The following is a 72,089-nucleotide window of genomic DNA, read 5'->3' as shown; positions in this document are numbered from 1 at the left end:
TTCCTGCATAGGCATGCCTGCATAGTGCATATATGTATCAATGTATGTCCAGTTAAAATTAATGGAGCACTTAAAAAACATAGATTATATTATAGATTATTATAAGAATAATAAAAAGAAACTATTACAACAGTGAACAGTGACAATGATAATAAGAGTATTAAAACTAAGGTCAATTAGAGAGTGAGGTATAACTCAATTAGTTAGAGCATCTCTCTTAGTTTCAGGACATCATGAAATTGATTCTCAATCTAAATACCAAAAAAAAAAACAAGGTCAATAAAAGTCTAACAATTACTATATTCCATGAAAAAAGTAGCCTTAATAAATATAGTGAGTTTCTCGTCAATAATTAAATAAATATATGTACAGAGTTGAATTTAACCCAATGCATCGACCCGAATATGATCCGACCCGAAGTTTGCCCGACCCGAACTTGACCCGAAATTTGCACCCGAAAATTGACCTGATCCGAACTGACCCGACCCAAAGTGTTGACCCGATACCCAACCCGAAATGACTCGACCCATTTGCCAGGTCTACCAAGGAGTAGTACCTAAGTAAGTAGGTGCGACACGTAAGCTTGCAACTTCATTGAATAAATAAATTATGGTTTGATTAGATTCGAACCCGCAACCTCCCACAAATAAAGGTTATACACTTACCATCTCAACCAACTTATATTAGTGTTTTAAATTTCACATAATTAACATTATATATTGCTTTCAAATTAGAGGTTATTTAAGTTATTTATTCTTCACAAGATTAGAAATAAATATATATGAGGTAAAAAAACCGTAACATTCGAGGCAACGCCCAGATCACACACTAACTATACAAACAATTGAACATAATTATCAAATTAAAGAAGTACAAAGTACAAACTAGCAATCTGGGGCATCCCCCGAGACACACACTAGTTTACACTTTGAAACGATGTTAAATAATAATTTTTTTTTCTCTTAGAACAAATAAGTCACTTAAAAAAAATAAAATTAAATAAAACAAATCTTTCTTAAATAAAAGGCAAATCAAAGAAATTTTATAAAAATTAATAAATAAATAAATTTTATAAAAAAAAATAAAAAAAAATCAAGAAAGGGCATTATCGATTTCCTGATCCTGATAAATGATTAACCGACTTAACTAACTATAACAAATGGATAAAATTTAGATCAATCGGCTTAAATATATTTTGGCTTTCAAGTAACAACCAAACACTACCATTATAAATAAACATCTACACTATCATTTCATTGTTATAATTCATTTCATCATCAACCCATTTCAAATATTCTGTTTTTTCTACAAACCCTACAAAAATTCCATCTTTATTACAAAAATTTACTTTATTCTATTACAAATCTTTCATTAGTTCTGTTTTGCTGTTGTTATTAACTAGTAATGGCGGCTTCGAGTTCACGAGAAGGAGATGATTACACGATTATGGAGAAAGATCCGACAGGGCAATACTCAAGGTACAACATTATCATCGATCAAGGCCAATATAAAGTAGTTTTCTTAGGATATGATGAGATTAATGGCATAGAAATTGCTTGGAAAAAGAAATTTCTAAAAGATGATTGTACTCTTGGTTTGCTTCGAGAAGATTCCTTGTTGAAGAATTTAGACCATGAAAATGTACTAAAATGCTACCATTCTTGGGTTAGTCCACAAAATAAATTGACATGTAACATAATTACTGAGCTTTATTCTTGTAATTTGAGATACTACACCAAGAAACATGATATTAAAGAAGGTGATCCATTGATCAAGAATTGGTGTCGACAGATTCTAACAGGGCTTGAATTTCTTCACAATCAACGTGAGCGGATTGTTATTCACAGTTGTCTGAAGTTGGAAAACATATGTGTTGTTGGGGACTCAGGCACGGTTAAGATAGGGGATGTGAATTTTGCGGCGTTTGTTTTACCGGGGACTAGTACAGAGAGTAGTGATACTGTTGGTGCTGCTGAACTTGCACTGTCTGAGATGCACTCTTTTGGGGTGTGTGTGCTGCAGATGCTGAATGATGAAACAGTTGACAGAAGATTACGAGAGTTAAACAATGTGACAGACGAAGAGCTTCAGAGGTTCATTCAGAGGTGTTCAGCTGATGTAGGAATTAGGCCTACAGTTACTGATCTCCTGAATGATCGGTTTCTTGAACTGAGTACTACTACTGCAGCAGGTTCTGCAGCAGCATCAGTACCATCTGTGAATGTATCGCCTGCTGACACAAGTGATCAGGGGGTTAGAGAACAAGAACGACCGCCTTTTATTGCAGAACTCAACGAAGAATATACGAAATTTGCATTTGTTGGAGAAAAGTTGGACAGTGAACTAATGTCTGTGACATTGAGGACTACTGAAGTTAAGATTGATGATTTTGTGTTCCGTTTCGAAACTGATACAATTCTGCAAATGATGAATGTAATCAGAACAGAAGCTGGCCTGTCAGACGAAGAAGCTGTATCACTTGGTGTGAGACTGGAACTACTGAGATTATATCACCCACCTGTTGCAGCTGATGAAGTTGATATCACCGATAACGCAGGTAGTGAAAATCCTGAGGGTGATATCGACGATACCACAGGTATTGAAAATCCTGAGGGTGATATCGACGATAACACAGGTATTGTAAATCCTCCTGAGGGTGATATCGACGATAACACAGGTATTGTAAATCCTCCTGAGGGTGATATTGCCGATAACACAGGTAGTGTAAATGCTGAGGGTGATATCGACGACAGAAACTCATCTGCATCTTCTGAAAATGCTCGACAAGTAGCTGATGAAATGGGTCTGAGAAATCCGGAAAGTCTATTAAGGTGAAACGTCTGATCGGAATAATTACAATGAGGGAAAGATAGAATATAGTTGGTTTCGAATGCTGTCATTTCTAGGCAGTAGTAAACTGTAGCTTAGTTAACAGTTTGATTGTTTTAGTACAAAATTAGACTTTAATTTCGTAGTTTCCTTTATGTCATAATACAAAACTTTCTCAATAATTTTAGGTATGTTAGTGATACTTAGTGTGTCAATAAGTATGATTTCTCTGTTTTAGGTCCAAATATTGATTGTCATTTGTAAGTGTTTGATTGAGATATATGAACATTGGTGTGTTAGTTATATTATAAGATTGTATATAATTTGAGACTGCAATTTAATTTGTTTTTCTTTCCTTTCAAGAAATTGTTTACTTAACAATCAATTATCAATCCTCTATTCCTCTCATCTCATTACTCACTAACCTACTATTAAGTGTCTTAAGCACGGGTTATAAATTAATTCAAGTTATTAGACTTTTAAATAAAGTGTTCAACTTGCGCCAGATTAAATTTAATTAGTACGACAATTAGAGTTGGTAATTAGCGGTATCGTGTCATATCGAGTAATAGGGTATAAGTGAGGGTAAATTTGAATTTGTTTATGCAACCTCAGCTCCTCTAAAATTCAGTAAGAGAGAAGGATAGATGAGTAGGGCAGAGCCATTGGACCTTGAAGCAATTAGGATCAATTAAGCCTCTAACGTAAAGTTCATCATTTTTTCACTATATATGTAAACTTATGTTTCTATAAAATTAGTATTTCTTTTGTTTTTTTTTTTTGAAAAGAAAATTAAATTAGTATTTCAAATTAGATAAATAGGCCAAATTAAAAAAATTTCAACAAATAATAAATGTTTGGGCCTAGTCCATTGTCCTAAGCCCAATGACCTGAAATGACGAAAATACCCCTCCATGATCCGGCCCATCATTAGTCATTGCAAAGTACGGATTTGCCCTTAATCTGTCCACTCAAGTACAAATCTGCCACCTGAGAAGTAAATCGCTCATTATTCATTAATGAGGGGACTTATTCCCAATTCTCTCTCCTTCTCTCTCTACTTTCTCTTTCTAAAGACTCTCTCTCTAGAAAGTACACTTGCTGACTTAAGCATCGGAGGGGCTTTTCCGGGTCACACCCCTGGGGCAGCTAACCTTCTTTGTTTTGCAGGCCGAACTCTTGGACATACCTAGGCAAAGCGGAGCTCTCAAGACATACATTTGCTAGGCGGAGCCGAAGGACATTTGGACAATACTTGGATTTAGTCTCTAGGACACCTTGATACCATACCCTAACATAACACTCCGGGAAGTATTCTATTTCAAGAAACAGGGGGCGCCGTCTGTGGGGATAACGAACAAAAAGCTATGGTGAATGCTAGGCGTCCCCGCACGTATCAAGATGCTAATAGACAAGCTCCGATTCTCTAGGCTCAGCATAAACAAGTAGTCGAGGAAATCATACCCAAGCTTGCAGCGAGCCTGTTGGAGAGATGACTAGCCCTCAGTAGTCACCCGCCGGGATTTGGAGCAGCTGGCAGCCCAAATCAACAAAAACCTTGAAGAGAGATAACATACAAGTTTGTACCAATGTTTAGGGCAAGATGCTAGCCTATACTCAAATAGGCAAAGTCATCAATAACTCCGGGCTTGTTTAGCCCTCAGGCTACCTCAAGAAAGGGATGGCGCAGCTCGCACACCCTCAATAACTTAAGGCTCGTTTAGCCCTCAGCCTATCCCAAGAAAGGGATAGCGCAGCTCTCACACATTCAATAACTTAATGCTCGTTTAGCCCTCAGCTTATCTTAGGAATGGGGATAGCCCAGCTCTCGTACAACTTGCCTGGGGCTCGTTTTAGCCCCTAGCCTATCCCTACTGTCGGATAGCCTAAGTATCAGACATCTATAACTTGGGGCTCGTTTAGCCCCTCGGCTTGTATAAAAAAGCAAACTCTCTTTCGTTTATGATAAGAGTCTCCATAAATACAAGATATCGCCTCTCTCGTGAATCAATAACATGGGGCTCGTTAAGCCCTCATTGTGCTCTAAATGCAAGAATAGCCCATAAAGGGCAACACTTCATAAGCGTTAGACAAGGTGCAAATACAACCAGGAAAAGCCGAGGACATGTGATTTCATTAAATATCAAAAGCTAAGCTAAGAGATAAAATGTTCATCAAGCAGGTAAATCAAGTGTTACATGTTCAAATACATCTCAAAAACATAAAAACACTACAAGTCTAAGAACAGAAGATGAGTAAATAAAATTAAATGTAAGGAGCCAAGCCGGGGCAACTACTCATCAAGATGGCCAGGCTGGCCCTGCTCAGCTAAAGCCCTCCTCTATGCCTCCGCTTCGGCCTCCGCAATAAGAGCTTCTACCTTATCCTGCACCGCAGGATAACTCCAGTAACCCTAGGGCCTCAAAGACCGTCTCCAGATGGCTCTGAGCATCAGCAACACCGGCCTCAAAGGCCTCATATCCCAGGCTGGCCTTAAGTTCCTCAAAAGTCGGGGTCGCCTTCCATGCAGCAATCACCTCCTCCTAAGTCTGGGTGAGGCTGCTCACCTTCTCCTGAGCCTCGGCCAACTCCTGATTCACTTTTATCAGCTCAGTCCTCTTCTTCTTAAGCTCTCTAGTCACCTTGTCTTTCTCCTTGGCTGCAGCATCAACGTTAGCCTCAAGGGTCCTGATTCAAGCACCTCCAGCCTTATTGACATCAGAAAGATCCTTCCAGGCCTTATCCAACTCCACCTTGGCCAAGTTGAGGTCCTCCTTCAACCGATGAATCTCATCTCTAGCCCCCGAAAGCTCATTCCAAAGTTGTTCGACATCCTGCTGAGCGCTCCTCCAAAATTCCCTAGCCAGCACCGCCATAGTCATGCCGGCCTACATTAAGAATAAACAGTTAACTCAAGCTACCCAAAGGAAGGGAAAGTAATTGTGACATATAAAAAATGGCAAGTACCTTCAGGTAACCATCAAAAGCACTAAGAAGGGTCTTGTCCGGGTTCCTCCTAACCTCTGCCTTATCATTCGTGGTGGAAAAGCGAGACATGAACTCTTGCACCATGGGCCAGTGACTTGCTTGGAGATGAGTCAAGAAAGACCTCGAAAATAAATACGCAGGGCCCTCACCTACATCCTCTTTTTCGACCTCATCTTCATCCCCGCCTTCATCAACTCGAGTACGCTTGCCCTGAGACCTGCTTCTTCTGGCTTCATAGCTCTCAACATGCTGAGATACGACAGGATAAGCTTGGAGGGATCCCTGATCCTCCATCTCAACAGTCGTAGCTTGGGAGGATCCTTCGGCCGTCGTGGCTAGCTTCCTCATGCTCTTTGGGTTCTAAAAAAGAAAAGCACAAGTTATTAAGACAAAGCGAGCAAGCGGTTGGGAATGAAAACAAACTCCATAAAAGAACAAGATGCATACCGGGGGAGGAGGAGGAGGAATGCTCATATCTCCTTTGTTCAAGGCAACTTTGAACTTTGCAGCTCGGTAATTTGCAGCAGCCATCTTCCTCTTTAGCTTGTCTTTCAATTGACTATATGCAACACCTGCAAGTAAGCATGTTAGTCATAAAACCCGGGGAGGAATACATAAGGAGTTAGAAACTTTTAAATGAACAAAAGCAAATCCTACCCCTATCATAAGTGTGGCTCAGGCCCACGACACTCAAGAAACAATCCTTCTTGAAATGTCTATCCTTCAAAATCCACATGGTTGGACACTTCTCTTTCGATCCTTTTTCCTTAATGGATTGCAGCCAAATAGCACCCACAACTTCATCAACACCCATGACAGGGACATTGTAGTTCAAACCAAACCTAGGCAAGCCGCTATGGTCTCGAGGTATATATCCTCCAACCCCCCACATGAAAAATAAAAAGAAAGGCATGGCGGACCTCTTTTAGTTCGAAAGGCTTGGTGTGTATGGTAAAGTAGAACTCCTTATCATGAAAAGCATACCAGCCATGGCTATCTGCATTGCCTGGGATCTCCTGAAGTCTATGAGTGTTCCTAAAGGCGGTTATGGTACTAGGTACGCCTAATATACTATAAGTTGCTATGAAGGTGTTTATTGTCAGCCAAGAGTTGGGGACGAGCTGAGTAATGCACAAGTTATATTCTATCAACAATTCCTCAACAAATGGAGAAACCTCAACCTATTATCCAAACAATCCTTACATACAGCTATACACCCAGGCAGAGGGTTATCTACAGTGTTATCACCCCTAGGGGGAGAAATGAGAAAGGGTTCCTTAATATGATATTGGGTTTGCAAATGCTTAGTCCCATCTGACAAAGATCTAAGCCAAGCGGCGGTGGGGAAGCACATAGAGGGTCTAATCCTCCTAACAGGCGGCCTAAAGGGCATCGGCGCCCCAAGAGAAGAAGTAGATGTATCATCCTCACTTGACATAGTCACCACTTCGTCAATAAGCAATCTGTTCAAACAAACCCTAGCAGTCGATTCACGTGCAAGAGAAACTTCCCAAGGGAAGGAGGCAAATAATAATCAAAGCCTAAATCATGCTCAGGGGGAGGGGATGGCATGTAAGAAGGTGGCACACCCGAAGGAATAGATGAATCAACACTACTACAAATCACATTTGTTACAAGCCTCCCACCCGACTAGATATCCTTGGATAAGTCATAAGACATATGGTTGGGGAAAGAATTCGGATAATCTAGAGTCCCTTGGTCGTTCATAACACATGCACAACTCAACTCAAGATTACCCAAAGGATGTTCTAATGTACATACAAAAGCACGACAGGCGTGCCTCTAAGCCTAAACATCATCAATAGCGCAGCTGAGGAACATTCAAGCATACAAAGAAAAATAGCAAACAATTACTAAACCTGAAGATATGATACTTATAGTTTAAAAAATTAAGTATTGGATGTTCACCATGTGGTGATCAGAAGGGCCGGTAGATTTTATCTTGAAGCAAATCAAGCTCACCCCGGGGCGAGGTACTCCTACAACATCAACAAAATTTCAAGTATTAGAAAAATTCTCGAAGATCAAACCTAGCGGAGATAAATGTTATATGTAAACTCTCATAAAAAGCTGAGCTCTCAACTCAAGCAATAATAAATGCCAACGAAGCTAGCAAACTCGAGGCACTTGACGCATCTTCCCTCAACCTAGCTCTCGGGCATGCCTCATACCCCCTCGGCAACCCGGGCCCTCGGCATGCTTCTTAGGCAGCACAACCTCGGCCATCAAAAAAGGCCCTAAGCTATCGCAATAGGCCCTCGGCCATTACAGCAAGCTGAGCGCCAGCACGCACTCCCGCTACCCGAGCAACCCGAGCGCCCGACCAGCACGCACAGGCCCTCGGTATGCCTGGCCAGGCCCTCGACACTGTAGTTATCCCCTCGGCCTGCTGCTACTCTCTCGGCTATCATGACCCAGGCCTAGCACTTGAACGCTTCTACAGCCCAACGCTCGGCCTACTACCCTCTTAAAAATGCAAGTCTTTGGCCTAGTCGGCATCAAGGCCCTCGGCATAGAGCCTAGCCCTCGGCACCCTCATCGCACTTAATTAACCTGGGCATACAGCCTCAGACCGAGAGCTAGGCGTGAAAATTCTCGACACCTAAGCCCTCGGACAGATCCACTCGCATGCCAAGCAAGCCGAGTCCCTTGGCCTCTTACCCCCTTGACATTTCGCTCAGCCAAACCTAGCTCTCGGCCAACCCGACTCTAGGTTTGAAATGTCGGCAGTCAACAATTTAAAAAAAAAAGAGAGAGAAAAGAAAAAGGCGGATGCACTAGTAGAACCGAGGGCTTAGCATACCTAGAGCAAGGCAACCCCAAGCCCTCGGCATCCTCGCCTTATAACTCCCTCGGCCATAAGTCGAGCGCTCGGCCTGCAAAACAAGCCCTCGGCATTACCCAGAGCTCTCAGCCCATCGTTACGCATACCCGAAGCCCTCGGCTTCCCATACCGCTATCACCTCCCTCATACCTCGCTAATCACGCCGAGCGCTCGGCAGTCAGCATCCTCTCAACCAGGCCTAGCGCTCGGTTTGCTTCTCCCTCTAAAACCTCTGTTCACTCGGCCTAATCTACCCAACCACTCGGCATCGAGATGCACCACCTAAAATCAGCCCTCCGCTTGCACTCCTCTCCTCTTCCTTAACCTAACTCCCGACTTGTCTCAGCCCTGGCATCATTCACCTTCAATTCCCATTCAAATATTTAAAGCTCGGCTTCGCACCCCTCATACCTATGCCGATAGCTCAGCCTTTCAAACCGGAAATTCTAGCACATAAAGCTTCCTATCCTCAACCCAGCCTAGCCGAAATTTGGAAAAAAAAAAAAAAAAAAAAAAAACCTCGGCTTGGCAAATAAGAAATTCGAAATTTCACAAGTACATAAACACCAAATAGCTTTCGAATTTACAAAAAACGAATCAAAAGTTGGAAATCTTTCACTTACCTTCGAAGATCTTGATGAACTTGGATGAATCCGAGCGATGTGACTTGAACACTCAAACTCTCAAGGAATTTGGGAGAAAATTGGAGAGAATCATGTGAATTTCTCTAAGGGAGGTATGAAGCAAATAAGAATGATATGGGAATTCATATGTTCAAAGCCAAGGAGAAGTGATCTCCTCAAAACCCTGGTTCAAATGGGCTTAGGTGATACTTGAGCCCAGAATATCACTAATGGAGGATTAAGCTTAATTACAAGATAATTAGCATTCAGTTGTCATCAATTAATTCTTAATACAAAGCTTAGCCGAAAATCAAGACAAGTCATGCCTTCAGCAATGTTCAGGGGCTCGACCCGCAGAAGATTATACAAAAAAGAAAGAAATTCTCAGTTGTTTGTAAGCCGTCAATCAAGTATCAGGCTTAGCTCTTAGACGATTTCTCAAAATAGCTCAGCTATGGCAACTAAAATACCACTAATGCATTGCTTGGGGCTGGTATTCACCCTTGCAAGTCGCGTGGGGCTCGTTTTAGCCCTCGGGTATGCCTAAAAGGCTATTCCGGTACATATGACAACTTCTCCGCCTCAATTTCACTCATTTTGCATGACATCCGAACTTCATACGATTTCATTCACATCTCACGTGTGGGGCTAAATGTTTGGGCCTAGTCCATTGTCCTAAGCCCAATGACCTGAAATGACAAAAATACCCCTCTATGATCCATCCCATCATTAGTCATTGTAAAGTATGGATTTTCCCTTAATCTTTCCATTGAAGTACAAATCTGCCTAGGGGTGAAAGTTCGGTTTGTGGTGTGGTTTATAGCCCAAACCGAAACCAAACCATATTAATTCGGTTTTGGGATTAATCAAACCACACCGCACCATATTATTATTGAAACCAAACCAAACCACACCGTTTTAAATTCGATTTTTCAAAAGAAAATCGGACCACACCGAAATTTTTCGTCCTTTTCCTTTTTGCTTCATCTAACTGGTCATTTACTCCAACATCGCCCACATTAGTTGACATTCTAAGACATAAAAAAAACACAAATTTTATTATTTTTTGGCTTTATATATGTAGGGTAGTAATTAGTATTGGGCTAAGCTATAATTTGGATGTGAGCCATAATTCGGTTTGGATTTCGGTTTTTGGTTTTTCAAATCTTAAAACCGAAACAAAACCATATTAATTCGGTTTTAGGATTCTTCAAACCGCACCGAACCATATTAGAAAAAAAAAACCACACCACATTTCTAATTCGGTTTAGTTTGCGGTTTGGTTCAGTTTTAAACCGCATTAGTTTCACCCCTAAATCTGCCACCTGAAAAGTACATCTATAAATAGCTCATCATTCATTAATGAGGGACTTTTTTCCAATTCTCTCTCCTTCTCTCTCTACTTTCTCTTTCTAAATACTCTCTCTCTACTTTCTCTCTCTAGAAAGTACACTTGCTGACTTAAGAATTGGAGGGGTTTTTCCGAGTTACACCCCCAAGGCAGCTAACCTTCTCTATTTTGCAGGCCGAGCTCTCGGACATACCTGTGCAAGGCAGAGCTCTCAAGACATACCTTTGCTAGGCGGAGCCGAAGGACATTTGGACAATACTTAGACTTAGTCTTTTGGATAACTTGATACCATACCCTAACACTCCGAGGAGTATTCTGTTTCTAGAAACAATAATATTTCTAAATTCGTCATTTTACACTCTATGGGAAGAGCCACCTTAAATTAGCTTGAAACAAATGTGTAGGCTTATCAAAATTTGCTAAATCCTTTAATGTTTCTTCCTTGGGAGAATTTTTCGTTTCCCTCTAGATTACTTCTATTTTGTGAAGTTTTCATTTACTATTCTTCCTATTTTCTCCTTCTCTTTTATCTCTATTTTTCCTAGTCTCGGTTGTGAATCTTTACTACCTTGCACACATGCCAATACATTAATTAGTTTGACCTTAAATATATGATTAAATATTAGTAAAAAAAATTTCAAAAGTTGATATCATGAAACTTTATATTAATACCTATTTTTAAACAGAATATTTTATGATAAAGTATTTTTTAAGGAAAAATACACTTTAATTAATAATTTCAACTATTGGCAATTTACTTCTAACAATCCCAACTAAGGTTTATTATCTAATAATCCCAACTATGCTATGACTTTGCCTCCAGTGGTCCCAACCGGTTAACACCAAATCAACACCTTGTTGTAACAAATAACCAATGCACCTGTCACCATGTGATTTATCTAAAATTATAAAAATAAATAAATAAATAAACAAAAAACCTAACAGCCACCACCCCCTCACCGTGAAACCCAAGGCAAAACACCCACCCATCGGAAAATGGCCAGCCACCTCCCTTAACCCCCAAGACCAGCCAGCCCCTCCTTACACCCCCAAAACTACCCTAGTCGGCCCATTCCCAACCCAAAACCAGCCCCTCCCTTCCGGCAATTGTTTGAATAGGTTTGAATTGGTGGCGGCCAACAATCGTTGTTGTTGGTGCGAGGTGGGGAATGCAAGTGCTGCGAACCTGCGGTTGTGTTTAGGGGTGAGCAAAAATTCCAAGTACCCGGAATTGGAATCGGAACCTGTTAGGAACCGGCGGGTCCGGAACCGAAATTGGACCCGATGGTTCCAATTCTGGGTAATAAATTAAGGAACCGGTTACAACCGGTTCCAATTCTAATTCTCGATTGTTTGGACCCGAAATCGGTTGGGTACTCGATTACCCAACATATGTTACACTAAATAAGTTTTTAAATATTAAATAATGTTAAATGTATCTAGTTGGTAAAATGAAAAAAAAAATATTATTAATACCTAACATAAGTAAAATTAATGCACATATAAATACAAGTGTTAAACTCTAAAAATGAAAATATACTAAAATAAGTATTATAATTTATATTATATTTTAACAATTGTATACATAAGTGGGTACCCGAAATCTAAATTGGTACCCGGTGGTTCCAATTCCAAGTCCTAAATTTTAGGACCCGGTTGAAACAATTCCAATTCCGGTTTTGAATTTTAGGACCCGGTCCTAACCAATTCCGGGTTCGGGTCCTAAAAATTGACCGGGTACCCGATTTGCTCACTCTTAGGTGTGTTAATTATTAGGCGGTGGAGTTGGTTGCAGTTTGCTGTGAAAATGTGAAGGTTTTTTTTTGTTTTCCGACGAGGAGGGAGGGAAAGGAGGGGGTGGTTTAGGTGGTGGGGTGGATTGTGGCTGGTGGTATTGGGGTTGGGAGGGCCCGTTGACCATTTTAAGGGGGTTAGGGCGGCCGACCGATTTCTTGTGAGCTAGGGGTTGGTCTAGGGTTTCATGGTGGGGGAAGGGGTGGTGGTGGCTGGGAATGATTTTTAGTTTTTTTTCCTTTATTTTTTTTATTTTGTTTAATATTAGACCAATCACATGCTGACACATGACTAAAAAAAAAATACTCCTTCAGCAGGTTACAGGTCATTGGGACCATTAGAGGCAAAGTTATAGCATAGTTGGGATTATTAGATAATAAACCTTAGTTGGAATTGTTTGAAGTAAATCCTAATAGTTGGGATTAATAAAGTCTATTTTTCCTTTTTTTTTTAATACATTAAAAAAAAATTAACGTTATAGTATAGAAATAGTGAAAAAAAAAAGTCAAACGTGTTAATTTTTTTTAAACGGATGGATTAATGCCTATGTTATTGAAATAGAGGCACCTAATAAGAAGCAACAATTACATTGCTTTCAAATCCAATCCTCTCTATCTCTCTCCTCTTGTGCATGTGGTGGCCCTATGCTAGCCAGTAGACTTTGTAGTTAATTAAGTTGTTTATATATGTAAAATTTAGACACCAAATTAAAAGTTTGCAACAACGTAAAACTTGGAAGGGATAAACTCCCTTTTGAGGGTGTAACATCAAATAAATATCTTTTTTTAGGAAAAAGAGGCACAATTTCAGTTGCAAAAATTTCATAGTCATTCTTTTCAAAATTTATCTTACATCTTTAAGTTCCATTTTTCTTTTACATTATTTCTCTTTGATATGTAAATCTGATAAGGATAAGGGGAAAACCAATATCGACATGTTCATCGTCCCACGATTTTTGTTATGGTTTTCACTTTTTGAGGTATCATAACTTTTCGATTTTGCATTTTCCAAAAATATTTTGAATGTTTGTTATTTTATTTAAGGTATAAATTGTATATTTTCTTCATTTTTGACTATTAATTGTACCATAGTTGTTCAGAAAAAGTTATTCAAATTTTTATATCTAAATATCGATGATTATGTGTTATTTTAATTATGTCATTAATATTGAATTGTGGGTGCTTAATAAATCAATTTGACATGCAATCATTAGTAATGTTTTCATGCTTTTGAAAAAATATATATGATGGAAGAATGGTTTTCAATGTAGGTTGAAGGTATGATACATTGATACATGAATGATAAATTGTTCAATTTGTATATGTGTATCTAGGAATCTAGGATTGCATTTTGATGCCTATTTTTGTTAACAAGTTAATTTATGTTATTTCTCATTCATATATATTTTAATAAATACCTTATATATAATTTTTGTAAGGATAAATAAGTGAAAGACCAATTACCTTTGTTCCTTTCGTTGTTATGTTTTGTTCAACATGCATAATTGAATTCTCATAATACCCTAACAACTTTTCAAAACAAAATGAAATATAAATAAATATCACATTTTGAGATTTAGTATATGAATGCTTGTTGTCTTAACATTAGTTCATACAACAAAACTCTTTTCGTGTTTATATCAAGTTTAATGGTTATATAAAATCTATTTATTTTAATTAAATGTTAGTAATGCGGGTTACATACAAGTTCAACTTCCTTGTGCATTATCCAAGACTCATCGGCTCCTTCTAAACTCGGTCAAAGCTATATTCTAAATCTTGTGAATACAATAAAATAAATCATATATAGTGAAATGCAAGGTGTATCCAAGGGTATTCTCTGCTTGTTTAATATATTTTGCTCATTTTAAAATCTTAAAATGAGCAAAAAAAAAATTACCTTTGGGTGTACCTACTTTTATATACATATGGGTATATATAAAAAATGTTGTGTAAACAAGGGCGATATTTTTACATACAATACATTCAATTTTCACAAAACCTTTACATTCATTTCGCAATGTTGCACAAAATAGAGTCAACTAATTTTTTTTTCCCTATTTTTACTGAATTTGTTTGATTGTTTTGTTAATTTAAAGATAAAATCATTTTGATTATAATCCTTTTGATTGCTCTTCTTCTTCATCACACATGCACATTTTCTTATTTATTTATATTTGTACCACTCTATATATACTCGGTATGTCAGTTTCTTATATCTACTTAAAAATTGGTTTAAAAAGGAATAGAAATCTAAGTTAGCTAATTTTGTTAATTGCTTTTTTTAATTTGTGCAGATATAAATCCTAGTGCATGTACAAATAGTTTTGGTGAAGGGTGATTTAGATTTAATTTGTACTCTTTAATGATATAAGTGAGCATAATGGGTGGTTGTTACTCAAAACAAACAAAACCCGTTAGGACGCGAAGGAAATTCCGTTATCATTCCACCAAACATCGTCGAAGAATTTCAAATTTTGTTGGTGATGTAAAAAATAAGCCAATAGGTGACGGGACAAGCTTTATAACTGACATAACTGTTAGCCAATTTCTCCATACGGATGTTGGGGAGGATGAAACAAGTGATTTTCGAAGATCGGAGGTATTGAATTTATCATTTCTTCTCCGACAAATGCAGTTGCATCATAATCAAAGTAGCCCTAATGGTAACAAAATTTCCTAAATCTTAATTATCTTATGAACAAATGTTTGGCTCAATGAAAATGATTATCATAATTAATTATCAACTAGATGTTTAGATTTCTTATATAATTATGAAAGGTCAAGTAACAAAACAAAGATATCAATTTATGAATTAGATTAAACAAACTTTAAATTTAGTCTTGCTTACTTTAAGAACCCTAAATCTAACTATAAACACTCATTCTAACCTTTTTAATGGTTGAATGAGTCATTTTCTTATCAATGTATCTCATATTGTAATGGAAGACTGATTCGTATGTAATGTAATACATATACCTTATTATCTTTAATAATGTAAAAATTAGCTGAACAGAATCATAAAAGTTACCAATCCCGTTTAACTTATGCTCTGTGTGGTTCTTTAAGTGAATGAACTCTAGGTTTTCTTACTTGCTCTAGAAGTAAACAAGGATAATAAATGACTTTGTTATTTATTTGGATGATCAATGTACAACAATAGAGGAGCTAATTATAGTATGTATATATAACAAATTCTGAGAGGAACTTAGACAATGCAAAGTATGATCTTGAGGAAACCTTCCAAGACCCAACTAGCTACAAGTAAAACCTCAACCCTCTAAGGATTTTCCTTAAAAAAAAAAAAAAGTTAGTATAATAGGCCAAATACTCCTAGTTACAACACATTCCTACATTGAACTTGCAACCCAGATCCCACTCGGAACTCAATAGGAACCTAATTGTTCCTCACTCAACTTAAATCCCATATTCATCAAGTTGTCCCCAGTAGTACCCCTGTAACACTACACACTCGGCCCCACTCTACAAGCCTACACTTTGCAATCTCTTAGTTACAATAACGAGAATCCTCACGAACTCTCATACCCCAATACAAGAATACGCAAAAACCCTTTTTCCCATCACAAGATCTAATTGATAACTCTATATAGACATACATGAATAAAGAGTTAATACTTATATGCTGGACACTCAAAACTTGTCTGAAACTGGCTAGAACTAAAACTTAACTCTAATAGGAAGGAGGACTGACTTAGCTACAAGGTGAGGGCCGGATAAAACTGTTAAGCACGACCACCTCACTATGTCAACCTCATTTTTGAATGAATACGTATGAAAATATTTATATTACATCAAAAATGATACCTAATCTTCAAAAGATAATTTTTCTAAAAATAATCTTTTATTTAATAATATAATATTTTAGGGAGATTCTCTCTAGTAACCACAAACTTTTATTTTTTTCTCAATGGTAAAGTCTGAAATTTTTTATTATCAACGGTAATCATGAATTAATATTACTAAACAAATGGTAACATTAATGATATTAAAACATCATTAAACGATTAAATAGGGTTAATCTTGGTTAATTAATAATATATTTACATTAGTACCCTTTAAATTATTTAAAATAAAAAAATAAAAGAAATCCAAACCCCTCCCCATCCACCAGCCAACCGCCAGCCCCCTCCTCGAGCCGCCCAGCTTGCTCCCTCACTTACCACCACACCCACATCACCAGCTTCATTAATTGACACAAACAACAGAGGTGCCGGACCACCGGCCACAGCCAACCACCTCCAAATCCGCACCACCAAATCACCATTCAGCAGCACCTCTGCTCCCTCGCATCTCCCTCGCCCCACCTACTATGCTCCTACCACGGTCAGCAGCAAAACAGCAGCTAACCGTCGCATTCACCATGACTGCAACCACCGTCAGCCGCCGAATTGACCACCAGCGCCTCCAATTCGTCCCACAACAGCCTCCATCGCACTCAGTTCCCAGCCGCAAGCTTCAATTTCAGACCAAAATCAAATGTCTTTTGAAGCGGGAGCTCTGAATTTCGAAGTGGTCGCTCTTAATATGTTCAAATTTCAACCTTGAGGCAGAATGTTTGTGATGATGGGTTTTGATGATGAAGAGCAGCAAGGAAAATTAAGAGAGGAAACGAGGGTCTGATTCATCTTCTCAGAACTTGTTGTCGCGAACTTGTACGCTACCCTTCGTTCTTCTCTAGAACTCACAAACCAATGCAAGTTCTTTTAATTTCTGGAACTTTTTGCCACATGCACCATGTTAGGGAGCAGTCAATGTCCCAATTAGGGAACACCTTAGGAACCATACTTCGGCTCTTATGGGAAAGGTTACCAAAATTTTCTTCTAGCTCAGGTCTCGTATGTTGGAGAATACCTTCAGGTTCCTTCGTTGTTTTGGTTCTCGTGGGAGATCTTACTTTAGGTTCATTCATTCTAACTTGTTGCTCTTGAAATCTTCTATATGTTTCAACCCTTTGTCTCTACCCTAGTCACTTCATGTATGTCGTCACATAAACACTTAAGAGAACATTAGATTAAAGTTTGTTTATCATCTTCAAGTGATCGAAGAGAACTAATTTATAGCCTTAAAGCTACGTATATTTGTATTTTAATATTTGTAAAACAAGAAATAAAAACTAAGACTAAAGCTAATCTAAACTGACCTTTCCAAAAAAAAAAAAAAAAAAAAAATCTAAACTATAGCTTTACAAAAAAGAGCCTAAAGATCCTTACAAGAATTTTAACTCAAACAATAATTCACAACAAAGAACATTACAACATAGAAACAGCTAGAAACACTAAACTAAAAGACTCCAAAGCATACATATATATATTAAATTTTCCAACCATACACATCTTATGTATGCATAGGATACTAACCTCATGAAATTAACTTATGTAAACACCTATTTATAAAATTATCTTCATGTGTTCCTTAGCCATTTTCAAGCGTTATCAAACATGCTCATCATTTTTCTTGTTTATTGTATTTTTTTTTTATCATATATTGCTCATGTTCCTCATATATATGCTTTGTCATTGCTCGAGTTTCTTGTATCTTGTCTCAAGCATGACTTGTTCTTCCTATGCAGGACTTCACAAAGACGTTAGATATATGTAGATTATCATCATTAGTTTATAATCATCAAAACCTAATTGCTCAGCATACTTCACAATATAAACCATGTGTAGGTATCTCTAAGGAGGAAGCATGGTTTGATTCAGTTAGTGTAATGGAGTCGGATTCGGAAGATGAATTCACTAGTGTTCATGGAGGTAATTACATCTCCTAAATTTTATTGTTATAGCTTAATTAAATATATAACAATTTTCTAATGTTATCTTATTGAATTCAAATCAATCCGATTTTTTTTTCTCAGATAATTCTGCAATTGTAGGTAATAATAATAATGCAAATGGAGGACAAATTCCTCATTCCATATCATACTCCACAGACTATGAAAATATGCTTGAAGATTATTGTGGAAGTTTTTTCAAGATGGATAACGAAGGTAATTCATACGAAATGCACATCAAACCTTTTATTTTTTTTTATTAAGTATCCATGTGATATATGATTTAGAATAAAAAGAATCAATTTTTTCAATGAAATATTATATAAACTAATTGATTTTACAACAAATTGTACAACTTACATACTCCAAGAGGTGAGAAAAGTCATTAATTAATTTTTTTTCTTGGATAGTTAACACTCATAATTTTTTATTTCAAAGAATTATTTTTCCAACATTTGAATTTGGAAGGGCAATAGAAAAAAAAAATTATTATGTCATAAATAATTTTGATGGGAAATTTTTTCATGAGAAAAACAACACGTGTAGGTACAGAGATGATGTAAGTGGTTTTAATTTAGTTATATTTAGTGATAATTGTTACACATCTAAAATAGAAAATTTCTGTACTTTTTTGGTATTCAGGAAAAGTCGATCAATTTAATGCTAGTAAGAAGAAGCTATTAGATCAATCTAATGACAACTTCACTTATTTAAAGGAGAAGTGTGATTCTTTTGAGAAGACTACTCAAGACAAATGGGCAATATTGAAGGCTGGTCTACCACAATTGCTTGCTTCATTAAGCTTCAATGACATGAGCTACATACAAAATTCCGAACGACCGTCTCACCGAAAAAAAAATCATCAATATTTAGCATTTCCTTCAAACGAAAATCTTCTGAAAATGTAGACAGCAGTAAGTATTTTCATGACCATGCATCCTTAAGTATTGTTTCATGCTTAATTTTACTTCTTTTTTTTTTTTTTTTTTCTCTAAGAATTAATTTTGTTTACTGTGTTTAAATTAATGTCGTATATGAGATTAGGGTTGTTAGTCAAGTGAGTTTGTTATGAGTCAAGTCATGCTACCTTCTATGGACTTGAATTTCTTTTACTGAAATCCGAATTTTTTGTAACATGTCAAGCTTTGAATTCTCTAGCTTTACTTGAAGTCTAAACTTGATCTTATAGAGTCATATTAAGGCATATACAACTCATCTTATATACTAAGATATCGAGTTAAGTTGTCTCAAGTTTGAGTGCATCTTATATATAATTGGATTGTTCTTATGTTGCGATATACCTCATAATGTAAATGGCGTCTTTTGTATTGATTTATTATGCTTAGATTAATTTTTATAGCTCAAGTTTTTATAGAAGGAAAGTGATTCTCATTCTTTATAAATAATGAAACATAAACATATATCTATCGGTCAATTTTGATATTTATATATGGCATGTATGATGAGTTCATTAATAGTATTAATCACCTATTTGAAATTTATATATAGGTGCATTGAAGCACTATTTATATCGTCCAAGAGCAGGGCGTTTAATTCCATTTTTAGATAGACAGAAATCCATATCAGGACGTTGGGTTGAAGTTTCACCTTCGAAATTCAATTTGCGTGGCAAGACATTTTTTAAGTATGTAACCTCTCTATCCCATATTAGTTACTTCGTATTACAGTTTACGTTATCATTTGTTACAAATTAGGTTTTTTTTTTTTTTCACTTACATAAATTTTAAAACCGGTCTCATAATTGTTTAATACATATCTTTTCGACTCTTAAAAAGTTAGGTATCACAATGACACGATTAATTTGAAATTATCTTACATGTGTGATTAATTTTGAAAACTTATTTCGTTGGAACTTATCTGAGCTTATAGCTAAGATTTTCTAGCCTCATAAGTATGTTACAACATAATATATGTAAACTTATACTATCATAATTTAACTTATCTGAATATGTTAGTCAAAGTGTGTCAAACAGAATAGGGCAGACTTAAGGTAGTCGATTATAATTTACAATGCTTATTAATGTTTGAATGAAGGTAATAATTTCTATGTCCTATTATGTAGAGATAAGAAGAAGTGTCCTGCACCAGCCATTTGGGGTAGATTTGTTTATTTGTCAGAGAAAGATTAATCACATTGCTCAACATCTTGAACTTCCCTCTTTTAGGATGGATGAGAAGGTTCCTCCAATTCTCATTGTAAATATACAGGTAAATTTACTACCACTGTTTTATATTGATAATAATGCTTTACCATTTCATAATTGTTAATGTCTCTTAAAGTATATGTAAAAACTATAAAATGATGTTATTATGACAATACCTATCGAGACAAATCTACTAATACCCCACATAACTACAATAATGTTCTCTTATGTATAAAAATCATAAAGCATGATTTACGTACGTTTATGAATAGTGTCGAAAATTTTAACTTTGTTAACATATTGAAATAAAGGTAATAGGGTATCCATATGCCTAGCTAGTTTACATTTGAATATAAAATTTAATTTCCTGAAATGCTTAATACTCGTGCAATAATTCTTTTGCACTTGTGTTTTTTTGTAATAGGTCCCAACTTATCCAACAACCATGTTTGGCGGCGATAGTGATGGGGAAGGAATGAGCCTTGTTTTGTATTTCAAACTATCTGAAAGCTTTGAGAAGAATGTCTCCCCTCACTTCCAAGATTGTATCAAGGTACATTTAATTTGGAGCAACTTTAGAAGATCGATAATGCCACAAACTATACTTCGTATATATTAAAAAAGTTAAAGCGGTGCAATTCTCTTAAAATAAATAACTAAGAAAATACTCCTTTAAAGAGAATACCTTTAAATTAATTAATAATGATTAGCCAACAAATAAATTTTGATTCACATAACTATAATATCACAAAATTGTATAAGTGATTGATTGTTCACTGCCATTTTTGTAATATATAGTTCATCTACAATTTATTTGGTAACTGATTATAAATAGTGGTAATGAGAACAAGTTAAAAATCAATGTTCTTTCCCAAGTTAATGCTAGCTCATCCAAGATTGTGTAAAGTTTTTGCACTTATTATCGTTATTGTCCATTACCATTATTTGATGGGTGGTAATTGTAATTCATGAACACAAATAAAAGTTTGGGGGAATAAAAGTAAATGAACATATTTAGTAGGTTTAATAGGGTATGCATATTGCTTTTCTCTCTACTTTACATGGATCTATATAAAAAACTATTGAATTGATAACTTAGAACTAGTACTTATATGTTGTATAACAGTATAAGTCATTGAATCTCTAAACTTGTTTTATGACAGAGAATGGTTGATGATGAAATGGAGAAAGTAAAAGGGTTTTCGAAAGAAAATTTAGTTCCTTATAGAGAAAGGCTCAAAATTATAGCAGGCTTAGTTAATCCTGAAGATCTCAATTTGAGCTCTACTGAAAAAAAGCTTGTACAATCTTACAATGAAAAGCCTGTGCTTTCACGCCCCCAACACAATTTTTATAAGGTATGTAAAATGATTATTTTCTAAGACGGATTTAAATTAGGAAAGGCCTCAACCTAGTTACAATTTTTTATTTAATTATTTACGAAATATAAAAATAAATCATGTTACTCCGTCATGAACTAACACATAAAGAAAGTGTGGCATAGCCAACTAATGAAGAAATATTCTATTATCTTGCTCAGCATTTTCCAAATTTTGTCAATTGCCTTCTCAATAAACATATGACAAATCATGCTAAAAGTTGGAAAGCTATAAGAAGAGTTCATATGACAAAAAAAAAAAAAAAAAATTGTGTTTCTTGTTGCCGGAAGTTTATAATGATTGTAGACCATCATAAAATAACAATTCTATCGATCCATTATTGTCTTTCAGGGTAAGAATTACTTTGAGATAGACTTGGATGTTCATCGCTTCAGTTACATATCAAGGAAAGGGCTTGAAGCTTTTCGAGGTAGATTGAAAAATGGCATAATTGATCTTGGTTTAACCATTCAGGTACTATCATATAACGCGTATACTTTTTATTTAACCTTATCATATATTTGGAAAAAGAACTCAGCCTCTCTGCCAAGTTATTCTCCAAAGTAGCTAAGTTAAAAAAAATATAAAAAAAAATGATAACAGAGAAAAGAGCTTAAGATATACAAGTGCTAATTTACATCTATGACATATTTTCGTTACCGAATATCTTTTAACCAGGCACAAAAACCCGAGGAGCTACCTGAGCAAATGCTTTGTTGTTTGCGATTAAACAAGATTGACTTTATTGATCACGGTCAAATACCTGTGCTTATGCTAGTGGATGATAAAAAAAGTTCATCAAGACATCGAAGCTCTCTATCAAAAATATCATATTTATGAAGGGCATCAAATTCTACTAATATTTTGTAATTTGTTCCACATTTAAGTACATACTTGTATACTTTTTTTAATTATTATAATATTTTTTTTTTCCAGTAATGATCATATGTTTAATGGTCTTTAATGATTGGCCAAATTTAAATGTATATTCATTCTCTTAGAAAGATATCTGCCAAAATCTAATTTTGCTTTTTTGTAATGAGGTAAAAATGTAAAGAAAAGCAAGTTAAAGATAGAAATACATACGGTTTTTTCACCATATACTCCTGACTTTTTTATTTATTAACCATATACCCCTAACTTATATGCCCCCGAGTTTTCACAAAAATACACTATATACCCTTGATGACTAATGATTGTTAATTTTGTCACTCATTAGGGTTATTTATGATCCGAAACCACTATAAATATATTCTCCTACCCCCGAAACCACCCACATTCCTTTTTCCCACCCCTAAACCACCCCAAATTTCTTTTTCTTATCCACAAAATCAATCATACGAATATGATTATTGGAGTAGTTTCAGGGGTTGGAGAAAGGAGAGAAGTGATTTTGAGGATGGGGAGGAGAGATCTAAGGTGATTTCGATGCATAATTAACCAAATTCCATTCATCTTGTTGTCATAAGGGTATATGGTGAATTTTTGTAACAACTTAGGGTATATGGTGAATTTGAAATTTTTTAGGGGTATATGGTGAATAAACAAAAAAAACTGAGGGGTATATGGTGAAAAAATCAAAATACGTATGTGAGCTATTTGATGATATTAAAATGCATATGAACGCATTGTTAAGGCTTATCAATGAGTGTCTTATTTGTTTTTTTTAAGCATATGCTTAAACATGCAATTCGAATTAACACAAATCAGTAAAGGAAATAAGAGTAGATGTTACCGTTGTTGCTAGCTAATGTGCGCGTCAAACTGATTCTCTATTAGTAAACCTTGCGTACACTAAGCCAATTTTATTTTATTTTTTGCTTATTTATGTTATTTGTTGCAGTGTTCATGGCCTTTGAAAAACGAGTTTGGCCATACCCGTCACAAGTGTCGACTTTATACGACCAACGAGGTTCCACCAACCATATGGCAATGAGGGGAGTAGGCCCCTTAGCCTTTTAAGGAAGGCATACCTTTCTCTTTTCTTCAATGTGGGATACACATAATACTTTTCTTTATCTTTACACTCTTTCGATGTGGGACAACACTTTCACTAACATGTGGGTGTGCTCATGGGCTCAAGAGTCTTGCTATGTAGAGTTGAAACCGTCCACCTTATTCAAATTCAAATAATCAAAAACATAATCTTTTATCCAAAAATTAAATTTGAAAGTACCCTAAATTGAATTAACACAAAACAAATTGAATTAAATTAGAAAGTATCCAAAAATTAAATTTGAAAGTACCCAACCCAACATAATCACTAAAATAATTGAGTTTAAAACTCCAATCAAATTGGCAAACTGAGCTCAAATATTAATAAATCGAACCCAACCCAACATAATTAGTAAAATAATTAATTGTTGTTATCAAATTCATAAAAATAATTACTTAACCTAATTTATAATTGGATAATTATAATTTACAATTAGATAATTTACAATTTTGATTTTGCTTCCCCAATTCATAATTTATATAACATAACTCACACCAAAATTATGAATTGACGAAGCAAAATCAAAATTATGCAATTATATGCCAGCATGACTTTTAGTTGCAAGTAGAGAAGTAAACACAAGTGAACTCTGTAAAATAGGAAATTCATGTTTTTAATTGCCAACTTCTAGCTGAATCAATGGCTAAAATAGTAGCCAAACTTTTTCAGGCGTAAAATATGAAGGGCACTATTCATATTTTTTGAATTGCCAACTAGTGGCTTTTCAAAATTTATAGATTAATGCTGTCAACAAATACATTTATGAGTTTTTTTTTTGTGTTTTTGTTTGATTTTTTTGTACATTTTCTTTTATACTTTGTTAGAAATGGCTTTGTTAGTTAGATTTTAAAAATAGAATTGGAAACTTAATATTTTTGTATGTATGTAAATTATGATGACACGTTAGGAAAGAATGAAGAGTGGTTAAAAAATTACTTTACACAAATCAACATAAATGTGTACAAATTGTAGTAAATGTTTTGAATTTGAGTAAGAGTGTGTCAGTTTTGTCGTGAGAAAATTTTGTTAAATTACAATGAGTAATAGTAACTTGTACGTGAACATATACTTAATATTTATTTCTAGAACATGATTCTAGTATTTATCCTATGTTACGAGTGTTTAAGTTCGATCAATTGGTCCACTTAATTTTTAAAAGTTTTGTTACAAATATTAAAAAATAAAAAATAGTGATTTAAGAATAAATTAATGTTAGAAAGATAATATGCAAATTTAGAAGAGTCTATCAATTTAAATTAGCCATAATAATTATATGTGTCAAATATGTGCAATATAATATACCAGCAATTTTAATTTATGTAATTTGTTAATAGTATAAATGATTTTAATGTTATTTAATTCATGTATCGTAAACTATTTCATATCTTATTGTCTAATTTTTTATTTTTTCTTATAACACTCTTGTATTACACAAGCTAAAAATTATATTATTTTTCAAAGTTGTTATGAATATGTATTTGTAGGTTTTTTTTAAACTAACAAAAGAACAATGACTACTTCGATTGATAATGCATTGAAAGTCGTTGAACTTAATACGAGAAAGTCTACAGTTAAGATATTAATTATATCGGGGTAATACAAACCTGTTTTGGACTGAGTTTGTGGTTGGCCAAGTAGACGACCTAGCTATAGTATTGACCACTGCCCATTGTTTGAGAAACACTAAGGACCAATTTGATGATATATTCTTTGTGTATTCCTATGGCAAAAATGGTCAAGTATGAATTATGAAGCTACAATTCAATTTATGAAAGAAGAGAGTAAAATTCTTTTATTGAATTTCAAGCTAGAGTTAGGATTAACTTATCAAAAACTCCTCTTTACTCCACGAAGACCCCCCGGAGACCATCTTAACCGCCAACCGACCCCCTCCCTTTCCCCCTTATACCCCGCCACGACCACCCACCTCCATCTAATACACCCAAAAAAACCCATCTCTCCCTTACACCACCACAATACAACCCCCTCCTTTTCCCACACCCCAAAACGGCAAGGGGGGCCGTTTCAAGGTGTGGGAAAAGGAAGGGGGTTGTTTCGTGGTGGTGTAAGGGATCGAAGCGAGGAGATTTGTTTTATAGGTTAGGATTTAGGTGGTCGCGGGCCTTGAAGCGAGGTAAGGGGGAAAGGAAAGAAGATCTGGGTTGGCCCGCGAGAGGGGTTGGGTCGGGCGACGCGAGGGAGGAGTTGCGTCGGTCGGAGCTTTGGGGAGGGAGGGTTGGCATGAGTGTTGGCAGGCTGGGGTAATTTTTCGTTTTTTTTTTTTATATTTTTTTATTTTAGTTTTAGTTTTTTAAAAAATTAAAAATTCAATTGACCACAAAGTGACACGTAGCACCTATCACAACCGGTTATCAATAGGTTAGGGACCAATAAAAGAGAATGCCCTATAAAGATGGGATTATTAGACAATAACTGAAAAGTAGGATTATTAATAATAAACTAGCCAAAGGTGGAACTGTTAAAAGCAAATTTTCCTTTATTTAAAATCCTACGTGAAAAAAATTATTTTGGATCTCGGGTGTACATGTAATTTTGAATTAGTTTTTCTCAAGAATTATCCTCCAGGTTATTGGATAAAAAAGATGATTTAGTGCTCTTGTTGATTAGTGGGCACACCATCGATGTAAAAGGTGAATTTGTGTTTGGAGTGAGCATAAATAAACATTTGTAATTTTTAGCGGTAATATGTGATATGGAATTAATTTCTCAATCACATTCTTTCAATAAGAGAGACTAGAGCAACTTCGACAAAAACTTATAGCCAACAAACCAATCAGTAGGGAAGATGTGTTGGCTTGAGTTGAAGCAACCATATTTGAGGGATAAATTACCATCCGTTTTAAACCTATGTCTAATTCTTCTGTGAATTTTGTGTTTTTAGTTTATCGTAAATTATAATTATTTATTTTATTTATCTTATGTAGAGAAATTATATTGTCTTTGTCTTGAGGCAACAGTTGATGATAATGTTTTTTTTTAAAAGGAAAAAATAGTAATCCTATCGTGTGCAACATAACGTGTGAATTACTCTCCATAGTTATTGTTTTAATTATTAACTAATTAAGTACATTTATCATTCTTACACTGGTAGAAAAAAAGAAATAGGCAACCCCCTATGGCAACGGTTTATGAAAACCGTTGCCAACTTAAATGAGCGCCATTTTAAATTTCAGAGTTGGCAACGGTTAACCGTTGCCAATTGAGTATTTTTTTTTTAAAAAAAAATAGTTAGAGTTGGCAACGGTTAACCGTTGCCAATTTTTTTTAAAAAAAAATGTTAAGTGTTGGCAACGGTTAACCGTTGCCAATTTAAAAAAAAAAAAAAAAAAAAAACCGAGTATACTGCTTCATTCAATTCCAACGTCTCTTCATTCAATTCGTTCCCTCTTCTCTTCTCTGTTTCGTCCCTCTTCTCTTCGTCCCTCTTCATTGCTTCCCTCTTCTTGCTATTCCATTGGAGCACCCGACGCAGCTGCCGCCATACGCACCACCTAGTATCTTCAATTCAATACGCAATTGCCGCCCTTCCATTGAAGCATCTTCGAGGTAAGCTACCTAGTATACCTAGGTTTCAATTACTCCATTGAATTCCTTCACATTCATGCCTTTTTTTGAGGATTTGTTTTGCATTTTAGTAATTGTAATTAGTATGTTGAAATATAGGGTTTCTCAACTACAAGCACACGTACGGCCCCCCTCCACAACGACCCTCCATCCACATATATACTTGGGTATAGGAAATGTAAGTTCTTATTTCAAGTAATTTGAATTTCGTTCTTTAAAGCTTGCCTAAATTTGCTTGACCAGTGATTATTAATACTCAAAAGTGCATGATTGGTAGAAAATGCTGGCAGACAATACTCGAAAGTGCATGATTAGTTTAGAATGCTTGCATGTGTGGTATTTGTGAATGAAGTTTAGGTAAAAAGCTTATAGCATGTTTTGTTCAATGTAAAAAGGTTTGATGGAAAGTTTTATTTGATTGAATAATTCATAGTATTATTATGGAGAGATTTTGGCTGGTTTGGCTGCGGGTGGGCTGAGGATGCTGCAGGCTGCTGTGGGTGGGCTGAGGTTGCTGCAGGCTGCTGCTATGCCTGCTTCTCTGGTTTGAGTTGTGCTGTTTTTCTGATGGCTCGGTTCTGCCTTTATGCTAAACGTGTTGTTTTCTGTAGCTACTGTTTTTGTCCAGCTGCTGTCTTGGTTGTGGGCTGTTTGGCTGGTGTTTGGTTTTGTTTTATTCTTGTTTTGGGTGTTTTTAATGTCCTAGTCCTTGCTCGAAGTACCATTCCTAGAAGGTCCCTTCTTGTTTGAGGCTAGGTAGTGCCCCTCAATGTTGAGGCTAGGAGAATTGAAATTCTCCATTGATGATGTTCCTATGGGGAATATGTCCCAAGTTTTGGTTATTTGTTGCCCTAATTAATATAGAAATTGTTTGAAATAGCTTATATTTGTCCTTTTTGTGTTTTACCTTTTGTGGTTGGTGTGGTTTGTTGCCCCATTTTCTCTCTAGTTCCTTAATTATATATATGGCCCTATCTTTTCTTATTATCCATTTCTCATACTTACTAACTTTTGTTTTTTCTTTTTGCGTTTTTATAGATTCATATGTGATTTGAAGTTCAAGTTTAAGCTTGAAGACTACATATATACCTCAAGTGCGAAGTTAAAAAGAATACATTATCCATTGTATTGGTATGAATTATAAACTTTTCTAATAAGCTATATATATATATATATATATATATATATATATATATATATATATATATCTTTATTGTCTTAATAAAAGTTTTTTCATGACAAACTAAATACAACAATAAATATATGAAATGTTTGCATTGCATCATCATATGCCTAGATACCCGTTCAAGGCTTTCTCATTAGGAGAAAGTCTTGAATAGTCCCCGGTTGGGACTGTTCTTGAACGTTGACTCTCACTTAGGTGGTGAATGTATGTCTTTTTTTCGATTTTAAGGAACATCTTGGCTTACCATTTCCTCGATCACTATGTTCTCTGGGTACATATGTGGGTAAGTAATTACCTACGTCGTGTACTTGGAGAACTGGGGGGAAATGCTGCCGGATTTTCCTTAAAATTGGAAAGTTGACATACATTCACTAGTGAGAGTAAACGTTCAAGGATGGGTTAGGTTGGAGTGATAAGGACCCTTTGGAAGCATATATTCATTTGTGTATGTATATGAAAGTTATATGCATGGTGTGTGTTTGAATTTGATTTATATATATAGTAGATGTAGCAATTATAGATTATTATTCGTAATATGTTGCCATGTTTAGAGACAATTTACTTAATGGAGAAGGATCGTGGATGGATGTATGGTAGACGTGATACATTGGAATTCTTTAATGGGGTTCAAGAGTTTTGCGAGACGGCTTCATCTTATCAGCGCATAATGGGTTTCGAGTGCCTCTATTGTCCTTGTGTTGATTATAATAATGTGAAGGTGGTCAATAGTGTTGATATCATTAGAGATCATGTAGTTTGTCGTGGGTTTAGGGTTAAATATCATGTGTGGATTTGGCATGGTGAAGAAGGAGAGTACAGTGGGGATGTTATTGGGTATGATGTGCATGATGATAGAAGCAATGATATCCGTGTGGACGAGGAATACAAGAATGATGAACATATTGTTGATGATGGTGCTGAGGAGGGATTTGAGGATGATCATGTGGATGAGGTTGAGGATGAAGGTGTGGATGAGATGATGGGTGGTTTTGAAGGTGACGTGTTTGAGTCATTATCGGAGGCTTCTAAAAAGCCTTTGTATCCTGGGTGAAAAAAATACTCCAAACTATCAGCCGTGCTAACTCTTTTTAACATTAAGTCGAAGCATGGGTGGACGGACAGTAGTTTTACTTCCTTGTTGAGCGTGTTAAGTGAGATGTTGCCCGATGGGAATGAAATTCCTAAGTCTTACTATTACGCTAAGAAGCTCATGTGTCCATTTGGTTTGGAGTATAAGAAGATACATGCATGTCCTAATGATTGTATTCTTTACCGAAATGAATATGAACAATTGGAGGAGTGTCCAAGATGCAAGAAGTCGCGCTACAAGCGCAAGAGTTGCAATGCTGGTACGAAGGGACCTCCTGCTAAGGTGTTGTGGTATCTTCCCATAATTCCAAGGTTTAAGCGTCTGTTCTCTTTACCAAAAGACGCTAAAAACTTGAGGTGGCATGCAGAGGGAAGAAAGAAAAACAGAATGCTGAAGCACCCAACCGACTCCCCGCAATGGAAGAACCTTGATATGAAGTTTGGGGAATTTGGTGATGAAGTCAGAAATTTAAGGCTTGGTTTGTGCACGGACGGGATGAATCCATTTGGCACTCTTAGTACCCAGCACAACACATAGCCGGTACTTTTAGTGATCTACAATTTGCCTCCTTGGTTGCGCATGAAACGGAAATGTGTAATGTTTTCACTCTTGATATCGGGGCCAAGGCAACCTGGAAACGACATAGATGTGTATCTTGCGCCATTTGAGAAAGATGTGGGACGAAGGGGTTTCCGTGTTTGATGCTCATAAGAATGAGATGTTCACATTGCGTGCAGCTCTTATGTGGACCGTTAATGATTTTCCTGCATATGGCAACTTGTCTGGGTATAAGAATAAAGGGAAAAAGGCATGTCCCATTTGTATTGATGATACGCCAAGCAGACGCCTTGATCATTCTTTCAAACAGGTGTATTTAAGGACAAGAAGGTTGCTCAGGCGCGATCACCCGTACCGTCGGCAGAAAAAGGCTTTCGATGGGACGGTGGAAGAGGGGACTGCTCCTAGGCCACTGACTGGTGAGGAGGTTTACGCTCGGGTTAAGGGTGTACGAACAGTATTTGGGAAATCTGAAAAAAGCGGCGGAATCAGTTGCTCTCTTTAAAAAAGAATCAATCTTTTGGTTGCTCCCGTACTGGAAAGAACATGACGTTAGGCACTGTCTTGATGTAATGCATATAGAGAAGAATGTGTGTGACGCTCTTGTGGGAACGCTGATGAATATTCAAAACAAGACAAAGGACGGAAAGGGTGCACGTTTAGATTTGGAAAAGATGGGGGTGCGTCCAGAATTGTGGGTTCAGCAAAGGGTTAGTAAGGGAAAGGAACAGGAAAAGGAAAACGAAATGGGTTCGAAAAAGGGAAAGGGGAAGAGCAAGGGAAAGGGAAAGGCCGCGGATGCGTCGAAGAAGAAAAATGAGGGAAAAGCCAAAGAGGGGAAGACCTATTTACCTCCGGCTTGCTACACATTGTCAAGGGTAGAAAAACGGATGTTTTGTGAATGTCTGTATGGCATTAAGGTTCCATCAGGGTACGCATCTAACATGAAAAGATTTGTATCCTTAAATGGAGAATTGAAGCTGACAAGTATGAAATCTCATGATTGTCATGTTCTAATGCAAGTTTTTCTACCAATTGCAATACGTGGTATTTTGCCAAAGCACGTGAGGGAAGCTATTACAAGCCTCTGTTCGTTTTTCAATACAATATGTAGCAAAGTGCTTGATCCTTGTACACTTGATGCTTTACAGGCGGATGTGGTTGTGACTTTGTGCAAATTTGAGATGTACTTCCCGCCCTCGTTTTTCGACATAATGGTGCATTTGATTCTTCATTTGGTGCGTGAGATTAAGTTGTGCGGTCCAGTGTTCATGAGGTGGTGCTATCCTTTTGAAAGACACATGGGTACATTGTAAGATAAAGTTAGGAATCGGGCTCACCCGGAAGGAAGTATGATTCAAGGGACCGTGGCCGAGGAGATTGGTAATTTTGTGGCCGACTATGTAGCCGTTGCTGAACCTATTGGTATTCCTACTTCTCGACATGAAGGTAGACTTGATGGTCATGGCACAATCGGGTCGAAACGAATGTCACCTGATCGAGAGAAGTTCTTACAAGCACACCTTTATGTGTTGCACCATGTTGCAGATGTTCACCCATATTTAGACGAGCACATGGCTAGCTTGCATGATGAGTATCCGTCGAAAGGTGAAAGGGCGCTGATGCAGTTGCACAATAAGAAGTTTGTGAGTTGGTTTCGTGATCGAGTGATGGGTGGAATGGATGAGAGTGTCACAGCTACAATAAGGTGGCTTGCTTATGGTCCTAGGGATGATGTTCGCTCATTTGAGGAATATGACATAAATGGGTACACATTTTGGACTGAGCGTCAAGATTTGAAATCGTCCTCGACCCAAAACAGTGATGTAACGGTTGTGGCATCGTCAAGGGAGTTTGCAAGTGCTAAGGATAAATCACCCGTTGATGCAGAGTTGTCATACTACGGTCGAATTCAAGAAATATGGGAGCTTGATTATTGTGACTTCACGATTGCTCTTTTCCGGTGTAAGTGGGTTGATAATATCAGGCGTAACGTCAAATTTGATGACTTAACTCTTGTAGATCTTGGCAACCTGAATGATAGTGCGGAACCATTCATCCTTGCATCTCAAGCTAAGCAGGTGTTTTACGTATCTGACCCTGCCGACTCAAAATGGTCTATTGTGCTAGCCGGCAAAAGAAGAATCCTTGGCGTTGGAGATGTCGAGGATGAGGAAGAATATGATGCCTTTGATGACTTGGCACCTTTCACTGTTCCTAGACATGCTGTGCCAAATGAGATAGACGACCAAGCCAATTACATGAGATCAGACCACGATGAAGGAATATTAGTGAGGTACTGTATATTTTCTGTTAGTTTGAATTGCAGGCGTAGAAAGAATTAAAAAATCACATTTTAGGTGAAACTGAATGAAATTGTTGAATTACTTGCCCATTTTTCTTATATTCTTTTAAATGTATAAAGTAACTTGCTTCACCATTTTCTATGTTTATTTGTATTATAATTCAGCAATTTATATATGATTATAAGTTTACCTTACAATTCAGCAGCTAATAACGTGTTATGTTTGTAATGACAGGTTTTAACATCTAATGGCGGACGATCAATACCGTGTTCGAGTTGAGGATGTTGAATCTAATGATGATGATTAATCTAATGATGGGGACCAGATGTATGATGTGAACAAGGAACCTGATTTGGCTGAGCCAGAAGATCAGGCGCAAGATGCATTGGAGAGAATGATAGATGAGTTTGAAATTGCAGCTGAGCAAGCGCCTCTAATCGATAATGCCATTATGGAGCCGTTTCGTGAGGATCAAAGTGGAGGGGGGGTGCAGGCACCAGCGAAGAAAAAGATGAGGGGTCCGACGACAGCTTTCAAGAAACCTGTCGGTCCTATGGTCTTAGAGTATGACAGGGTAGGGCAACCCTCAGGTAAATGGCGTCGTTCGTATGCTGGTCAAGTTGGGATTTGTGCGTGCAAAATCCCCATTACGCTTCATATGAGCGACGTACCTACAGGCTTGATTGACACGTTTTGGAATGATACTAGGGTAAGTTTTTTTTTATGTGATTATTTATAAACAATTTCAATTTATTGTTATGTTATTGGCAAACTAATAATGTTTGTTATTTGTGCTTGCAGAGTCTATTTAACATTCCAAATGAGTACGCCAAGCGAAGGGTGTTTGAATCCTTACTTGTGGCAAGATTCAGAAGCTTCAAGTGTAACTTAGTTCGTCGGTTTATCACAAAGAAACTTGTGAGGAAACCAAAGAACAAGAAAGGAGGTGGCAGTGATGATGATGTCATCGATGAAGAGAAACTCCCTTGACAAATATGGCCTAGCATATCGAAGGATGATTGGGAAGCTTTCGTTCTTCAAAAATGTAAAAAAAAAGAAATTGTAAGTTTAAAGAACTCTGATGAAAATTGTGTTGTAATTTATCGTCTTTTTTATTAGTAATGAAACTAACTTATCTTTTTATGTAGGAAATGAGGGAGTAGAATTCCAGGAATGCATTGCAAAAGCAATACCACTATCATATGGGAGCAATGACGTATGATGAATGGAGGGATACGTGGGTGAGTGAAGGAGTATACCCCACTGCGCTTCTAGGGTCCTCCACAACGCCATCTGACTCCACGACTAGTACTTTGGTGAGTCGTGCTGGGGATTTCTTTTGCTCTATGCATTCGCGGGACAAGAAAACCGGAAAATGGTCCATCAAGGCTCCGGAAACCAAAGAAATGACAGATAAGCTAGTAAGCAACTATGAACTAGTGAACTACTTTATTCATTTGCATGTATATCACTTTATATAAATACTTACTTCATGTTGCCATTTTGTTTTTGCTACAGCTTGAGTACACTGGAGAGCTTGTTGAAGGCAAGCTCGTCCCGACGGTAGAGAAGGATCCCTTCACCTTGGCTATGGGAAAGCCCTACCATCCGGGACGGGTATTAGGTGCCGGGGGGAGCTTGCTAGGATGGGAGAAGGTAATGGGTCCCGAATATACCAAATCTGGAAGATCCCGAGCAAGTGTGAACTCGCCACAGAACTTCGATGCCACAGTGTCATCAATTAAAGAACAAGTGTGCAATGAGATGCGCGAAGAGTTCAATGCATGGGCGAAGCAAATGAATTTTCTGACCTTGCCCTTTTCCTCGACAACAAGAGAAGGAGAACAGGAGATAAATGCACGCGAGGAGGTACGTGATTAGAATTCAACTCTATAAGTTTTGATATGTTGAGTTATGTAGGTACGATTCTAATTAATGTTTCACTATCAATACACTATTACAGATTGGTACTCCTTCACATGCGAACTCAAGGGGGCTTGATACTCCGACACCTCATGACTTTCCTATTCTACAGGTGATTTTTTACTTACTTGTTTGGATGATGATATTGGTTTTTGGATTGTGTTGTGAAATGGTTAAGTTGGCTGTGAAATGGTGTTTCTTCGCTGTGTTGTGTTGTTGGTGTTGCTTTGTTGATGTGATGTGTTGTTGTTGTTTGCTCTTCCTTCTCCTTCTCCTCATTCTCCTCCTCTTTCTCCTTCTCCTCCTCCTTCTCTTTCTCCTTCTCCTTCTCCTCCTTCTCCTTCTCCTCCTCCTTCTCTTTCTCCTTCTCCTTCTCCTTCTCCTTCTCCTTCTCCTCCTCCTTCTCTTTCTTCTCCTTCTCCTTCTCTTTCTCCTTCTCCTCATTCTCCTCCTCCTTCTCCTTCTCCTCCTCCTCATTCTCTTTCTTCTCCTTTTGCTTCTCCTTCTCCTTCTCCTTCTCCTTCTCCTTCTCCTTCTCATTCTCTTTCTCATTGGGAATCACGCGAGGAGGCTGCAGCTGCACTGCAGCAGCTGTGCAGCTCCTCACTGTGCACACGATGCCCTTCCTGCCCGGTTTTTGTGTTTTTTTTTTTTGCACTCGTTTTGGTTTTTTTTTCTTTTTTTTTTGCACCTAAGATACTTAGTTATGAATATTTATGGCTTGAAACAACATAAAAAAAGCAATTTCACATGTTTTAGGTTCATTTAAAGTGTTTACGGTTCAAAATGGGCAAAATGAGTTCTAACTTGCCCATTTTTCATGATTTTAGCTCAATGCTTGAATTAACTCCTATATTACACATAAGATACTTAGTTATGAATATTTATGGCTTGAAACAATATAAAAAAAGCAATTTCACAAGTTTTAGGTTCATTTAAAGTGTTTACGGTTCAAAATGGGCAAAATGAGTTCTAACTTGCCCATTTTTCATGATTTTAGCTCAATGATTGAATTAACTTCCATATTACACATAAGATACTTAGTTATGAATATTTATGGCTTGAAACAACCTAAAAAAAGCAATTTCACAAGTTTTAGGTTCATTTAAAGTGTTTACGGTTCAAAATGGGCAAAATGAGTTCTAACTTGCCCATTTTTCATGATTTTAGCTCAATGCTTGAATTAACTCCTATATTACACCTAAGATACTTAGTTATGAATATTTATGGCTTGAAACAATATAAAAAAGCAATTTCACAAGTTTTAGGTTCATTTAAAGTGTTTACGGTTCAAAATGGGCAAAATGAGTTCTAACTTGCCCATTTTTCATGATTTTAGCTCAATGATTGAATTAACTCCTATATTACACATAAGATACTTAGTTATGAATATTTATGGCTTGAAACAACCTAAAAAAAGCAATTTCACAAGTTTTAGGTTCATTTAAAGTGTTTACGGTTCAAAATGGGCAAAATGAGTTCTAACTTGCCCATTTTTCATGATTTTAGCTCAATGCTTGAATTAACTCCTATATTACACCTAAGATACTTAGTTATGAATATTTATGGCTTGAAACAATATAAAAAAGCAATTTCACAAGTTTTAGGTTCATTTAAAGTGTTTACGGTTCAAAATGGGCAAAATGAGTTCTAACTTGCCCATTTTTCATGATTTTAGCTCAATGATTGAATTAACTCCTATATTACACATAAGATACTTAGTTATGAATATTTATGGCTTGAAACAACCTAAAAAAAGCAATTTCACAAGTTTTAGGTTCATTTAAAGTGTTTACGGTTCAAAATGGGCAAAATGAGTTCTAACTTGCCCATTTTTCATGATTTTAGCTCAATGCTTGAATTAACTCCTATATTACACCTAAGATACTTAGTTATAAATATTTATGGCTTGAAACAACATAAAAAAAGAAATTTCACAAGTTTTAGGTTCATTTAGAGTATTTACGGTTCAAAATGGCCTAAATGAGTTCTAACTTGCCCATTTTTCATGATTTTAGCTCAATGCTTGAATTAACTCCTATATTAAACCTAAGAAACTTAGTTATGAATATTTATGGTTGAAACAATATAAAAAAAGCAAATTTACCAGTTTTAGGTTCATTTAGAGTATTTACGGTTCAAAATGGCCTAAATGAGTTCTAACTTGCCCATTTTTCATGATTTTAGCTCAATGCTTGAATTAACTCCTATATTACACCTAAGATACTTAGTTATGAATATTTAAATGAAGTATCTTCCTAATTGGTGCAGGAAGAGACCCGTTGTGAACTTCCTCACCTGGGCGAATCATATGATGGACCTTTGAATGTTGTTGCCTATGGTAGTGCACAACCGGCCGAACAAGGTACGGTCCATCTTCGACCTCTTCTACCTGAGCATTATTCTGTCGGGATCCATTCTGTGGTTCCCGGGTTTGAGGACATCTTAATACCTGTGCCCGTGGAGGAGGATGAGTTCACTACACTCTGGGCAGCAAAAGGTAGTTCTGCGCAATGGCCATCTGCTTGGATACGGTTGATGAACCAGGTAATTAAGATTTAGATTTCACGCTTTAATCTTTTCTTCCTAAGAGTTTGATGGAAATATTTTCTAACCATTTGTGTGATTTGTCTTATTAACCATCGAGGAAAAGCCAAACTCCAAAGAAAAGGGTGGAGGGGCCAAAGAACAGGAGTAAACATGGCTCGGTGAGTGGAAAAGCGTCGATGAAGAGCCCTTCACGAGGTTCAGCTACGCAAGCTACTCCATTAGTTGAAGACACGGTGCTTCAATCGCTACCTCAGGAGTTAGCTTATTTGCACAACCGTGTTTGCGTGTTGCCTAATGACAGCCCCATCCAAATCCAACTTCCTAAGGAAATGTTCCACTACGATGATGATGCGACGGCATGGCTATTCAAAGAAGATGTGAAGGAATTTCTAAGTGGTGCAATGCTTAACATTTCCCTCATTCAAATATCCATGAGGTAATTTAGTTTAGTGGTGTTTGTCATTTGGTTTTCGATTAACATTTTGTTATCATGCATGCAGAGCACTCCAGGAGCAAATATGGGAGCTTGAATCTCCTTGTCAAGTTGGGTGGTTATGCCCTGAGCAGATGTCCACTGCTAGAATCTTAGGCAACTCCGCTGACGTGTTGTACTATGCTGAACGGGGTATCAGGCAATCAGTGAGTGCGGGAGACAAGTTTATATTCGTCCCATACTATGAGGAGTACGTTTGATTATGCTAGTCAAGTTCATTTGTTTTCCCAATTTATTTGTTGTAATAGGCTAACTATTGATTTGTTTGTCTCGTGTGTAGTTATCATTGGACCCTACTTGTGATTTGTGTTTCCAGTAACACAATCTTCTACTTTGATTCTGCTCGGTTACCTCAAGTAAGAAAGCGCCTCGTGAGGTCCATACTGCAAAAGTAAGCATCTAGTTTGTTTCACTTCTTGTTATTCATTTTCATATCTTAACTCATATGTATTTGATTATACTAGTCAAATTTGAACTTATTAATTTGGTTTTTTGTAGTACTATGAAGAAGATAAATCCTCGATCTCCTCGAGGTCCTACATGGAAAGCACCCAAGGTAATTCACCCATGATGTTGTGATTTTCTTACTTTATAATGCTTAAGATGTTGCTTATTTGCTATGCATTTTGATTCATGTGCTTTATTCCTCATGCTAGTGCGCACAACAGGAAAACGGAGTTGACTGTGGCCTATACGTGATGAGATTCATGTATGACATAGTGATGAGTCATTGTACAGACACACGTCAGCTTGAAGAGGTATGCCATTTTGGTTGAAATTGCATCCTAAAACCACTTACTTTCTCTTTTCTTGTAATCTCAATCATTAGTCACCTATAACAAAGTGATTATGACATGTTTTAACTATTTAAGAGTTCAATAGACAAGAAATATAGAAAATAGGCATCCTAGTAGCCAAAATGGCCTTACTTGAGCCATTTTGATTGAAATTGCGTCCCAAAACCACTTACTTGCTCTTTTCTTGTAATCTCAAGCATTAGTCACATTTAACTAACCCCAATTATTATTAATTCACTTCTACTAACTCACGTTTTGTGTATTCTAAGTTTTGCAAGGGGCAAACGGGACAGCCATACACGAGTGAGGAACTCCATGTAATTCGGGAGATGTTGGCGACCTACATCACATTTAATTTGTAAATATCATTTACTAGCTAGCTACTACATCAATCCTAGCGTTAGCTTACTAATTATGTACTATACATGAAACATTTTTCTAATTTATATCATCTCTTGCGATTGTTATTATTATTTATGTTTTGTTATTAATAATACTAATTATTGTTACTATTATCATAATAATTATTATTATTACTATTATAATATTAATAATTATTATTATTAATATTAATATTAATATTATAATAATAATTATTATTATTAATATTAATATTATAATAATATTAATTATTAATATTAATATTAATATTAATATTAATATTATAATATTAATAATATTGCAGCAAAAAAAAATACAGGTCAATGGCAACGGTTAACCGTTGCCAATATTTAAAAAAAAAAAAAAGGCGCCATTGTATTTGGCAACGGTTAACCGTTGCCAACTCAAGCAATTGGCAACGGTTAACCGTTGCCAATTATTTTTAAAAACAAAAAAAAGGGCGCCATGGTCAATGGCAACGGTTAACCGTTGCCAATTGCTTGAGTTGGCAGCGGTTTTGAACCGTTGCCAATTATTTTGGGATTTGGCAACCCTTAAATAATCAACGGTTCAAAACCGTTGCCTTTGGGGGGGTTTGAACCGTTGCCAATTTGCTCTTTTCGTGTAGTGTTATGTTTAGTTTAGGACATATATATATTTTTTTTAGCAAGTTTTTGTATTCTTTATGCTGTCTTATTTAAAGTAATTCGCAATAATTTCAAGATTCTTAAAAAGTGCAATGTGCTAAAATTTAAAGGTACATGGTAATTTAATAACTATATTTATTTCTAATTTAAGTAAGTATAATACTTTAATTGCAAAGTACATGTTTTTTTTGGTGTTTATTAGATGATTGTATATAATTAGTTTGATATAGAGTACATAGTTTATCTGTATGTAATGAAAATAATAAAGTTTATATATTTTGTAAAAATAAATTAAATATAGTTGAGTACTTTATATCCCCACCTTTTAAAAAGTATGAGATAACTCTTATGTGTGCTTGGACAATTATACCCTCTAAAATATTTATTTACTTAATTGCCCTCATTAATGTTAATTAACTCTCTTTTTATAAAATCATAAAAATAGTGTGTAGACATTCATACCCCTAAAAACATTTATTTACATATTTTCCCTTATTAATGCTACCAACAACTAAAGTTGTGATGTAAGGCCAAACCGAAGAGCTTCCCGAATATTTCTAAATATGGCGCCCCCCTAGTTTTAAAATAAGTTGAGAACATATTTGTAATATTTTAGGTGGGATTGATTAATAGCTTGATTTTGTTAGACTATTGTATATATTCCTTTTTTTTTTAGTACAAAAGGATATCTAGCATTTAAATTAAATTATTTATTCAACTAATATTCTTGAAAAATGATAATGTGTGGAAGAATCTTAAAAGTAACAATGGATCATATCTATACTATTTATTAAAAGGCTTTCCAAACAAAGTATATGTGCTACGTGGCGCTCTCCTCCATATGTTTTCCATTGCATGTCAAATGTCATCAATCTATCTATAACTAATACTAAAATAGCAACTGCTGACATCATCATTTTCTCCGAAGCGTACACGTGTTTCTTTCTCATGAAAATTTTCCCGCCTAAATACATTGATGATGTCATTTTTTTTATTTTTATATTAAATTACTTTTTTTAGTAGGTGATATTAAATTACTTAGATTAAAAGGTTTTGAATTTTGATGAGGAATTTTATGGCTGGTGTGTTTGAATTGACTTGTAATCTTTAAACTTGGTGATCAAAAAAGTTTGTCTGTTATTCCCTAAACCAGCAATAATATAAAGGTTATTAATTTGAGTTCTAATTGAAGCGATTTTACCAGGTAATTGATGAATTTGGATCTCAAATCAACACGATTTTATTTGGGGAAAGATTGATTTTTATTTTTATTTTTTTATTAAACAAAAAAACCCAAAAAACCCACTTTTCAATGGTTAAAATCGAGTAATTAAGATTAATCTTTTTCCCTAACTTGAATTAATTCCTCATACTGACAAGTTTCCAATTCCTTCAACTTTAACTTTTTTAATAGTCCGAAATTAATTTATTTTTTTTTTAACTCAGGCAAATGTTACTCTGATTTTCAATTTTGTGGGCTTAATATATTTGACCAAATTGTTTAATTTGTTATTTTTGTGGGTTAAATATATTTGAGTTTGTATAATGTCCTAGAGAATTTACGAAATTATTGAAATTCTCACAAGTTCTTTGTGTTCATTATATCCGTGTATCATATGGGAGCTAATCTAGTAACTAATACTAAAGTAGCAAACGCTGACATCACCCTATCCTAAAATTAAACACATATCATGTTGTCATTAAAAACTTTCCCTCCCAAACTATAAATGATGTCATCATTTTATGATTTTTTTTTATTTTATTAAAATTTTGGTCATATTATTAGTTTCAATTTCCGAAAATAGTCTATTTTCTCTAATAATAATAAGTAAAAAACTTTTTTTTCTCAAGTACCATTTTATCATTCAATTTTTCTATGAGCTCTAAGCTTATTATTTTATTTTTTTTTATAATTGATGTATTATTTGTTTTGGGATTTTTTTTAATTTTGATATGAAAAAATAATTAAATTTAGAAAATTTTTATTCATTCAAATCTAACATCGCACGAGACTAATCTAGTTTATAATAAAAAAAAAAAAAATTGTTACCCACGAGATTCAAACATGCAACCTATAATTATAAAACTAACTATCTTATACCACCAAGCTATGTCATACTTTATGTCATTTTTTTAATGCAAAATATTAATATCTAGTGAATCACAATATGAATAAAGAAACTTTTTTGAGAAAAATATGAATAACAAATTTAATTACAAAAATTGAGTCATAAATTAAAATGTTATATCTTAATGTCAATCCCATGTAATGACCCGCAGGCCCAAATACTAGTTTATGTTCAAATTAAGTGTTGGGAGTTATATGGTATTTATGGTACTTAGCTTGCAATTTTTTATTTATTTTAAATAACTTCATACTACTTAATAATAGAAATCCAATTTAACATTTTTTTTTACTACTAATATTAAGAGCGTAAGACATATTACCTATAAATCTTTTAGGTATAGTGCATATAATTTGTCTCGTTGATAATTACACAAACCTTTTTTGTCAAGCTAATAGTCCTACCACTAGTATATACAACCTTTGAAACTAGATTAAATAACCAAATTTCAAAAGTTTTTCAATTATTTGACCCCAAAATGGCCCAAATATGACCATACTTGCTTCTACCTTCCCATATTTCATTACATATTTTTATTCAAATCATGTTATTCCCCAACTAACCAAATATTCTTATTTTTAAGTGTATACAACTTGAAACTAGTTTAAATAATCAAATTTCAGAAGTTTTTCAATCCTTTGACCAAAAAATGGGCAAATATGCATGAACTTGCTTCTACCTTTCCCATATTTTATATATTTATTCAAATTGTGTTACTAACACCTCTAACTAACTATATATACTTAGTTTTAATTGTATAGAACCTAACAAATTTATTTAAATAATAAATTTTCAGCACATTCTGACATCAATATACTTAGTTTTGACATTATCGCAATCTCCTAAGCCTTTCTACTAGCATCAACCTTCCATTTCTCAGGAACTTCCTTGAAGTGCGTCTTTAGATAGAGCTCTCGAGCGTTTGGTAGGACCCCACCGGTGCCCTTCGCTTTTGAACATGCACCACACATGCACAAGTGTCTAAATTGTCTTGATTTTGTTTGATTTTGTTCAATGATATTACAATGAAGTTCATATAACCGTCTACTTTACAATCTATTACAATGAAGTTCATATAATCGTCTACTTTACAATCTTCTTTGCATGTTGGGAAGCAGAGATCGATCCTTGGAAGTGAAACAGTTCAACTACATTAGATAAGGAACCACATCTCCTATTCTCTTATTTTGTTTAAACCACTTCTTAAATTCTTCATTTTCCTTTGGATAACAATCTTCTTGTGAGTATCCTCATTCATGTAAAATGGCTTCTTGCCAATCAACCTCTTGGTCACCTAGTTGAACAAGTCCCTAAGTCAAGTAACCGACTTTCTTGTGATACGCCCTCTTTACTTGGTCCTCTAACCCATGGTCCTATTCATATATTTTTTTTTTCTGCAATTGTAACAAGCATTCCAATTAGTGATATGCTAAGGTGATAACATTCATACACTTTTCAATTAAATAAGTTTGTTTTCTATTTTTATTATCAATCTAGTGAATAAATTGTCTTATGCTAAACAAGTTCCACCAACGTGTCTTAGTGGCCAACTGTCCCGTAGTTATACATGGGTATCAAAAATACCTTTGAATACATTTTGTGATCGCGGTGCTTACGGTACGGTCATCGAACTTGGCAATAAACCAAAACTATTAAGAAATTTGTTAGGTTAACAATTTTATAACAAATTAAATTCACATATGACTTCATATCAGTTTACATAAACATTATCTAAAATTTTATAATTTTTAACACTAACTACAAGCCAGTAAGATTATGCCGAAGCTTGAAAATCCGGAGCTAGCTTCACAATTTCGTCCCATTGGTCTTTGTAACATGGCTTACAAGATCATTACGAAGGTTCTCATTAATTGACTAAAGTCAGTTATGCTTGGCCTAATCTCTAATACTTAGTCAATTTTTGTTTCGGGAAGGCAAATTACTGACAATATTGTAATTATACAAGATGTTCTACATATTATGCGGAGGAAACAAGGAGCTAAAGATTATATGGCAATCAAAATCGACTTTGAGAAGGATTATGATAGATTACGATGGTTTTCGTTCGGGACACACTCATTCAAATGAACATGCCCCTTTTATTGTCTGATGTGATTATGGAATATAATTTGTCACTACCACTTCGATGCACGTGTTGCGGAATGGTGAACCTTCCAAAGCTTCAAGCCAAGTAGAGGTGTTTGTCAAGGCGATCCTTTATCTCCCTATTTGTTTGTAAAATGTATGGGAAGATTTTACCAGATCATAGAAGAGGCAATTATAACTGATAATTGGAAGTCGATCAGAGCTAGTAGTGATGGTCCTCTCTTGTAATACCCCTCATGATTGTTTTAAAAGAACTTAATATACTACTCATATCAACAAGATGCATTTTTCTTTTAGGAAGCTCATTTTCTATGAAACTCCGTGGTTAAGCGTTCTTGGCCGGGAGCAATCTTAGGATGGGTGACCTCCTGGGAAGTTTCTCAAGGTGCGCATGAGCTAATATAGCTTGGATTGCTCCCCTTATAGGCTGATTTGTCCTTAACTGTGGTGGGGCAGCTAAGGGATGCCCGGGCCAGCAGGTGGAGGGGTCATTATTCGAGATTCTGAAGGAAATTTATTTCGGGTTTCTCTACCAAATTTTGGTCATTGTGTGGCTTATCGGGCTGAGATTATGGCTTTAACTCGAGGTGTAGAGTTGGCTCAAAGCTTACAAATCAAAAAGCTAATGGTTCATTTGGATAATTTAGCATGTATGTAGATTTTTCAAAGAGGAGAAGCTGGAAGCGGTGAGAATGCTCATGATATCAACAATTGCTTGCGCAAGATGGATGATGATCGCTGGGAAGTGACAGTAGCTCACATAGTCACATACATAGAGAAGGGAATAGAGCAGCAGATTGGTTGGCTAACCATGGAGTCATCCAAGACTCTCATATTAGTCTTATGAATTTTATTCCGGATGAACTTCGTAGTACTTTGGAGGAGGATGTTTGGGGTGGCTTTTCCACGTTTCGTTCCTCTGTAGTTAATTCTTTATTAGTTTTCTATTTGTTTGTTTTGCTCTTTCTTAACCTTGTTCCTCATTTGAATATTAAAAAAAAAAATTAAAAAACCTTAGGAATAAGAATAAGAATAAGAATCAAATTCATTAAATTCGTGCCTTTTCAACCTCCCTGGGAAGTCTCTCGCTCACTAAACCCCTTCTCTCAAAAACCCCTCGCCGCCAAAATTTTGCCGGCGACAGTGCCGTCGTCAATTTATGCCCTAACCCCCACTTCAATTTCTACTTCAAGTGCAAAAAAATTCTCATACTCAAATTCATATATATTTTTGTTCATTTGGTAAAAAATTTCAAATATTCATTCCCTACTTTTCAGGTAACTGAACCCCAAGTCGTTTTATTCATCAATTGTCCATTGCTTAACCTCTAATTGTTTCTTCTAATTAATTATTGGTGTAATTTTTAGTTTCTGTTTTTTGTTACTGTATTTTCTATAATCTGTCATTTTTGCCACCTTTTTTTTAATAATAATTTGTTGATTATCATTTTGACATTATTCATGATTTAATATGATTACTGGGTTGCTAGCTACTGAATTTAGATATGTTGCATTTAGGAAATTAATATGGAATTTAAATGCTGGAAATTTGCTATTGAATGGTATATGATGAATTCTAATGTTCATTTCTTGTGTTTTGGAAGTCAATGGCATTCCAATTTCTTGAATTTTGACATCGTAGTCGTATTGCTAACATTAGAAGGCTCTTATTTTGTTATTAATGTTGTAGTTATGTAATCTATACAAGTTACAGATTTACAATTGGTACAAATGTTGATTCGTATCGACTATAATTATGTTCTAAGAAAATTGAAGCATTCAAATTTTAAGACAAATTCTCACCTTTACATATGAAGTACATATAGAGAAACTATTAAACTTGAATCATGAGTTGCTATTATCAAGAAAGAAAAATTCTCACCATAACATTTGTATTACAATAAGAGAACTACTAAACTTCAATTTACAAGTTATTATTAACAAGGAGAAATAGTGAAGACTTTAGTTTAATTAAGCGAACAGAAGATTTCTATAATTTAGAGATAGGGAACAAGATAAACTTGGAATTGAAGCTTCCAATTTTTATTATCAATTGCATTCTCTAACTAAAGCTTGTAATTATGTCTAAAAATTAGTCATCAGGCTTGTCACATTAATAGGCGGGAGATGACAAGTACTAGGAGAAAATTTTGATTTCTTTGAGCTTGAGCTGGCAGCTATAGAAGTGAGCCCAATTGGCGATCTAAGGTTATAAGAGTAAAGGGAGTTGTCTGAAAGTTGAATTGTAATTTGAAATTTCCACAAGGCTTTGTTCTCTTCAACTTATTTTGTCCAATTTGACTTTTTTGCTGATTCTAAATCTGACTGAATTAATCGTATTTTTACCAAATGTACATTATTTTTTACTGAATAAAACATATATTGATGAAGTTAACTGATTTTTGCTGTGCTATAATCTGTTATGTTTAGTTTAGGATGCTTTATGAAACTCTGGTATCTTGGTTTTGCTTTAGAAGGTCTTGAATTTGATCCAAATCAAAATCCAAATTCTTGCATCACCCAAACGATTTAACCAAGGAATTTTGAGCCAGTTTAAGAATCATAAATCATTTAACAGCTCAAAAAAGTTTTTCTGTTTTACGTTCTCATGTATGCTTATATCATCATGACATATTTTATTTATTTATTTTTTTTTTTATTTTTTTTTTTATTAATTTTTTTATTTGGATGATATCTTGTAGACTATAGTAGATTGTGTTCCATGCTATAGCATATTAATTTGAACTGATTGATGTTTCCTAATTTTTCTTAGGTTTGCTTCTTTAAAATCTTTGCCCTTGTTAAGACGGGGTTATCCTACCGTTGTTTTGGTTGATACATGACTTCTCATTGAAGTTACTTGAGGGGGCTCTCTTGAAGAAAGCAAACTAGTCGTTCGGTTTTTCGTTTTCCCTTTTACGCTTTCTTTCTTAAGAAATTGTGGAGCCACTTATTAATCGATCAGTCAGTCTTTGGTAGGATTCATTTTATGATTGCATGGAAGTTAGGAACTATTTTGAGTTAATTTTTAATATTGATTTTCATCTTGTTTCTCAAGTATGTTGTCCATAGGGAATTATAATATATACCGTGAACTGACTTGTGGTGTTAGATCTTATGCTATGTAAGTGTTCAATTTGATCTTATGTTCACTACTCTATTCCTGTAGTTCTTGAATCAGGAACCGTCAGTGGTAAAAGAAGAATGTCTCATTATCGTGTAGCAGCTCTGCACAAACTCCTAAGAAATGCCATTGGGATTAGCTGCACCGGCATATCTTCCTCCACTAGAACTCCCGCTGTAAATGGCCTCTACTGTCGGCGTCTTCTTCAGCCGTTGTCATATTCACCTTCCCGATATTATTGCGCCAATCATGTCCCAAATATCAACCCGGTTGCCCTGCAAATGATTGATTATGCTCTTGGCCTTGCTCGCTCTCAGAAAACTGGTCTCTCTATTCCCTCTCTCCAATTGGGAAATAGGTTTAATTTTTTTTTTTTTCAGGATTTATTTTTTTGCGTTGGTGTTTCTCCTTATTATGTTCAAATTGTGCGCACTATCTAATTTATTGGGAATTATTACTTTCCAGAATTTATTAGGTCTACAATGAACATATTGTGAAATTTGAAGTTTTTGCTATCTTCCTCAAAGATAAGGGCGATTTTATGGTGCCTTTAGGAATACAATTATCGCTGAGTTACTTTCTGGAATTTAATTTTTGCTGATTCTATTAAAACTTAAAATATTGTTCACTTTATTTTGGGCGAAAATGCAACATGTTATTCTTCCAGAGTCTCTGCCCATTTAGTTTATGTTGATTGCTTCTCCAGTTTTCAAGTGTAAAATGTTTTATGTTATTGGCATTTGGCAGATGAATCATACGGGGAAGCTTTGCTGGTACTGGAGCAGGGTCTATCTTCTCAATCACAAGGAGGACCAGATGCTACTATAGAGAATACCAAGGGGGTGATTTTACTTGCTATTTCTAGTCTATTGTCTGAAAGGTTTGCCAGACAACACTATAAAATTGTGATCTTTCTTATATTAGCTGCTCAGATGATGGTTGAAGGTAATAAATTGGTTCATTTCATTTGGTTTAGGGGGAATATTGATGAAGCTATGCAAGCCTTGCTGATGATCCAGGATTTAAGTAGTTCTTATGTTGGTGTAAGAGGTAAGATTGAACAATACAAATGTGTTACTACATGGATGCATAAGTTTCTTTCCCAGTTCTGTTTTACAATTTCTTTGCTGCTGTAGTTGCTGCAATGGAAGCACTTGTTGGGCTCAATTTAGAAATCGGTTTGGTAAGATCCTCTAGACATAAATATTTGCACATTTATAAATATCATTTGTTTGAACCCTTTTATAAAAGTAACTTTGTAGTCTATTATGGATTCTTAGACTATGCTTATGGTGGCTTTGGTATACCTAAAGTGTATTCTTATGCATAAATACGTCAAATAGTCAATAAACTTTATGTACTGCCCAATGTGTCTCTCTGTTCTTCTTCAGTGGATGACTATCAATATGAACGGCGCAAATTCATTTGGGTTGTTCTTCCTTGTATAGGATGATACCTCATCAGTGCTCGCAGATAAATGTTTGAAACTATTGGAGCATGAAAGCTTGGAGACTGGTGATGAGCGTGGCTATAAAGTTTTTAGTGCACGTTCTAAAGCCATTAAAGGCTTGGTTGAGATAGTTCATGGAAATATGGAATCAGGTAAAGAGATAATTTTTGACCTGTTGGTTTGTAAAATATTTTTTACTGGTCTTTCTATAATGACTAGGTTTTTGGTTGTAGCGAAGGGATTCTTTGAAGGTTGTCTAGATGAGGGCTGCATTGGTGAGATTTCATTCTTTTGAGCTTATTATGAATGTCGACTTTTACATGCCTTAATGAGCTTGTCATGCTTGGTAGGCAATGCATCTCTGTCATATGGTGAATTCTTGCATGCTAAGCGGGACTTCAATGCTGCAAAGGAGTTGTATCAGAAGGCAATTGCTGAATCATCTGAGAAGAAGGATTTCAATTATCCATATGACTTGGGGGCATGCAATATGTCACCAGAAGAAGTTCTGTTGGCAGCCACATGCGCTTTGGGGCAGCTTGAGTCTCATTTGGGGTAATAGGAGATTGTAAATGAAATTCTTGTGGTTGTGGCTTTTTCTTTTCAACTTGTTCAAATGAAGTGATCATTTTTGTAACTGTGCTTTATCAGGAATTTTGGGGATGCAGAATTGATTTTGACGAGGGCATTGAAGAAAGCAGAAGAATATTTCGGTAGAATTTTTTAATTCTCCAGAAAAAAGCAGGTTAATTTTAGCTACTTGTAAAATTAATAAATATTCCCTTTGATCTATTGCAGGCACACACCATCCTAAAGTGGGAGCTGTATTAACTTGCATAGCACTCCTGTATCGACAGAAAGCAATTGCCGAACGCTCAAGTTCTCTCTTGATACAAGAGGTGAGATCGTTGCATCAATGACGTAAAAATAACCATTCATAATGTCGCTTTTTGGCTTTTCTTTTTATTTATTGTTGCTTCTGTATTGGTACCACTTTGAGCATATGACTATATGGACTAAAGATATTTAGAAAACAATGAAATATCTAATGTATGACATCAGTATAAGTAGCATGTTGTTAGGAGATGGATCCTATTACCATATTGTCCTTGGTTCTTGAAGTTCTATGGGTAGTAATGAAACTGAATGAAGAGAAACTACTTTTGTCAATCGAAAGATAGTTTTTTGGACACTGGTATAATATGATGTATTCTTATGGAATATTACATTGTAAAATCACATACCCATACTATTTAATTGATATGATTTATTATAGTGATAAAGGCAAGGCCTGCAAAACTGATCTGTACCAATAACTTAATCCAAATCACCCGACCAAACTGAGTACCTGAATTTACATAGCCTTGTATTAACCAGACTCAAAAATTGTGTGACTAATAAGAGTATAAGAATGTTGACTAACTTATCTTATACTAAAATGGCAAAAGATCTGAATATGGCCAGAACTAAATAAACTTGAACGGGCCTTAAACTAATAGAATGGAGTTGTTGCCTGAATATGGCCTGTACTAAACCCAATCCAAACGACTTGTGGGCCATCTCTATGGTTGCTATACATTGGTTCATGCGAAAACTTAATTTTGTCAGAGTATGTTGTTTGACCTTTGACCAATTGAATAAGTTTGTCGATTATCATTTGGATTACTACTATTTTCATTCTTCCTCATGGAATGTGATCTGCTTTGCTCAGTTGTCTGTTCTACTTTTTCTGCTCCACAGGGACTCTACAGGAAGGCTATAGATATGCTAAAAGCTCCTCCATTAGAGACAGATGGTATGATACCATTGAGCTTAAACATTTCTCTTTTTTAAGTAATAGTTAGTAAAGTGGATGTCCCAATATTGATTTCTTCTTTTTTGTGCTAGATGCAAAAGCAAATGTGGAGCATGTTCGAGAAAACGTGGATAAAAGGGATGTAGTTGCCCTTGCCAGAGGTATGCTTGGTCCAGTATAATTTATGGGAATCATCATCTCTCTTGGATTTTCCTCAGTATCTTATTATCTGAAATGTTTTCAGTCTCATGGTTTTGCACATTTTGAATGAACATTGAAATCTGTTGCCTCTTTGGGTGAAGCCCTGTTTCTCTTGTACTGTGGTGGACTTCATTAACATCCCTTATGTTCTAGTTATTCACCTGTTTCTTGCATTTCCTTTGTCCATGTTCGCTTTTAATAATCTTCACTTCTTATGCAGGGGGGTATGGTGAAGTACTTTGCGTCCAGCAAAACAGAAATGATGAAGGAGAAAGAATGCAGAAATGGGCAGAGGCTTGGTGGAGAAATCGTCGGCTATCACTTGCTGAAGCACTTGACATATCCAAGTCTTCTTCCAAAGTCCTGGTACTTGATACTCGGATATGCAGAGCACTTTAGATGCTGAAACTTCCTTCTGTATCACAGGATCTGTGCATCTCTAGATGCTGTACAAAATAAATCATGCAACTAATTTTGTCTTTGCTGCCTGATTTGTACCATTCTACATTTCTACTGTCATATGGGGTAAATGAGAACTTGTGTTTATTTTATGGCCTCTCTGCACAAGTAGTTAAGTACATGGCAATTTTTGATTTAGTGGGTAATGGGAAACTTTCTTGCTGATCTGTTTTAAGCCATGTCTAGTCCGAAATAATTCTATGAAACTGATGTCTATCATAAAGAATGATTTCCTGTACATTTTCAAGTGCTGTGGTATATATATTTCTGAATTGAACTTCCTTTGTAACGTTTTTTGAATGAACATTTTGAAATATTAAATATTTCTGTTTATTGTTTGGACATAACTCTGGTCCAAGCATTAATCAAATATGGAGCTCTATTTATTTGGATCAACTGAAGTTATGAAATGATCTGAGAATTGCGAATTGCCTTGCTCTATGCTGGACCAGCAGAAAGTATAGTAGTGTGAATTGTGAAGTTGCTCTTCTTCTGAAAGTAATGGAGGCATCTAAGTTAAGGTGGTGTAGGAAGTAGCTATTTTTCACTCTCGGAGTTCGGCCATGTTGCTCATTATCGATTGTTTTTATTCCAAAATTACCTCTATCAGATAGCTATGCCGAAGATATGATGCTATCAGATTGGGCAATAATATGCCTGATTCTGGAGATCGATTGATTACAACTTGGCATACTGGCTTGGGTACATCACAATATGCTTGTTGCTCGACTTTAGAGCATTTATATCCAGTGTGATCTCTAGCAGACGCTACATGAAGAGACTTCTGAAGCGATTAAAAAGCATGCAAGATTTGGTAAATGAAAATATACAGTGTTACAGGTACAGCAACTGAATGATACATGAAATTCTGTCTTCAGAGTGGAATATCAAGCCCTTTTCCGATCTCAATGCCTATAAGTTGTAGTATCCCTTTGTTCAATATCTGACAGAAACATCATTGTAAATGATCAAATCCCAATATATAGCATAAATCAGAAACTCAAAGAAACAATCAGCTATGTTTGAGCAGGAAAGATGTGGAAAACTTATCATACAAGTTCAACAATGAACGTTCCAATGAGGCCAATCATGCATGCTCTCGAGTTCCAAATTTCAGCAATCTTGGTGAACCCGAGAAATGGGGGCTTGAACTTAGGTTCTACTTTCGGCAGCACCACCTGATCAAATCAAATGATACTCATTACCCATCCAAATCGAGAGAGAAAAGGCCAGAAGAGACAAGATGAGAAAAAAAAAATCCTATACATGATTGATATGAGCTGCAATGGTCCATTAAGGTCCAATTTCTTTTAAGACATAATTAGGCAGAGAAATGACAGGTTAACGCATCAATGAAATACCATGATAGAACAACGCGAATGCTTTTCACCCTTTCTGTAACCACCAACCTTCAACTTATTTAGATTTAAGGGCTACCACCAAGTTCTTCCTCTAGGTATTTCCATAAAGCATATATCAAAGAAGTCAATCCATCACCATGTTTCAAGTATCACAAAGCGAAAATAGAAAAGATACAAGAACAATACAACATGATTTACCTTGCATTTATAAGACTATTAAATCAACACACTTTGATCAGCAAATTAATAAAATAACATAAGCCTATGAGTCTTAATAATAGGAAGATTTAGTTTACATTAATTGTCGTTATATATATATATAGTAGAAAAAAAATGGTGCCGAACATGTCAAACACACAAGTAGGAAGTAGGGGAGTATTCTTAAGGCAACGTCAAATTGTGGAAAGAACCAACAAAGATGAGTTATCACTATGTGAAATAGTTGGCAATTCCTAATTCCCAATTTCCAATTTGGAGAAATAGATTTCTTAGATCTTCCTAAGGTACTCCCAAGAGTCCCAACAATAATTTTTGTATACAATCAGTGTATTGTAATACAGTAATATTTAACAAGTTTACTCACCTAAATCACATACAAGATACCCTTTTGCGCAATTAAGATTTATGTAATTCAAGGATGAGTGGATGACTAAACCTGTTGTATACTTTCTATGTTTTACAAATATTGCAACAAGGATAAATTTACGCATCTCGAAGCACATTTTATATGTTAAATATCTATAATTATATAAAAATAAAATTATAAAAAGTATTTTACGAGACGAATCTAACAAGATCCCCATAATGTTTTACTATACTTATAAATCATAATATGTAGTCAAACAAGCGTGATGAATAGTAAAAAAGTCAAGGTATTGCAATATTACTAGAACGAAGGAAGTATACTCCAAAATGGGTTCCAAAAGGTTCCTCTTCCGACTTAATAACCACCACTACTTTCATGAGTTTCATCTTTCTACAATCCTCCTTTTTCAGCCCCTAATTCTCCCCTCTCATTTTAGGCACGACGCAATAATATGATTTCATAACTTGCTAAAATGATTCAAATGAAGGGAACTACTCAATTACTAGTATTTCTAATCAACTAACTATTTCATGGTTAAGCATACTTTAAATAATCATACCCATTACATCAAATCTCACCTGTTAAACGGGATTTGATCTCAAATCTAGGATACCACCCCCAAACTTTAACCAACTAGTTTAGTTTTTTTTTTTTTTTTTTTTTTTTTTTTTTTTTTTTGAGAAAGCCAACTAAGTTAGTGTACATCTAGTATAAAGCAGCTACTTAAATAGGCTAAAAATTATTTAAATAAAAGAAAATTCCATAAAAGATAGGTGAAAATAAGTGACTAAAAATTCTGAAGACAGAAATAACATACACCAGCAGGGAGCTTAGCAGCTTTGACTCTGAAGGCACCATGTTTAGCCCCTGCTCCACGATTTCTATGGCGAAGGCGGCGACCTGATGGCGGAAGCAGAGATAAGTTAGTAGGTGCTGCTGCGAGCTGGGGTTGTTTCAATGGATTAACCAGAAACTGGGATTTGAATGGAGCTACTGACGCCATTAGTTTTGAACAAGGTTATGGTGGGATGAAGTTGTCTGAACAAGGTTGATGGGTTTATGGACAAAAGGATCAGTTACGTCACAGATTTCATATTGTGGTTGCTTTTATTTGATTGGATAAGGTTGTTACATGTCCCACAAAGGTATAGGCTAACAATTTCTTGTGAATAGGATTTCGCAGCCTCTAATACCTTCAGTCCTTAATAATATTACTCTGTAATTAATTTTAATTTAGGTTACTCCCGTTATTTTAAGATCGGTTTTTTCATCATATACCCATAAATATTTTCAAATTTATCATAAATCCCTAAGTTGTTACGTAAATTCATCATATATCCCTGATTTATTTATCATAAGATCGGCCAGGGGTTACTTGGTTAGGTTATTCGGTCGATCAGGGGTTACTTAAGGTTACTCGTTGATTAGGGGTTACTTGGTGTGTGTCAGTTGGCCACACGGTGTGGCCAGACGAACACAAAAGTTGCTGGAAATAAAAACGAATACAATTAGTATAAAGATAATAAACAAGATTAGTAATAATATTATTATAGTTATATTATAAAATTATTCCAAAATTAGAAGATTTTTGCTAAAAAGGGAGGGGAGAGTTTTGGAGGGAAAAAACAGCACCGGGAAATGACACGTGTCATTCTACGTGCCTGTTTTAGTATTATGTTATTGATTATGCAAATATTCCAAAAATAGAAGATTTTTGCTAAAAAGGGAAGAGAGGTTTTGGAGGGGAAAATCAGCATCATGAAGTGACAAATGTCATTTCAGGTATCTGTTTTAGTATTATATATTATTAATATTGATTATACAAATATTCCAAAAATATAAGATTTTTGCTAAAAAAACAGGGGGAGTTTTGAAGAGAACAAATAGGACCAGGAAGTGACACGTGTCATTCCTGGTGTCTATTTTAGTATTATGTTATTGATGGAGGGAGTAATTTAGTTTTTTACAACTCCATGTAGTTCACTCTAGTTACTTTTTTCATGTTTAAAGGGGGTGTTAAATACTACCATAAAAAGTGATCAAAACCGCCAATATTTAGTGTGAATGGACAACCATACCCTTAGTACTTCACCACTATCTTCCCTCTTGCCACCAATTACTAACACCTTAACACCACCACCCTGATCGGTGACGATCACCACCACCACACTGACTAGCGACGACCACCACCACCATCCTGTTCGCCGACCACCACATCCTCCTCAATGATGACCCACCACCTTCCCTCGCTGATGGGAAGGTGATAGTTTTTTTATTCGCCGACGAGGGAAGGTGGTGGGTCGTCATTGAGGGGGATGTGGTGGGTCGGCGGTCGGAAGGGGTGGTGGGTCGCCGGGGAGGATAAGGGGTGGTGAAGTAGTAAGGACATGGTTGTCCATTCACACCAAATGTTGGGGGTGTTTAGCAATGCACTTTTTAAATAGGTGAATTAATTTTGATTTTATACACTATTCATATACTTCATTAGTTTCACTAAAATTGCAACACTTCGTTTCAATGCCTTCCCCAACACTAAAATATGCATACTTGTTGCAGTTCTGACAATTAGAAATAAAAATTTATGACACACGCTACACCCACTGTAAAAGTTGGTGTTGTTTTGGCTACCACTTATAGAGTTATAGGTGGTGCTACTCATTACACACCCAAGGCATAAATGGTGTTAAGACCAATTTTGCCTTGTATTAAGAAAAGGGACTTATGGAAACACATACTACGTGATTATTCATAATCAATTAAGCAAACCTTTGAACCTTAGGTTGTAATGTATTTAGGGCTTTGCCCAAGTAATCTATGCTTCTCGTTGTGTTAATAAATTATGACTCGTTTAGATCAATGAATTGCAAAACTACTAGAAGGGTGAAAAAGAAAAAGGGTGAAGGGATTCTTGAGCATTGGTGAAGGCGTGTGAGATTTTGTGTTTGAGTGTACATCTCGCTCTAAAAATTGGTGGAAAATGGTGTCAATGCTCTAAAAATTGACTTTCTCGTCAGTAAAGACAGTAAGTTGAGCTAAGGAGGTGTTTTTAATACTTCCTTGAAATCAAGGTGCTAGTTAAACAAAAATAAATAAATAAATAAGGTACTAATTCACAAACTCCACAATGAACAAAATACTTTTTGACAATTTTGACTAAAAAAATGTACCAAGTATGTTGTAATTATACTACATATTATCGTACACTTAATCTGTTAAGACTGTTATTAAGAACATGTAATATTGAAAACTTACAAAATAATGACATTTTTTATAGATCCCAAAAAGTGGGCATTTTTGTAAAAAAAAAAAATAAATAAATAAAATTAAACTACATGAACGCTAGAGTCAAGACTATATCTGATAAAGAGGTACCCCTTTGAGGAGGAGCGATCTGGTTTTGTTAATTGCAGAAAAGCAGAGGCAAATTTTCTCCTCAAGATCAGTAAACTGGTCGAATAAACTTACACGGTTCTTCCTTAGCTGCTTCACCACTTCATATGTAAGGTACTTATCCCTACCCCAGTCCAACCCGCGGCGAATCAAAAGCCTATCCCCCTCGATTTCAGTATGTAGGAGTGAGACAAGGCGATCAATGGTGTCCAAAGAATGATGCAGCACAAAAGCACTCATGGCTGCAGCATCAAGCTGTGTCGTATTTGCTTCTTCCCTCTTTGTAATTTTCGAGGGGAACATTATTGGGCAGCTGGAAAAGCCTACCAGGGCGACCAATGCATGAGCACCAATGGCAATGGCTGCTATAGTAACTCCAACAGCTGCCCCAATTAAACATACTGCTGATGTGGTGGTGCCACAGCGTACTCGACGAACCCTGCCACGGGACTTCTCAAGGCGCTGGTCAACCTGTTGCTTGAGCTGGAAAAAGCAAAGTCGCATGTCTTGAAAGTTGTTGGAATCAGGGCATGGGAAAGGGTTCCCTTTCTGTTCAAACTGAAGAAGAACATCGAAGGCGTGATTGCATTGTAATTCAGTCATAGATTCTGTGTCAGTAGGTAGGATGTCAACAAAGTCATGTACATGGGCATACAAGGAGCGGGCATGATGAATATTACGGTGGAGGAGGAGGAGAAGCTGGCATGTTTCCTCACTGTGTTCAAAGTAAGCAGTGACGAGTTGAGTAAAAGTGGTGGCTGGGGCATGCTGCAGCACCTCATTGACAGCCTCACGATCAGGCTGAAGGACTTGAGACAACAAAAGCTGTGGTTGCTGGTCAGCCTCGTTGTTCTGATAGTGCTCAACTACATGAATCCTGGACCATATCTCGTTGTAGGAACTCGTCTGAACTGCAAGTGCATACTCTTGTGAGAGATTGACAGTAGGTGAAGGTACAGCACTTGTTCCAGATGTAGTAGGTGTTCCCTGTGACGAATTCCCTGTTATAGACACCAATATGTTTGAAGCCTTTAGACAAGCCCAAAAGGAAAGGGTAGAGAAGAACTCCATTAAGTTCAAAAGAAAAGATGTATAATGACATCCCTACATCACCAACACAGAAACTACTATGAAAATCTCATTTAAGAAAAATAAAATAAAATTGTTTTAAAGTTATCTACCTTCACCTGGATGATGCGTAGGGCTAGTTACTGTGGTTCCAGAAGATGAGGTCAATGATTTCAAGGTCAAGCAACTCGGCATATCTTGCAGTTTTATCTACAAAGAAGTAAGCAGTCCCCTTTTGACTACCAAATAGTTCAAACATTGAGGTTCACACTGCAAAGCAAAACTTCAGCCGTTAGGAAGGCAATCTACTCAAAAAAAAAAAATAAAAAAAAATAAAAAAAAATGTTATCAGAAGGCAACAACTTTGAAATATTACTAAACTAGCTTTGAAATATATCTGATTTGAAATACGGTTCTTTGCAATGGTATGAAATTTTAAAATATTAAGATTATGTAGACAAAATCATGCTAAATATACATATTTAATCGTCATAATCATCCCTAATCATTTACTGTAAAACTTCTGAAACTCTACACTATAATTACCATTCAAGCCTTGTTCTCTTTGTTAAAGTAGATTATCATGGGGATCACAGACAAAAGGCATTGTTCTTAATACCTTAAAAATACAAAAAATTTAGGTCTAGTAAGCTCAGATCTAGGTTAATAAATTTTGGATCAGTTCAATACCAGGCTCTTAAGTCCAATGGGTCTAAATAATGCTCATTGAATGTAAGGGTTTTGTACGATCGATAAATGTTTTGTCAACCGAAATACCTAGTTAAACAAATTACATCAAGCAGAGCATATTGATATCAGACTTATAAATTACAAAACAAAGGGAAAAAGTGTCCTAAGAAAAGAGAACGAGACTCATAACTGAAGATATTATCCAGGAAGTAATCAAACGATATAGGACAGTAGGACAACTACAATGACCACATTGGAACTATTATTAAAATGCATCCATCATATAAGAACAAATCAAAAATTTTGGGATAGGAAGATTCTCAGATGTTTCTTAGCAAGTGTTTAAACCAATTACACCCTTCCAGCGACTTTCTATCAAGTAAATGAGCCAGTAGCTTAGACATAGCTTGAAGCTGTTTACACCTAAATCTCAATGCAGGAACAGTTGATAATATTTGTAGTTTCTTGAATCTTGACAAGCTGGCGAGTACAAAGTTACCAATTAATGGAGACTAAAGGAAGAACTGAAGCTATAGAGGAAAAAGTATATACTTCCAGGCACGAAAATTTTAGAAATAAGGAAGATCTTTCAACATCATCATAAAGGTGACCATAAATTATTAAATTTCATCTGTAATCTAAATAATCTACCATGCTTTAGAACAGAAATCCCAAACGTCTCTTATTCTATATCTCTTCAAAAGCAAATCTACCAGAAAATCCTATCTAATTTTCCTAGTAAAGAATCTTCTACTTGCAACAAAGGCATGATGGACACTTCCACTAAGTCTAAGACAAAATTATTGCTTACACGCCATAAAAAGCAACCGCACACAGTGGTTCATCATCAAGCCAATAACATTTTGAGAAGCTACCCAGCAATATCCACCTGATATCCATCCATGTTACCTGAACTCTTCATCTTATCTCAAGTGCCCGGTCAGAACCTTAACACTCCTACAGGGGTACAGAGTACAGACGCTTCGATTCTTCATTTGCACCAAAACTAGAAGCTTTATATATATATATATATATATATATATATATATATATATATATATATATATATATATATATATATATATATATATATATATATATATATATATAATAGCCGATCCTAAAGCTTGGACACATACCCTTGTCCAATATGGGTTCTTGAGTCCGAGTAGCATAGGAATCCATGACAAAATTAACCCGAACTACCATTTTATTTTGCAGAATTTTCAAAAGGCAAGTTTCCCAACTCCCAATTACATAACACAATTTCTTTAACTTAACAGTAAAAAATTAAGGTTCCAAAAGTATGTACTAGTATATTCTCAAAGTTCAAATCTAAGTGAGATATTGGATTATTGGAGCACACTTAAGTTTCAGATGCTCACAGTTCTAAAGACTCATATCTATAATAGGATAAAAGAAACATCGAGAAATATTGATTCCGAATCTTAATCAATAGTTTCCTAAATAAAGAACAATGCATACCTCAACCTCATTGGCATGTATGGCAACCACTCGAAACGCGCTTCGATAAAATAAACTAACTACTTAACTCAAAATTTCATTGCGAAATTGAAATTGAGAACTGATACACACATACAATGATCCAAAACTACTCATACAGCTCAAATTTTAGAAAATGCACAAAATTCACACTCTTTTAACTTCTAGCAACATGCAAATGTATATATATAAAAAATAAAAAAAAAAAAAAAAAAAAAACCCTAATTCAAAATCAAACTAAGCAAAACCATAAAACCTAAACAAATAATCAGATAAAACCCTAATAATTCAAAACAAAAATTACGAAAACAATTTGTTTCACAAATGAAATTAAATTTATAGTAGAGTCAGCTAATTGTTAGAATATTAGGAAAAGCAAATATGAGAACAAAGAAATTAGGGGAAATTGAAGGGAAAATAAATTAAAATTAAAACCAACCTTAAATTGCAGAATTTAAGAAGAAGACGATAAACTTGCAGAAGAAGAGAGAGAGAGAGTTGCTGAAGTGATGGAGTCAGAGAAAGTTTCAGCAGCTCACAAAGTCACAAGAGTGTCAACGCGGTGCATTTCGTTGGGTTTTATAGTAGCTTCCTTCTACACGGTTTTTTTTTTAAATTTTATTTTATTTTAATTTTTAGTTTAATAAACGGAATAGTCCGTAGTTTTTTTTTTAAAAAATATTATTCCCTCCATTTTACATTAATTTCCTTTTTGTGAAAAATTCAAAATTGATTGAATGTAATCTTTAACCGGTTAATGCTATACTCCTTTCATTTCGTAATAATCGTAACGCTTTTCTTTTACATTTGTTTCATAATAGTTGCAATACTTCCTATTTTAGTAAGAACCTATTAATATTTGATAATTTCTCTCTCCCACTTACCCCACTTGCATAAATATTTAATTATTTTTCTTTCTACAAACCCCACTTATACTACTTTTTTTTTCCATCTCCTACTAACAATAATATATATTCCCACTAACTATACTTTATATTATAAAATTCACCCTATGATCCCTACTCTATAAATTTCCTAAAACTTTGCGCAAGGTCTACTATTGCGATTAATACAAAACGGAGGGTGTATATCCTAGTATAACATTATGTGCAATAAAGCTAGTTTTAATATTGTAAAAAATTGTCTATGAAAGGGCAAGTTCACAATTGTGAACAGAAGCAGTGAAAAATATAATTCCAAAATATAATTCCACTACACAATACTTCAATCTCTATTTCTTTCTGTTTTGGAACCCATGATCTTTTAAGGATATAAGGACTCTCGGACCACTATAGTTTGTATTTTCCTGGTGATAACCTTTTATAATTATAAATATTTATATTTGACCATAATTTTTGCTAGTATATTAGACTGTTATATGATATTTTTTACAGTTCTATAAAATAATTACGGATAACTCTACCTCTATAAAAGGCGGATTTTCCCCCAATTTCACCACAAATTCCTTACCCTTCCTACTTTTTATCCAAAAATCACCCAAATATTTTCACCCCTTCTTCCCTGATCAGTATGTTTCCCGTTGCCGACAACCAAAATACCCACACCTTCACATTTGAGGAAGATCTAAGGAAAATAAAACAATATTTCCTTCTAATTATGGCACTCGTAGTTTTGTTAATAGCAATATTAATTTTTTTCATTATACAGAAGTGAAGCTCGTTTATTTTGCCGCTTTTGTAAGTAGATTAAAAACTTGTTTTTGTTTTATTATGTTGTTATTGTATAACATTACTATCATTATTATAATTATTGTTATTATTGTTGTTACTGTTGTTGTCATTTTGCTGTTTTGCGACTAACATAACTCATTTTTGCCTAATTATATATTTACTTATAATTATAAACCAAGGGGGAGAAAAGTACAATACATTATTTATGGTTTATTATTGTTAAATAATTTAAATTATCACTTGAATCATTAACTCAACAATAAAAATGGAAGAATTAAACATATGTGTAGTACATATGATTTATTATTATAAACTAATTACCACGTAATATATTCTAGTTAGGAACTGGTGCCTTAATAATAAGAAATTCTGGGGTGTAGACTGGAAGAATTTAATAATGACCTTTCTGCAGAGGGGGAGGCAATACAATCTATCTCAGATGCTTCTAATTATTTGTCCAATATAAGTCAAAGGAAAATATATTGTTACAACTCCAATTCTGGAGACAACGATGTAAAAAGAACTAGATTCTAAGGGAGATTCCTCTTCTAAACTCCTTTTTTTGAAAGTTAAGTGTCGTCAAAAGAAGAATAATATTTCTACCCAGATGGATGATTAAGGACTTTTACAGAATAGTCAACATGAGGTACAAAACATCGTTGTTCGTTCCCTGAAGGAAACTTTCAAATGTGATGCGGTCCCAATTTATGAAGTATTACTGTCCTTCAAGAGCTGCATCTTCCTTCATTTACTTCTTCTCAGATTAGTAATTAGGAACGACCGTTATATGCAACTAAAATACAGGATGCAATATTTGATCTAGGGAACTGTAAATCCATAGGTCTGGATGGTGTAACGTCAAAATTTTTAGCTAGAATTCATTGGCATACGGTTGGTGATTCAGTGGTCGCAGCTGTTCAGAACTCTTTCATACTGGGTTCCTCCTAAAAGAATGGAATCAATCCCTCCTTTTCATGATCCTAAAGATTGCCTCACCAACAGAGGTGACCCACCTTCATCCTATTAGCCTTTGTAATACGATCTTTAAATGTGCTTCCAAATGTTTTGTTGCCCGGATCCATCCGTACTTGCCTTTTCTCATCTTTGATTCTCAACATGCCTTTGCTAAGGGAGAGTTATCTAAGATAATATTCTAACGTCCTGTGAATTAATGGAAAAAATTAACTCTTCCAAGACTGGTACTAACTGGCTTACTGCGCTCAAAATCGATATGAGTAAGGTTTACGACAAAGTTCATTGGAGTTTCCTTTTACGAGTTCTTAAAGCTTATGGTTTCTTAGCTCGATGACTTCAGATGATTCACCAATGCATTTCTACAATCTCCTATAAATCTCTCATCAACGGCAATACTTTAGAGGCTTTTAGGCCTAATTGTGGTCTTCGTCAAGGGGACCCTTTATCCCCCTACCTCTTCCTCTTCTGTATGGATATTTTTTCCAGAATGATACACTTGGGACAAGATTTACACATGTTTAAGGGAATTAAAAATTTCTGGGGCTAGTCTGTTATTTCCCGGCCCATCTTTTCTTCGCCGACGATGCTATGTTTTCTTCATAGCTGCTGCCGTTTCTTGCACTAATATCGTCGCGATAGTTCAACGCTTTACCAAAATTTTTGGGGAAGAGTTGAGTCTCACCAAGTCTCTGATTAAATTCTGTTCGAACACTACAACACTTGCACAAGACGAATTTAAGGCGATTTTTCGAATGAAACACGTTCAAGTGTTTGACCATTATCTTGGGTCCCCTATTCATTTTATGGGGATGAAAAAAGACTGCTTCTAGTTTCTCGTAGACAAAATTGCTAGTCGCATAATGACGCTTAATGCTGTCTGGCTTTCTCAATCACAAAAGTTAATTTTCATCAACTCAATTCTGGTAGCTATGGCTTCTCATCTTCTTTCTTGCTTTGAAATCCCAGTCTTAATTGTAGGAAAAATTGATGCCTTATTATTGAAATTTTTTTGGTCACATTCGGGAAGTCACGGTATAAATTGGGTTGGTAAAGGGAAAATGCATCTACCTCGGGGTATGGGCGAATTAGGAATTCGGTGTATCTCGTCTAAATAAAGATCTTCTTATGAAGCAAGTGTGGAGAACTGTTAACCACCCACAACAACTTATTTCCAAAATCTTTACTGCTCGTGCTCAATTCTTATCTCCTACTCCACATCATGCTCGATGCTACTCGGGTTGAAACTCCTATGGCCTTCGCAAATTGCTTGCGCAGATGAACTTCTGTCAACAGGGGTGCAGCTTAAAAGTTGGCAACGAAAAATCCATACTTGCAGGGAACTCTAATCTGGTCAACGGTACTACTCTTGTATTAAACTAGAAATCCTCCTAGGCACTGCGAGGAATTTGACTGTAAATTTCTTTATTCATCCGCAAACTCTCATCACCTGGGATGTTGACAAAGTACAATAGTGTTTTCAATCCGCAGACGCTTCTACAATCCTTGCTATGGAATCTCTTGCTATACATGAGGAGGACTTTCGGTTTTGGGTGCATACTACTTTGGAGAATTATACGGTCAATATGGGTTAAGCAATGCTCATACAACCGCTTACTCCTCAAAATTTTAGTCCTTTTTGGAAAATCCTTTGGTTTCTTCATTTACAGCCAAAGTGGAAACTATTTTTATGGAAGTTATTCCATAACGATTTAGCGGTCAAAGGTGAACTTCATCGCAGGGGGGTTCCAATACAAGAAGTGTCATTTGATCGTTGTACGCAGTTAGAAGAATTTAACCATGTGTTTAGGGATTGCAGTATTGTAAGAGCTGCATGGAGGGGTGGTAGTTTAAGCATCCACTCAAAAGTAAATGGACATGATGAGTGTCATTTATGGAACTCATATGGTAGTATTTTTAGGTTTTTTTACCTTCTTTTATAGCTTTATTTCCTAATAAATGCGTGGTTTTGTCCATTTGTTCTTTAGTTTCCTTATTCTTGCTTATTTTGTGTTTTCGTCCACTTTTGTGGATTTTCTCGTTTTTTCCCTTTTATTTATTTTTTTTCTCTTTGTTTGTAGGAGTAAGGTGAATCTTGAAACCCGTCACGATGATTTATCGGGTTGGAAGAGGCTTAAGGTGAATGGTGGAAGCTTATGTGTAGCTCACAAGGCAAGGGATGGCTAGCTCCAAGACTTAGTGTTTGCGCTCTCATGCTGTGGTCTCATCAAAACTGGGTGTTGAACCCATTGTGAACCTCATTTTGAGACTGCCATGCCTAGTGACGATCATAAGCTAAGGAGCGCACCATCTACATCATGCACGCACTGAAGGAGTGCCCTGCTCCAGGTAGCGCGGTTGCACAAAATAGGAAGCACCATGCCACGATAAGGCCGTCATGCCATGACAAGTTACAATGTTGTAGAAAAAAAGAAATTTAGCAGGATGTTTGTGGGGGTTGCGCGACCTTTGCACGGGCGCGTACCATGGCTGTGCGGCCTTGCATCCTGAGGTCTCTGTTCCATACCAAGATTTTAGCAGGCGTGTAACCTCATGAGAGGGCGCGTCCAGCTGGGTCTGTTTTGGATTTTTACCTTATTTCCTTCTAGTTAGTTATACTATAAATAGCTTTTCTCCTTATTTCTTCATCAAGCAAGCAATTTATGCAATTTTTTGAATTTATTTTTTAGCTTAAGTTGAAAGTTTCTCTCTCTAGATTAGGATTAGTTTTAGGAGTAATTTTAGATAGAGAAAGTGAGGGATTTCAATGGTGATTTGAGAGATTGAAGATGCAAGGGTGACAATTACATTGAAGATCTTCTCAAGTATCAATGAGCATTTCTTACTCTATCTCATCTTATTGCTTTCTTTAATTTCATGTTTGTTTGATTTAGTTTTGTTGCTTGGTTCTTGATTAGATTAGTTGTTGTTGATGTTTGATTGATTCTTGATTTCATTGTTGGTTTGATTTGATGACGATTGTTAGAGAAGTTGCTTGCTAGGGTTTGGGTAAAACTTATATGATTGAATGATTGTGATTAATTTGGGAATTATGTTGATTGATTGTTGAGATTTTATTGATTAATGGAAGTTTGCATGTGCTTAGTTTGATTAGGCTTTGAGAACTATGCTAGATTGCATTGTAGATCCTAATGACATGACCACTTGATTTAGGATTTGCAATTGTTGATTGGTTTGATTTGTGATTCTCCTAGTTTGTTATTCATAGAAGAAACCTATCTTAACGATTAGGAGATAACTCTTGATTCCAATTGATAGCTCTTATCATTAGTCTTCACAACCATTGATTGGCTTAACCTTCCCAATTTTTTGCAATTGTCATGATTACATGTTGATCCCCGGCCCATTCCCTAGTGTTTCATTTGTTTAATTCTTGTTTGTTTTGGTATTTGTATAGTCTTTCCTCACCTTCGACTTCGACCTAGATTAGGCATTAATTGAAAGCACTTGAACATAACCGTTCCTAGTGGTTCGACCCTTGACTTACCTCTATACTTGTATTTAGGTTTGTTAAGTGATTATAAATTTTGTTTGACCTTAGGGAGAATTAGTTAACGAACTACTTTTCCCTACGTCAAAATGGCGCCGTTGCCGGGAAACGGTGTCTATGTTTGAGTGTTTTTTATTGCTTGATTCTAGGTCTTTGTATACTTTTCTTTTATTTGATTTTTGTTTGTTTTGTGAGAAAAAAAATGGCATGTCTCTCGTTTCCTGAATATGACAATGAGCCTTTTTGTGAATATTTCAGTAGACTTGAAGGATTTCTTTGATCATAATTATTGTAGTCTTGGGGAGGCATGTGAGATTTGTTTTTTTGGTTTGAATGAGCAAACAAGGGATTTAGTTGAATGCATGAATAATGGTGAATTTAGAGCATTATCAATTAATGATGCTTGGGATTTTTATGTTTGGTTTGCTTGGGATGTCTATAATAAGGGTAATCATGATTCTAATATTGATGTGCAATGTCTTTATTCTTCTGATATTACCGTGTATTCCCATGATTTGTCACATGATCCCATGATTGAACCTAGAACAAATGATTTTTACTCTATCTCCCTTATTGTTCATGATGATGAAGTGCATGCTCAAGTTGATGCTAATGGTGTGTTTCAATTTTCTTCTTTATTTACCATACCTTCTTGTGATGTGCCTTGTTCCCTTAATGATGAATCTCATGTACTTGATTGTGCCCCCTCTTCCCAAGGTGATAAATATGCTCATGATTTTAATGTTGATGCTTCCAATCTTGGTTGTGATCCTCCTTCCCTTGTTGAACCTCACCTTCTCTACCTTGTGAGTCTCCTATTGATATTTTTGAATCTCAAATTAGGCATGTTGAACTTGATGATCATGGGCCTAATAAGGAGTTGTTTCTTAATTATATGAAAATTCAATTGGAGATGGTGAAAAGGAGTGAGGAGCGTAATGAGAAAGTAAGCAAGGAGAATAGGAGAGCTAGAAAGCCAATTGTCATCTTTGATGCTTGTTTGTGAAAAATCCAAATCCAATGTGTGTGTTGAGAATGATGATGATGTTTTTGAGCAACCAAGAGTTTGTGAGGATCCTATTAGTGAGAGTAGGAGTGAAGGAAAGGGAGTTGAGAGTGATGATGATGATGATTTTGTGAATCTAAACTCCCCTTCCTATGTTGATTGTGACGAGTCTCAAGTGCATGATTGTGATTCTTCTATCCATGAGTATTTGGACTCGTTTGAGGTTATGTCCAAAATGTTCTTTGAGGTTCAAATGAAAAATTATAGTCTTTTGAATGAGTTCATTGAGAATGCTTCATGGGAGAGAGATGAGTTTGAAATGAATTTGCATCCATTCATGCATGTTTTTGAGACTTTGGGCTTTGAGGATGTTAAGGGAGTTGTTTTTCATTGTTGTGATGGAGAGGATGATGTAGTTTCTCTTGGAGGTTGGATGTTTGAGGGAGATAGAGATCATGAGTGTTCTTCTTTTGAGAATTCTATGATTGATTTCTATGCGCTTATTGGTGATGTGAGGAATGGCGGTGAGAAAGAGTTCATTTGCGAGACCAATGCTCCTATCCCCTCCTCTCATGTTCGTTTTCAAGAAAATTTAACCATATTCCCTTCTATCCTATGTCCCTCCCTTCTTTTCTCAATGAGCCTATTGGAGACCCTCCTTCTATTTGTGATATTCAAGCTCCTCACCCATCGATTATTGAGGCAAAGGGTGATTTCGCCACCCAAAAACATTTTGAGGAGAGTTTGCCGTATTTTTCTTTTTCTTTTTGTTTTTCTCCCTCTTCTTCTTCTTTTGGTGAATTTTCTTTTGATTCTTCTTCTTTTTCTTGGCATCTCTCTCCTCATTTGCGTGCACTATCCTTGTTACACGTCCTTTCTCCGTCATGTGCATACTAAGGCCCTGTTCTTTAGAGCTTCTAGGTAGAGCAGAGCAGATTTCAGTAGAGTAGAGCAGATTTCAGGAGAGTGGAGCAGAGCATTATTAACAAGTGCATACCATTGATTTAGGTGAATGGAAACATAAATAGTTGTGTATCATCTTTAACATATGTTAATAGTAGAAAGATAAAAGACAATAGTTTAACATCTTCAAATTATTACAACCACATATCAAAATAGGAACATAATTAGATAAGAGATTAACATCGTGGTGAATTAACCATCTACTTCCATATGATCTTCATTTTCGTCATCTTCATTGTCGCTTTGATCTTCATTGTCGCTTTCCGATCGATTAGCCCTCCAAAGTCGGCGTGCCATACGATGTCGCACTTTGGCCATACTATCTTTGCGCCATTATGCAAACATAGTTGAATCTGCTACTCCTATATCCGCATCATGTTGAATGATTGGTATGCCAAGCTTATGCATCCGAATAAAATTATGTAGTATGCAAGTGGCTACAATGATTGACATTTGATTCTTTTGTGACACTTGTGGCATGTTATCTAATATCCTCCACATTTTTTTCAACTGTCCAAACGAACATTCCACCTTCATTCTTAACGATGAATGTAGCTTATTAAAATATTCTTTTAATCCTCTAGGTGGTATTGTTCTAAAATCAGGCATATGTACTCTTATTCCCCCGATGTATGACGTCATATATCCAAGAGTATTTGTATATGCCAAGTCCGCCAAATAATATTTTCCTAAAATATATAGATTTTAGTATATTTTACACAAAATAAATAAAAATATATATTTAATACGTAATTGAAGAATTAGAGTCTACCCGGAGGTGGATGGGAAAAATTAAATTTTGGATCGCCCAAACTGTCTTTCCACACCGTGGTATCATGAACACTTCCTTCCTAACCGACATTAATAAATGTGTAAATTCTGTCAAACGAATAGCAAGCCAAGACATTCCAACTTTTTTTTCCATGCCGATCATGAAATGGCACACCATTGGTATCAATTACAATGGCATCGATAAGAGTTCCATCGAAAGCTCCAATAGCATCCTGACAAATAATTACATTAATAATTAATTTTATAATAGTCATATACACTTTCGACAATGAAATGTAAACAAGCGATTGTAACTAATGAAGTTATACCTTGAAATAAGGCCAATATCTTGTACTATTAGCTACCTCTGGAGGCACCTTCGATAAGTCACGATGTGGTCTAATGATATCGAAGGACAAATTAACCAACGCTTCCAACACTTCGTTATAATACTTGCATATTGTAGAAATCGAATGCTTAAATTTGTCGGAAGCATCACGATATGAAAGTCCTTTTGCTAAAATATATAGACATATACCTACTTGTTCCACTACTTTCACATATTTACCGTCATATAGTAGATCTCTGTCAATCATCAAGTTCACTAGCCGAACAAACATGGTTCGATCAAGTCTTAATTGAATTTGACATGCCGTAGGAGTTTCTGTTAACAACCTATGTATATATTGAGCTCCACTTTCCCCTCGTTCTCTTTTCGGTTGCCTTGTCGATGGTATTGTCGATGAAGTAGGATTGTCTTCTAGTGAATCACGAAGTTCTTGTAATGCAATAATCATCCATGGATGTCTAATGTTTTCATCTCCCATTCTACATTAAATAAAACAAGATAATGATATATAAGTGTTGGGTTTCGTAGCGTCCAACACTATGTAGAATAGAAATCCGCCCAAGACCCGCCCACTAATTAAAGTAACTAAGCATGCAATCACATAATTAAACAACAAAAGAAAGAGAAAGGGAAATTACATTCTTACCCTCGACGCGTGCTTCGCTCCTATAGAGCTAGGACTTCAAAGCCTTAGCTCCGCAAGCGCGAGAGCCTCCGATGGAGTCCACCCTCGAGACCCGACCCGAACGGCCTCTACCCCAAAGGTTAGTCGTTTAAACATTTCATTAAGTCTATTCAATAGATCTTAATTCCCACTATGTACTAAGTATCGCCTTTTGCTTGGTCCATTGTCGAAAATCCTTTCAAATCTAAGCATTTAGCATTTGACATTCATTTCACAATAAAGTTCTTGTTGAACCATACAATATTGACTCTTGCTCCCACTAAACTTCTTGTTCATAATAATTTCTATGATTCTCCATAAGCCAAACCTTTTATTAACTTTATGAGTATACATGTTCCAATTCCTACATACAATGTTTCACTTAATCCCACAATGGATTTCTTGAGCTTGCTTTCAAATCTAGCATTATTTAGAATTACAAAACCCTTAGACTATTTCCATAGTCTCTTCCAAAATCCAATTTTAGGAAGGCGGTTTTGTTATCTATTTTTCCATATTTCATATGCGCAATTTTGTTAGAACAATCACGAAAAGACTTAAGCGTTCCGATTGGTGAATAGGTTTTTATTAAAATCAACGCCGTGAATTAATTGTATCCTTTTCAACCAATCTAGCTATGTATGCTTATGCATTTCCACATTCGTCAGTTTTCTCCTTGAAAACTTATTTGCGATTGATGGGTCTTTCATCCTTCATGAAAATGAATCAAGTTCCAAACATGATTTACAAACATGGAGTCTATTTCGGATTTTATGGCCTCTAATCATTATTCGGAATTTGGATTTGTCGTAGCTTAATTTACAAGACACTATTCCCTCACCATCCAATGGTAAATGGTATGCTTGTAAGTCTTAGGTTTATTTCTAACTTAATAGAAATTTATAGGATTCAATCCAAGCCTTTGGTGAATTCTATACCTATACGAAGTAATTGCATGAAACGCTGAGTTTCAAGGTGCTTTTAAAGCCCTTTGATTATGTTGATCTTACTCCACCACTTCTAAAGTTTTTGAGTATTCTTGGTCAATCATTCTCATGAAGCCCTTCTAGAGTCTTCGGAGATTCTCAGTTTAAGTTTGTTGCTAATCTCGATGGTCATCGAGTTCATTTTCCTCCCACTTGTCGTTTTGGAAATGTGTTACTTTCCAGAAAGACACCACTTAGATCAACAAATATTATGTTCTCAATTAGGTTGTGGAAGTAATGTCGTAGTCTCACTTGAATACTAACAAAGAGACATGTATATTGTCTTTGGGTAAAAGTTTGTTGTGAAACAAACAGTTAGCTCCTTCTTGAGCTACCTTAGCTCTTATTGAGCCACTTAGCTCCCACTGAGTTAATGAACTCCCACTGAGCTAAGGGCCCTAGACATATACTTAAAAAGATGTTAGAAACTATTTCTATCGATAACTGAATATGGTGTCCTTTCTTAGCTTTGACAATTTTGTTTAGTGTAACACTAGTCATTTGTGAAAATCTTTAAGAACTTTAGAGGAAGGGATGTGATCCATCATCATTCGAGTCATTTCCAAATGGCATCGAGGTCTCCGTCAAGACATATTATATTCTTTGTGGAGCACATTTTGAAATTTCAATTTCATAACTTTGATATGATCACTCTTGGCTCAAGCAAACATCGCTCGATCTAATCTAGATGTTTTGATATCTTGTCAAGTCGACCCTGTACTTCACTGAACATTTGAGCTACTCAAGGTCCAGTTTGTTCACATTTGATTAATGTAGCCACATTCTTTCAAATTCTTGTGAGACGGTGAAGTAATGGAGATAGCTTTTGGAGTCAATTGTCTATGCCAAGCACAATAGCTCCTTTCTTTGTCGATTTCAACAAGTAAGACTTGCTTGTCTTAGAACGATTCCGAACCGATCAACTATCAAAAGTCTATCCAATAGAGCCTTGAGTATGTTCTTGTCGATGTGACATTGCTAAAGATGTTTGGAGCACAAATCATGTCCATGACTTGAACCTTGTGAGTTTTCATGTTAGGGAAATATTTGTTTATAATCTAGCATTCTTGACTCATGGCTTAGACAACCATGCCATTAAAATAAAACCCGCACCTATTGCTCTTTTAATTTGAATGTGAGTCTTTCCGTGTGTAAACGGATTGTTTGCTGATTATGGAACACAATAACCATTATTCGTTCTAGCCTTGGCTTAAAAGGACTTTAAACAAAACAAATGACCTTACAATTGATGTAGCACCACTTGCTTCATTATAAGCTTGTAAGTCATTAACTTAGCTTGACTTCAATGGTTTGAGGTCACCTTCAAAGTAGAACACTCAAGTAGTATCCAATACTTGAATTGCTACATCAATGAGTCCTACTCATTTGTGTATGAAGCGAAAAGATACGTTGGTTGTCAATTGTTGACAATTTCAGTTTTTCAACTCAATATTTTATGTTCATCAAAACTACCCAGTATTTTGAATACATGATATCTAACTGTCCTTTCGGACTTAAGTCATAAAAGTCAATTATGAGAGGTTGTATTTTAGAAATGCCTTTCCATTCTTTGAGAACCATTCTCAAAAGATTTCCTTTACCAATCATTGAAAACAATATAATTTGATTTAGAATTCTACAAATATAAGTGCAAAGTATAGCCATTTATCAAGTTCATAATATAATAAGTTTGAAATTCAAAGCATACTTGCAAACTTTCAATCTTATTACGTGTCTTATCCACGCATTAAAAATTGTCCCTTTTAGGCGAGAATAAAACGATTCCAAGATCCCAAAAATCAGAAAGTGATTAAGCATGCTTTGGCTTGTCTTAGCACTTAATATTATAAGGTAAGAAATCCAATTGATAATAGCTCTAAGCTACTCTTGGTTCGATAAAACGTCGCATCCAATGCTCCCATGACATTTTATCTCCATTGTCACGACATCTAAGGACTCCTTACTGATATCGTTGAGCTTAACCAAGACAACTTGTATACCTAATATACCTTATGTTCCTAGGGAAGCGGTGATGCCTC

General features: G+C 35.6%; 4 protein-coding genes and 1 pseudogene across 8 annotated transcripts; 3 read left to right on the top strand and 2 right to left on the bottom strand.

Annotated features, from left to right (window-relative positions):
- Positions 1-1,404: 1,404 nt before the first annotated feature.
- Positions 1,405-2,835, top strand: LOC110734878 (serine/threonine-protein kinase WNK8-like). Its single transcript, XM_021915007.1, has one exon. It carries the CDS (start codon positions 1,405-1,407, stop codon positions 2,833-2,835), a length of 1,431 nt encoding a protein of 476 aa, XP_021770699.1.
- Positions 2,836-6,806: 3,971 nt separating this feature from the next.
- Positions 6,807-22,896, top strand: LOC110734877 (annotated as a pseudogene).
- A 21,671-nt stretch (positions 22,897-44,567) lies between these two features.
- Positions 44,568-50,826, top strand: LOC110735044. 4 transcript variants are annotated; one of them, XM_021915168.1, is made up of 14 exons: positions 44,568-44,788; positions 46,284-46,485; positions 46,680-46,958; positions 47,382-47,514; positions 47,611-47,684; positions 47,771-47,817; positions 48,083-48,236; positions 48,318-48,359; positions 48,435-48,639; positions 48,736-48,797; positions 48,883-48,983; positions 49,825-49,879; positions 49,972-50,040; positions 50,301-50,826. In XM_021915168.1, the coding sequence occupies exons 3-14, from the start codon at positions 46,715-46,717 to the stop codon at positions 50,477-50,479; spliced, it is 1,365 nt and encodes a 454-aa protein (XP_021770860.1). In that variant the 5' UTR covers positions 44,568-44,788; positions 46,284-46,485; positions 46,680-46,714; the 3' UTR covers positions 50,480-50,826. The 4 variants fall into 4 exon arrangements, with proteins under 4 accessions (XP_021770860.1, XP_021770861.1, XP_021770859.1 ...); XM_021915169.1 differs by lacking the exon at positions 46,284-46,485 and having other exon boundaries at positions 46,692-46,958; XM_021915167.1 differs by lacking the exon at positions 46,284-46,485.
- Positions 50,827-51,154: 328 nt separating this feature from the next.
- LOC110735046 (light-harvesting complex-like protein OHP1, chloroplastic) lies at positions 51,155-53,578 on the bottom strand. Its single transcript, XM_021915171.1, has 3 exons — positions 53,304-53,578; positions 51,595-51,717; positions 51,155-51,482 (listed from the first exon to the last, which is right to left on the bottom strand). Exons 1-3 carry the CDS (start codon positions 53,487-53,489, stop codon positions 51,414-51,416), a joined length of 378 nt encoding a protein of 125 aa, XP_021770863.1. The 5' UTR covers positions 53,490-53,578; the 3' UTR covers positions 51,155-51,413.
- Positions 53,579-55,400: 1,822 nt separating this feature from the next.
- Positions 55,401-59,690, bottom strand: LOC110735043 (UPF0496 protein At3g19330-like). 2 transcript variants are annotated; one of them, XM_021915166.1, is made up of 3 exons: positions 59,577-59,690; positions 57,064-57,214; positions 55,401-56,877 (listed from the first exon to the last, which is right to left on the bottom strand). In XM_021915166.1, exons 2-3 carry the CDS (start codon positions 57,137-57,139, stop codon positions 55,838-55,840), a joined length of 1,116 nt encoding a protein of 371 aa, XP_021770858.1. In that variant the 5' UTR covers positions 57,140-57,214; positions 59,577-59,690; the 3' UTR covers positions 55,401-55,837. The 2 variants fall into 2 exon arrangements, with proteins under 2 accessions (XP_021770858.1, XP_021770857.1); XM_021915165.1 differs by having other exon boundaries at positions 55,405-56,877; positions 57,058-57,214.
- Positions 59,691-72,089: the final 12,399 nt, after the last annotated feature.

This window comes from Chenopodium quinoa, unplaced genomic scaffold (assembly GCF_001683475.1).
Source record: "Chenopodium quinoa cultivar QQ74 unplaced genomic scaffold, ASM168347v1, whole genome shotgun sequence".
NCBI lineage: Eukaryota > Viridiplantae > Streptophyta > Magnoliopsida > Caryophyllales > Amaranthaceae > Chenopodium > Chenopodium quinoa.
Note: the sequence above shows the minus strand (reverse complement) of the source record. Positions and strands in the feature narration are given on the sequence as shown.

Coding starts and splice junctions, on each gene's coding strand:
- LOC110734878 (XM_021915007.1), top strand. CDS start 1,405: ATGGCGGCTTCGAGTTCACGAGAAGGAGATGATTACACGATTATGGAG.
- LOC110735044 (XM_021915169.1), top strand. CDS start 46,715: ATGTCTCATTATCGTGTAGCAGCTCTGCACAAACTCCTAAGAAATGCC. Junction 47,685..47,770: donor TTCTTATGTTGGTGTAAGAG/GTAAGATTGAAC, acceptor TTGCTGCTGTAG/TTGCTGCAATGGAAGCACTT. Junction 47,818..48,082: donor TCAATTTAGAAATCGGTTTG/GTAAGATCCTCT, acceptor TTCCTTGTATAG/GATGATACCTCATCAGTGCT.
- LOC110735046 (XM_021915171.1), bottom strand. CDS start 53,489: ATGGCGTCAGTAGCTCCATTCAAATCCCAGTTTCTGGTTAATCCATTG. Junction 51,718..53,303: donor CTGCTAAGCTCCCTGCTGGT/GTATGTTATTTC, acceptor TGATTTGATCAG/GTGGTGCTGCCGAAAGTAGA. Junction 51,483..51,594: donor GAACGTTCATTGTTGAACTT/GTATGATAAGTT, acceptor TGTTTCTGTCAG/ATATTGAACAAAGGGATACT.
- LOC110735043 (XM_021915165.1), bottom strand. CDS start 57,139: ATGCCGAGTTGCTTGACCTTGAAATCATTGACCTCATCTTCTGGAACC. Junction 56,878..57,057: donor TACGCATCATCCAGGTGAAG/GTAGATAACTTT, acceptor TGTCTATAACAG/GGAATTCGTCACAGGGAACA.